At 42.2% G+C, this 72,089-nt stretch overlaps 1 protein-coding gene across 1 annotated transcript; it reads right to left on the bottom strand.

The window, feature by feature from the left end:
• Window positions 1–23,014: 23,014 nt before the first annotated feature.
• LOC126270537 (uncharacterized) lies at window positions 23,015–46,401 on the bottom strand. The gene is made up of 6 exons (XM_049974080.1): window positions 46,305–46,401; window positions 42,202–42,256; window positions 30,258–30,322; window positions 30,127–30,162; window positions 23,327–23,450; window positions 23,015–23,180 (listed from the first exon to the last, which is right to left on the bottom strand). The coding sequence occupies exons 1-6, from the start codon at window positions 46,386–46,388 to the stop codon at window positions 23,074–23,076; spliced, it is 471 nt and encodes a 156-aa protein (XP_049830037.1). The 5' UTR covers window positions 46,389–46,401; the 3' UTR covers window positions 23,015–23,073.
• Between the last annotated feature and the right edge of the window lie 25,688 nt (window positions 46,402–72,089).

Raw genomic sequence — 72,089 nt, 5'->3', positions numbered from 1 at the left:
GATGCGAGTATTTTGCAAACGAGAACTTGCGAGATTAATGCATGTGAAACGTCCTTTGAGAGTGCTTAGCGAAATTACGACGTTGAAAAGGCGGTTACCGGAAAATTTGTAGTGGGATTTAGTGCACAGTCCTAGCAACTAAATAGACGAATTTTTGGACTGTAGAAAAATTAGAACGGTCGCTGAAACTTTAAACCGCCAAGTAAGCAGAAAAATAGTTTTCACTATGGAAATCCTAACTACAGTCCGACTGATTACTATGAAAGACCTCCGGGAAGTTATCAATGGACTGCAAACAGCAGTTTCGATAAGGTAAACGCTAAGAGGAAAACATCCAATGATAAATTTCAAAGGGATAGTGGGAACGGATACTCCGGTGGCAGGGACCTACACCAAGAGCGTAGATCTGAGGGACCGACACCTGGAGAAATGGATCAGCGAAATGGGAGATCGGGAAAATAAGTTCCGCCACACCTCAGGTCCGGAGACGGCAAAATAACAGGACGCGACTAAATGAGAATGTGATAGGTGTCAATAAATCAGCAGAAAGGCGTCAGGATATTGAAATAAAATTAGTAAGAGATGAGAATCAAACAGGTAAATTTTCAAATCAGATCGTACATAAAAGGCATAATCCTAAGATAACGGAAGATAACGATATAGGCGATGACGACGATTTAGAGCTAAATTATTTGTTTTATGAATGTGAGACGAAAGAGTGAATGTTAATACAATGAAAGATTCTATGCGCCAGAAGTAGACTGAGGTGGAGCTGAATTTGGTGGAGTTAGATGGTATAGAAAATTCTAAAGAGGTACTGACCAGCGGTAACGATTGTAGTGATGAAGGTGAGGATGTTCCAGGTGATATTGTGATGGCAAAAGTAGTTAAGAAGGTTAATAATGGAGGCATAGCATTATTTTCGTCAGCTTTTGATGAATTAGTGTGTGTATCAGCGGATATTGAGGAATTATTTTTGAAACAAGGTAGTAATTATGTTTTATGTGCTGAAGTTACGAAAGTTGAAGCTGCTGATAGCGATACTTCAGAGGAAGAAATCTGTGCGTATCTTTCTACTAACAGAGGTGAACACAAAATTCTGGATGGATCTGTGGATCTTGAATGTTTGTTTGAGAATGAATGTGGATCTGAATTTGATATGCGACCTGAAATTAATGTGGCTCCCGAGCATGTAGGAGAGGAAAAGGTATTACACTCAGGTTTAAATCCTAACGCAGCGGAATTTAATGGTAGTGTTGATTTTGAAATTTCACAACGCTATAAATATAAATTATGTGATATAACGCCAGAGGATGGTGAAACTACGAACGGTTCTTATATTGGTGACTTGTCGACGGAGTTAGATGGGGTTTCATGTAGCGAGTTGTATGATGTATCAATGGCTGTTGAAAGTGCTGTTTGTGAAGGTGTTTGTAATGACGTGGAAGTAAAAAGTAATGCTTAATTTCACGATAATGATGACGTAGCTACTAATGTCGATAATTTTAAGGGAGAAAACAGTGAGTCTGAATCTAATATAGAAAGTGATATTTGGACAGAACGGTATCATAAGGACAAATGTGATTTTACTGTAACTGAATGGGGATGGTACGATAGAACATTACGATCGTTATTGCTTCATTTGTGGAATTGAGAGAAATTTAAGATAGCGGGAAGTCTAGATGCGAGAAAAAATGAAACTTGGGTGAAGGAAGCATTTAATGAATTATTTTGGGACAAGTACGAAATTGAGGGGTGTATCAAACATGATACGTTTACTCTAGAGATGGCAGAGAAGGGACAAGACATCTTTTTCTTCTTCTGGTTCCTGTCTGTTCCGGATGTTGACAACCATCTTGGCAATGCTTTTTCTGTCACCTGCAGCTCTATGTAGCTCTGTAGATGCTTTAGAGGTCCACGTTCTGATGTTCTTAAGCCGGGATACTCTTCTCCCTCGTCAACACTTCTCTTCTCTGGTAGTTTTTCTTGCAGGATGGTCCGCAGGAGATGGTATCTGCTTTTGTTCCGCATGATATGTCCCAGGTACTGGATCTTTCTTGCTTTCACGGTGGCCAATGCTTCTTTCTCTTTCTTCATTCTTCGCAAAACCGCAACATTTGTGACATGCGCTGTCCACGGTATTCTTAACATTATCCTGTACAGCCAATTCTCAAAAGCCTCCAGCAGCTTACACAACTATTCTGTCAGAGTCCGTGTTTCAACACAATAGAAGAGGGTGGAAAATGCGTAGCAGCGTAGAAGTCTGATATTCGTCGTCATTGCTAAGCCATGATTCTTGAAAAGGTTACTCATCTGATCGAAGACAGCCCTGGCTCTTCCAGTTCGAGATCTCACCTCATCAGAAAGATCACACTGGTCATTTATTGTAGTGCCAAGGTACACGTATTTAAGTACTTGCTTTATGTGATATCGGTCTATATTAACGTGACATGTAATTACTCTGTTTTTACTGATTGTCATTGTTTTCATTTTTTGCAAGTTGACATATTCAGAGTTTTTTTGGGCAAGCCTCTCTACAAGGTACTTCAAACTATCCTATCAGGAAATATTACTGTGTTGTCAGCATATCGGATGTTGTTGATATATTTTCCTTTTAAGAGCACTCCAGTCTCTACTTCATGAAGAGCTTGCTTAAATATATGTGGGGATAACATACAGCCCTGCCTTACACTTCATAGAATGTCTATGTTTTCTATATTTACTCTGCCCAGCCTCACAGCAGCCGACTGGTTCCAATATAAGTTCACAATTATACATAGGTCTTTATCATCCAAACCAATGCTTCTTAAAATGTCAGCAATCTTCTGGTGTTTTACTCTGTCGAAATCCTTCTGATAATCAATAAAGCAGGCATAAATGTTGCAATTCACGTCTCGGAACCTTTGAAATAGTACCTCAATGCTAATTAATGCTTCGCACGTACCAAATGCATTCCTGAAACCAAACTGTGTAGGAGAAATTTGTTCTTCACAAATATTGTAAATTCTTTGGTGAATGACTCTTAGAATGATCTTTAGCGGGTGACTCATGAGGCTGATGGTACTGTATTCACCACAAGTCTTAGCTCCGGGCTTTTTGGGCAATGTAATAAATTCGGATTTAAGCCATTTCCGTGGACTGTTACCGGAATCTTAGATGTCACTGAATATTGCAGTCAGTCATTTTAAGTTATCCTCACAGAGCAGCTTGAGAATTTCAGCATTCACATTGTCGACACCAGGTGATTCACTATCTTTCATTACATTTACCGCAGCTTGTTCTTCCTCCAGCAGAATTCAAGGTCCTGTTTCGCAATGTATTTGAAGATTTCTGGCAGGTTGTCATGAAATAGTTGTTCTGTGTATGCTTTCCATGTTCCTTTAAGCTCATCTTGTCCAACTATTATTTTTCCTATCATGCTTCAATTGTAATTTCTCTATTTCATTGCACTGTTCCTGTATTTCTCTTTCCTTAGTTTCTCTATTTGTTTCCTGATATCCTTGTATTCATCAGGATTGCTTTTCACTTACCTCCTTCTGCCCATCATTTTAAGTATCCTTTCGGCCATCCATGACTTCTTTTTCATGACATTGGATTTCGGATGCTCTTCTTTAACTGATTCCAATATAGACTTTATCTTTTTAATTTTCTCTTTGGTGCTCAAGTTAACTGACAGAGACTTTAGTTCATTATTAAGATGGACTCCTACATTTTCTCTTATGGAAGATTCTTTCAGTTTGCGGATATCATACATTTTGACTTTTTTTTCTTTTTAACTCTCTTCATTCTGATTTTAAAGACACCAGCTAGGGGAACGTAGTCTGAGTTAATGTCGGCAGCTGGACAGTTTTTCATTGAGAGACAGCTGTTTCTATATCTTTGATTCATCAAGACATCATCAATCTGATTTGGGGTAATATTTTCGTCTGAATCTCCTGGGGACTTCCAGGTGTAGAGACGTCTGGGTGGTAGTGTGAAGAATGTGTCAGTTATTACGAATCTCCAGTCTCCTGCAAATGCACTGAGTAGATTACCTCTCTCTTCCCTTCCACCAAGTCCATAGGGACTACACTGTCGCCTTCGGATCCCTTTCTATTTTGGCATTAAAGTCTCCTATAATTATTGACAGATCTTTCTTCGATAGCTGTTGCAAAACACCTGAGATTTGGGGACAAAATTCTGCAAACTCTTCATCACTATGGTCTGTTGTTGGAACGTAGATCTGAATAATGTTCAGTTGTGCGAGTAGAGCACTTATTTGGAGTAACATCACTCTCTCTGAAAAAGAAACACAATTACAGACACATTCTGCGATTGCTTTCGATACTATGAATCCTACTCCAGACTTATACTGTCCATTGAATGTTCCTGAGTAGTTAATTTTGTGTTCATTGATGTTAGAAGAACCTGAATCTGGCCATTGCATTTCACTAATGCCCATGATGTTAATGCTCATTCTTTCCATTTCATGGATTGTATTCTTGATTTTTCCAGCATGAGCCATCGTATTCACATTCCATGCGCTTGCCTTTATACTATGTTTCAATGATAATCTCTTCTTTCTGACAGCGTTGCATACAGTGTCCCCCGCCCCGGGAGATCCGACTGGGGGACTTGAAACTCCGGAAAATTTGGTTTTGAACGTGGCCACGATGTGTAACTAGAAATATCCGTAGGATCTTTAATGTGGTTGTTTCTCGTTGCCTTCCATATTCTGCCGCCGTTGATCAATCTGGTTCTTCCGCCTTCAGCAAAGATTTCTCATCCCAAGGAAACAGAGTGTTCTACCCTTTACCTCCTCATCAACCCTCCAAGGAGGCCGTTGGCACTTGGTACAAGGGGACCGCCTACACTGGTGGACACTCGGTTTTGGACGCAGTTTAAAGTCATGGTGGGGACACTGACGAGACATAGATAATGATTTATTGAGGGAACAATGTTTAGAGCGAAAAGAAATGATTATGTTCAGTCTATCATTGAAATTTAAGTAAATGACGAGAAAGTAGTCGCACTGCTCGATACTGGAAATAATGTGTCGGCAGTGTCGGAAGCTTTTGTACACAGGATAAAGAATACGAAATTAGTATCACTACAGGTAAATAGCGTAAAAATTAAAACGGCAGTTGGCGGTTTAAGTAAGCCGACAAGGCAAGAAGTGGTCTTGGAATTCAAGTGCGAGGAGAATCATTTTAGTGTAGGATGCTCTGTAGTGAATAGAATTGTGAAAGATGCGGTGCTGGGAACAGATTTCTTATGTAAATACAAAACTTCGCTTCACTTCGTGGGAAGGTTCTTGGATTGAGAAATTGGTGGTGAAAAACGAAAGTAAAATTTAAGAATATTTTAAGGGGGGACAACCAGTTTGCCCACGCCATAATTACACATGGTAGGGATGAAGAGAACAATATTTATGACAAGATAAAGGAAACGGTACAAGCAGTCCAGCGTATACCGGAGGTAGATAAAAGGGAGTTATGCAAATTGTTGTATCCGTTATGAGGACATATTTTCTGATCTTCCCGTTAAAGTAACAGGTTAAGGGAAATGCTAGAATGCGATATTACAGAGCAGTGTAGCAGCGATTACTTTAATCCCATTATAAATGTAAAGAATAAAGACAAATCGGTTAGAATCGTGTTAGACGCGCGTAAGATAAGGCAATTGTTAGAGAACTCGACCAGCCTGGTAATATGGAGGAACTGTTGCAGAACTTCAGGAACATAAAATTGATGTCTAGTGTTGACTTGACCTTAGGAGTTTGTCAAATCCCATTGGCAGAAGAAAGCAGATGTTACACAGCTTTCTTATTCGAAGGACGAAAGTTCCGGTTTAAGGTTGTACCGTTCGGCCTCACGATTTCAGTGGCAGTATTTGAGAGAGCACTAAGCCATGTCATCGGAAAACGCTTAATGAGTAAGTTGGCGATCTATGTGGACATTTTAATTGCGACTGAATCCTGGTACGAACACTGTAAATTGCTGGAGGACGTGCTTGTGGCCTTAAGACGAAGTAGGGTGACGTTAAAGATTGCCAAATGCGAATTTGCCCCTGCGGAAATTCAGTTTCAAGGACACACTCTTACGTCTGAGGGAATTTTACCGAGCACCAAAAAACTAAATTTAACCAACAGAATGCAATTAAAGTCGTACCTCGGATTATGTCGGTCTTATCGAAAATTCTTGGAGGATGGAAGAATGGATAACCCAAATTTATGTTAAGTTATTAAAGAAAAACTCATCCTGGAAATAGACCGAGGAATGTGAAAAAGAATTTCAGAACATAAAGGATAAATTGTGTGCGAGCAAGATGCTCTATTATCCGGACATGACTCTTCCGTTCGGTTTGTTGTCGGACAGTTCAGATTATGGGACATGCTGTGAAATCTTCCAAGAAAAACAAATCGACGAGAATATAGAATAACGGAGTGTGGCTTTCGCCAGCCGCATTCTCAACAAACATGAACGCGGATACAGCATATCAGAGGAGGAGCTGCTTGCAGTAGTGCTCGGATTCAAAGAGTTCCGTATGTACTTTGAAGGTAGACAGGTAACAGTGCTATCCGACGATGAGGCCCTTAGCTTTCTGCAAGACTGTAGAATACTAAACGACCATATGCTGCACTGGGCAATGTTCTCGCAGAAATTTACTTACCAGATACGCTTCATTAAAGGGACCGAGAATTGTATTGCGATGCTCTGTCGCGGCTACCCGTTGGAGAGGAAGACAATGAAGGGGAGGAGACAGCTGCTGTACATGAAAGGGGTACCAGGGGAGAAGGAAATTTGTGCGGTCTGCAGGGATATGAGGAGAATGCAAAATGATGACCCTGAACTAAAGAACATGAAAATCAACTTTGACAGAAAGTGCTACGAAAAAATACCCCGTTACTTCAACTCCTCCGCTGTTTCGCGGAGGAGGCGAGAAGACGGATCACTGAAAACTGTGCATACCAGACCAATAAGTGGAACAGCTGATTGATTACGTCCATGTAAGTCAAGGTCATTACGGGTCCCAGAAGTTCACCGAACTCATAGAGCGATACATCCACATTAACAACCGCGCCAGACGAGTACGTGCACAGCTGGCTGCCTGTGATCGATATCAGCGAGTAAAATATTGCACTACAACTCAACAAGGGGAAATGCAAAGTATAATAGCGACCAAGGTAGGAGAGTTACTGGCGGTCGCAAATTTTGGCCCACCGCCCACAGGACGTGGCGGTATGAAGTACATATTTGTTGTTGTGGACCTCTTTTCAAAATTTATTAAACTTTATCCCATACTGAAAGCTAACAGAAAGACTCTGATAGCCAAATTAGAGAAGGATTTCTTTAAAAACATAATCCAATCAGAAAAGCTGTTATCTGATAACGGATCTCAGTTTATATCAAACGTTTGCAACAAATTTATAAACGACCATGATATAAAACACATTACAACATCCGTGCAGCACCCGGCGAGTAACCCTTGCGAGCGGTATATGCGAGAAGTTGGACGACAGTGTCGGACTTAGGCGACTGATAGACACTCAGAGTGGGTGGAATACATACGTTCATTTGAGGACGTTCTAAACAGCGTGAAAAGTAAGGCAACTGGATATTTACCCTTGCAGGTGACGATGGGAATCAAACCGAAATTTCTGTTAACGGAAATTGTGGATTTCCCGCAGTGCTTGGCTGAGTCGGCCTCCGAGAGGGAGCAGGCTGTAAAATCCTGTATGGAGAAGTTGGCAGCAGAAAGGAAGAAACGGCATAATGGGCGGCACAAACCAATTAACTACAAAACAGGGGACAAAGTCCTAGTAAGTACGAAAGAAAAGTCCAACGAAGAGGATGAAGAAATAAAAAAGTTGTTTGAGCTGTACTGTGGGCCATTTGTAGTGCCAGAATGTCCGAAAACTAATGCCTACCCACTCAAATACCCTGTCTCAGGAAAACTTCTAGGATTAAGAAATGTGAAAGAATAGAGACTGTACATTCAGTAGGGGAAAGTAGGTTAAAAAAATAAATGTATCTGTGCTTAGATTACAAGATTATTTGGAGGTGTTATTTTCAACATTTTCTTTCAAAATTTATTTTAGTTTGTTTGTTGTTTCATCGCATAAGAATTTTTTTGACACAAGATCCATTCAATTACAAAGAGATAGCTTAGACGCACATCTGGGTGCCTGTATCAAGTCAAAAATCAGTGCATAGTATGCATATAAATTAGGTTTTTGGGGTTATATAATGGATTTATTTATGTGTATGTATGTGTTAGGCGTACGTTTTTGGATGGCTTTAAGTTTGTTGCAACTTCCAGTTTGGATGCATGGAGGTCGGAGAAATTTGGAAAATGAAAATTAATAATTCCTACCTAGGAAGACAAATGTTTGTTTATCTACTTATTTGAGAATATTTTTGGGGAATAATTTATTGTTGTATGGAGTATCGATTTGTAAACTAAACGAGGGGTGAGATTTATTCATATTTGTTGTTAGTTTTGAGCATAAGGTAGTCATTTGAGTTAAAAGAAAGTCGATTGGGAATCAGTCACGAGATCCATGTCTCTAGTGGGACTTGTATAACGTGTCAGACTCATCGAAGAATTACTGTGTAGTTTAGATCCATCTGTATCGATTCCACTGGGGGAAGTGTTCAGCGCAGATCCTGGCTGGTTTCGGAAAGTGTTTGTTTGCTGGTATCTACACCCGTTTCGGATTTCAACAGACTTATTCCCGAAAAGCGTTTTCGATGTAATGCAGAGCCATACAGAATTTTGGCGGGGTAAATCTGCTCCGAATCTGTGGAGCTCCTCAGGAGACTTCTTTGTGATGAAACGGTTTTGTGAAAGTGAGCGCCGTGGCGCTGATATTCCTACCGCATTTCAATAAACAGTTGACTTTGATAAATATATAGTATTATTTGGTATTTAAGTAATATCCTGCAATTCATAATTAATGTTAGAAACAAGTTTCATTTAATGTAAAGCATGCTGCATCAACAGCACTACAAATAATTCCGCTATTGATCTGGTGCTTAGGATATTTATATTGTTGCATTATGAACTTTTGTCTTGTAAGTTTGGGTGCTACTTCATAACATGCATGGCACTCCAACATTTTATGAAGTGGAGCTATGTGAGTTAACGAGCATTTCTCTCTCACTTAATATATGGCTGAAAAAGTCAGCCTTCAGGAATTGTGAAACGAGACCTGTCGTCCACGGCAGTAATTCAGGGAATTAAGCCACAGTAATTTTACTCTACCATCCTTCATAAATTTTCATGGTGATCCCAATAAAACTTGAATATTGATCATATCTATAATAGCTTAGAAAAACTGTTAAAGTGAAAGTAACAACCTTTGTAACAAAGATCTGAATGCTAAAATGTGAAAGATTTGTTTGATCTTAACGATCAACATTTCATATAGAAGCACATCATTCAAATGACAAATGTTGTAAATATCAACTCTGTAACTTTAATTGTTTAAGAGATATAGTAAATTTAAGTTATCAGTATTTTCAGTTAAGCATCAGGTCATTTCCTCCACACAATACACATTAAACGATGACACCTTACTGAATCATTAGGTTATAGAAATCTTTTTGTAAAGTTTAGTGCATAATAGTTACTTTTGTTCTGTATTTATTTATCAGAAAACACATCAGTGCAAGGCTACTGACCGTGACATTGAAAGTTAATTGTATTAGTTTTATGCAAAAGAGTTTAACGTTTATTATGTAATGGATATCAGTGTTACTTTATTTAGAACGTGAAAGTGGCCACGCTTGATTAATTAAATATGATAAAAATGAAAAATAATGTAGCATAAGCTGTATGCAATCAGATGGGCGGCTTCAAGAAAGGGAACTGTCCTAGTCAGTTAAGGGAAGACGTTCGGCACGCGGGGGACGAGGCAGCAGACGGGCAGAGGGACAGTTCTGTTCTGACACCAAAGGGTACACGGCTGGTGGAGACGCGAAAACGGACGGTCGGTCTTTAGGTAGCTAGGAAGTGAAACGAAAAAATTTCGTGTTGTGTGGTGCCGCGGGACTTAGTCTCTGAGTGCAAGCAGCCGCGCGCCTGGTGTGAACCCAAACTTTTCGAGAAGATAACGAGGTAGAGTATTGGACTTGTATTTTGCAGTGAGATTGTAACTCTAAATACGACCACTTTCGCTATTAGTTTTCTTTCTGAATAAACGTTCTTCTAACCAAATCGCATCTGTGTGGCGTACATCATTTATGGGGCGTTAACGTAGTTGCCGATATTATTATTACTGTACATTATGTTATATTAACTTTGCATTTCTCAAACTTGCCATCAGCCAGACAATTTAACCAAAGGGTCGCAAGTGTCTAATTTAGGGCGTTTAATGCGACACGTGTGGTTCAACCCCTAGACGATTTTGAGCCAAGACATTTCGAGAAAAAGGAACCGCATGTGAGCCCAAACATATTTGGGATGTTACCTCGCACCACAAATGCTACAAACGTAGGTTTGCCTTTCCTTAACCTACCTTCTACGAGAAGTCCTAAAGTCAGTATTGCCTCGCATTTTCCATCATTTCTCCAGAATCCAAATTGACCTTTTCTGAGGCAGATATCTACTATGAAATTACAATGAAATGAAAACCCCCAGCTGCATACAGGCATTGATACACGTCAACGGGGATAGTTGAAAATGTGTTCTCCGACTGGGACTCGAACCCAGGATCTCCTGCTTACATGGCACACACTCTATCCATCTGAGCCACCGAAGACACAGAGGATAGTACGACTGTAGGGACTTATCTCTGGCAAGCCTCCTGTGAGATCCACATTCCCAACTTCTTGTCCCGCACTGTGTTCATAGTGCCTCTGACCATTATACTAATTACTCGCGACTTTTTGACGATTCCCGTAACCGTTCGGGCATTGTTTGTGCATCCGCATATTCAACGCGATACCACAGTTCATCAAGAGTAGTGACTGGCATACTGTGACGAGCCAGTTGCTCGGTCACCATTGACCAGACGTTTTCAACTGGTGAGAGATCTGGAGAATGTGCTGGCCAGGGTAGAAGCCGAACATTTTCTGCATCCAGAAAGGCCCATGCAGGACCTGCAACATGCAGGCGTGCATTATCCTGCTGAAATTTAGGGTTTTTCAGGGATCGAATGAAAGGTAGTGGCACCGGTCGTAACACATCTGAAATGTAACGTCCACTGTTCAAAGTGCCATCAATGCGAACAAGAGGTGACAGAGACGTGTAACCAATGGCACACCATATCATCACACCGGGTGATACGCCAGTTTGGCGATGACGAATACACGCTTCCTAAGTGCGTTCACCGCGATGTCGACAAACACCGATGCAAACATCACGATGCTGTAAACAGGACCCGGATTCATCCGAAAAAATGATGTTTTGCCATTCGTGCACCCAGGTTCGTCGTTGAGTACACCATCGCAGGCGCTCCTGTCTGTGATGCAGCCATGGTCTCTGAGCTGATAGTCCATGCTGCTGCAAACGTCGTCGAACTGTTCGTTCAGATGGCTGTTGTCTTGCAAACGTCCCCAACTGTTGACTCAGGGATCGAGACGTGGCTGCACGATCCGTTACAGCGATGCAGAAAGATGCCTTTCATCTCGACTGCTAGTGACACGAGGCCGTTGGGAACCAGCACGGCGTCCGCCACACACCGTCAGGTGGCTTGCGGAGTACGGATGTAGATGTAGATGTAGGCGTTCCGTATTACCCTCCTGAACCCACCGATTCCATATTCTGCTAACAGTCATTGGGTCTCGACCAACGCGAGCGGCAACGTTGCGATACGATAAACCGCAATCGCGATGGGCTACAATCCTACCTTTATCAAAGTCAGAAACGTGATGGTACGCATTTCTCCTCCTTACACGAGGCATCACAACAACGTTTCACCAGGCAACGCCAGTCAACTGCTGTTTGTGTATGAGAAATCGTTTGGAAGCTTTCCTCACGTCAGCACGTTGTAGGTGTTGCCACCGGCGCCAGTCTTGTGTGAATGCTCTGAAAAGCTAATCATTTGTATATCACAGCATCTTCTTCCTGTCGGTTAAGTTTCGCGTCTGTAGCACGTCATCTTCGTGGTGTAGCAATTTTAATGGCGAGTAGTGTATATAGATATCTACTAGATTTGCCATTCTGTTGTAAGGGATTCGTGATAGTATTTTGCAGCCATAAGGTATTAAACTGATGGTTCGGTAAGTTTCCCATCTGTCAGCACCTGCCTTCTTTGGAAATTGGATTATAATATTCTTCTTGAAGTCGGAGTGTTTCATAAATCTTGCTCACCAAATGGAAGAGTTTTGTCAGAGCTGTCTCTCCCAAGCCTGTCAGTAGCTCTAACGGAATGTTGTTTACTCCTGGGGCCTTATTTCGACTTATGTATTTAAGTGTTTTGTCAAATTCTTCTCACAGTTACATATCTCTCTTTTCATCGTTCTCTATGTCCTCTTCCGTTTCCACAATATTGCCCTCAATTACGTGTCTCTTACACAGACCCTCTATGTACTTTTTCCACCTTTCTGACTTCCCTTCTTTATTTCCGACTCATATGGGAATATGAGCTGTTGATATTCATACAGGTGGTTCTCTTTTCTTCAAACGTGTCTTTAATTTTCCTATAGGCAGTATCTATCTTACCCCTAGTGATATATTCCTCTACATTTGTCCTCTAGCCATCCCTTCTTATTCATTTTTCACTTTTTGTGGATCTCATTTTTGATACGTTTGTATTCCTTTTTGCCAGCTTCATTTACTGCATTTTTATATTTTCTCCTTTCATAAATTAATTCAATATAGCTTATGTTACCCAGGGGTTTCTACAAGCCCTCGTCTTTTTACCTACTTGATCCTCTGCTGCCTTCACTATTTCATCTCTCAAAGCTACCCATTCTTCTTTTACTGTATTCCTTTACTCTGCTCCTGTCAGCCGTTCCCTAATCCTCTTTCTGAAACCCTCTACAACCTTCGGTTCTTTCAGTTTATCCAGCTCCCATAACTTAAAAAACCTGCTTTTGCAATCTCTTCAGTTTTAATCTGAAGTTTGTAACCAATAAATTGTGGTCAGAATCTACATCTGCCCCTGGAAATGTCTTACAACTTTAAGTCTGGGTCCTACATCTCTGTCTAACCATTATATTGTCAGTCTGAAAATGTCCAGTGTCCCCAGGTATCTTCCACCTATACGACCTCCGTCATGATTCTTAAACCAATTGTTAAATATGATTAATTATGCTCTGCCCAAAATTCTACAAGGTGGCTTCCTGTTTCATTCCTTTCCCACTGTAGTCTTACTGTGTGCTGGGAATGGTCTGGTAGTCAACGATTGCGTCATGACGATGCGGTGGTGTACACTGTGTGCGGGCGTTGCGATGGTGTAGACTGCTTGCTTGCGGTGGAGCAGTCGTCGATGGTTGCATGCTGACCGGACATCACTGGCTGCGTGCTCGCTTTAAGTGTGTCCTCTACGTTTGCGTGTTTCGTCGGTTTAGACGGACGCTCTTAGGAAAGGCGCATGTTGTTCATGCTCTCTGTTACTCCTCGGCAACACGTCTTCACTTTCCTGATTTATTTCGGAATTTCTTCCTTTCTGTCTGTTTTCCTTTTTTTCTGCCGCTTTCCGCGTATGACCATATGGTCGCTTCGTGGAGTGTTTATTAGTGACTGCTGACTGTTGTAGTTAGCTAGTGTGGCGATGTTTTGACTGCTTCAGCAACCTCTGTTCTAGACCTGTTACTCAATGGATACCACCCAAAACCGTCACCGTAACACTTTCGTATTACATTGGTGTAGATATTCAACGTTGCAACTCTTGTGATTTACCTGTGCGTGCAGCTATGCAGTGCTCTGTTCTTCCTCGGCATCGAACTCCTTTCTTCCGTGCAGATTTCTACAAATGAAGGGACTAAAAAACAATATACTGCTTCTCTTCTTAAATAAAGTGTAGGTCTGCTCCAATTAACTTTGTGTATTCTTGCAAACTTTTACAAAACGTTGTGCGTTACAAGGGAACCAAACTAATATTACTGTCTCAAAGACCTCTTCTTTACATTCTGTAAGCCGGAGATCTTCCATGTTACCACTGCTCCTTCGTTCCTCCTTGAGCCACGGAGATTACAAATCCTCTCCAGCAGGTAGAATCCGCACCTGTTGAGTAATTTTTTCTCTCAGTAGGTGGGCCCATGTTTACCAAAGAATTGCGATCATGCACATCTTTACTCTGAGCTCTAGATTTGACGTACGTGATCCAAATCCTTCCATAAATTGCATAGACCACTACACAGTCACCCTAAAAACTGGCTATTCCGTTTATGTACTACACCCTCAGCGCTCAGTAATCAATTATACGTGTCCCTGGTATGCCTCTTCCTCGTTATTGGGGTACCGGACGACACAGGTCCGCGAGAAGATACGTAAGCACCAATAGACGGCGCTGCAGGGGCGTGCTCGGCAAGCAGGAGGATAGTGAACTGCTGGCCGCAGTGTGGGCACCTGGTGGACTGGGTTGACCTGGGATGCTTGAACGCTCTGTTGGGCCGAACGTAGCTGGAAAGGGGCTGCCTACTCTTTAGACCACGGCTTCCCAACCTTTTCAGCTGGTGGACCCCCTTCTTCAGTCGAAAATCCATGGTGGATCCCTAGTCAGTCAAGAGCACACTAACTTTAAATTTCAGAGCGAAACCCATGTGGGAACTGAAAGCTATTTAATGCAAGTTCCACGTTCCCAATGCCCCCCCCCCCCCCCCGTAGTATCAATAGTCTTTGGTTTAGAGATAAATAAAAACAACTTGACAGTCAAAAATCGACTTATGAAACAGGTAGTGCACTGACAAAGCAAGTTTAACATTTTATGACGCCTGGGGACACATATGTGGCAGCGAGCGCTGTGATTGGTCGACAAAGCTCGCTCCGCGAATGGAGGTTTCAGCGCATTTACTGCCGTGAGCCGGCGCACAAACGAGCCCCGTATTGTTGCGAAACGTCGACCAGAGAAGCCGCATTCTCCGGCACTAAACTGTGTATGCGTTCCCACTTAGGAACCGCAAAGGCTGCTTGGGAATACGACCTGAAGTAAAAGTACACATGTTTTTCTCCCGAAAAAAAAATAGTGATTAATTTGATTTTCACATTTTTATTCAGTAATTTTACTCATTATTTTACACGATTTGGTGAAGGGTGGCCGCGGGCCCCCTAGAAAGAGCCGGCGGACCCCTAAGGGGTGTGCGGACCACACGTTGGGAAGCCTGCTTTACACTGTTCTTGGCGCCATGATGCCGGTTCGAGTTTAATAGTCAACTACTGTGTTGCTGGAGAAAGAGAGACTGGTGGGAGGGACCGTCGTGTGCCCACATAGTGGAGTACACGACGACCCTCACTGCAACGGGCAGTAATTTTGTTCTTAACTGAGGTCTGTCCTACTGGCCGCCCTCGATTAGCCGAGCGGTCTGAGGCGCTGCAGTCATGGGCTGTGGGGCTGGTCCCGGCGGAGGTTCGAGTCCTCCCTCGGGCATGGGTGTGTGTGTTTGTCCTTAGGGAGGATAATTTAGGTTAAGTAGTGCGTAAGCTTAGGGGCTGATGGCCTTAGCAGTTAAGACCCATAAGATTTCACACACATTTGAACATTTTGTGTCCTACTGCGTCCTGGTTCGTATCAGGTCTGTTTGGTATTTATGATCGTTCCTCTGATTTACTGTTGTGATTCAAAGGCGGTAGTTTGTATTTTTATATCGGGCTGTGTTTTAGCCGATTTTCTGCACAGGTATTCGCGATTTACAGTTACTAATGAATTTCTTGTATTTTAACCAAGCTTTGTGTAAGAATCCTCATCAACTCGAAAACTAATTTGTATGGCCGCCGACAGTTAATTCAGCTATTCCATATTTGTCTTAAATGTTATTTAAGTTCCCTGCAGTGAAATTCTGTTCACTTAAGGATGCCCTGCGTTGCTGAAAACTGCAATTTATTGCTGAGTCATCGTGTTCTTTAGTAAAATTTGTGTGCGAAACTTAAGTATTTGAAATTATTTTGGCTTCGTTGTGGTAGGCATTTGTCATCTTGTCTTAAGCCGTTTGGCTTTTTGTTAAGTGTAATTACTTAAGCAATTGAATTTCTTGACTGTAATTGTCTGTTACCGAGCAACGCAGTATGGCAGTTAATAATTTTCCTGCAACTAATTAGTACTTGATTTACTTTGATAATTTTATTGTCGCCAGCAAACGTTTGCCGATCTTTGTTCTTTTTTAAGTTACAATCTTGCTCCCCTCCATTTCAAGTATTGTATTTATGTGGTGAGCCTTGACTTTACTGCATTATTAACTTCTCGTTACTTTCCCCACTATTACATTGTGTACTTTCTTATTTTAAAGAGTTCAGGAGTTTTTATTAATAAACTGCTGTTTAAGTTCCGGGTGATCAAAAAGTCAGTATAAATTTGAAAACTGAATAAAGCACGGAATAATGTAGATAGAGAATTACAAATTGACACACATGCTTAAAATGACATGGGGTTTTATTAGAACAAAAAAAAATACATACGTTCAAAAAAATGTCGGACAGATGGCGCTTCATCTGATCAGAATAGCAATAATTAGCATAGCAAAGTAAGACAAAGCAAAGATGATGTTCTTTACAGAAATGCTCAATATGTCCACCATCATTCCTCAACAATAGCTGTAGCGAGGAATAATGTTGTGAACAGCAGTGTAAAGTATGTCTGGAGTTAGGCATTGGCGTCGGATGTTGTCTTTCAGCATCCCTAGAGATGTCGGTCGATCACGATACACTTGCGACTTCAGGTAACCCCAAAGTCAATAATAGCACGGACTGCGATCCGTGGGCCTGGGAGGCCAAGCATGACGAAAGTGGCGGCTGAGCACACGATCATCACCAAACGACGCGCGCAATAGATCTTTCACGCGTCTAGCAATATGGGGTGGTTCTAATAAAACCCAATGTCATTCCAAGCATCTGTGTCAATTTTTAGCTCTCCGTATACATTATTCCGTGGTTTGTTAAGTTTTCAAATGTATACTGACTTTTTGATCACCCGGTATATTTCTTTTGATGGTCCCAGAACCTTAACGCTCACCGACCAGTTCCGATCGTTGGCGACTGATCATCGCTGTCTACTGACCATCATTCTTCACTGACCATCATTGTCCACTGATCATTATTGCCGACTGACAGATTCTTTCACCCACTGACCGTCACTGATCGCTAACCATTGTTGTCCACTGACCGTCACTGTCCATTGACCATCACTTTGCGCTGACTATCATTGTCCATAGACCATCATTGACCCAATCCCAAACTTTTTCGTGTTTGAGATGTGTAGCAAATGGTCCGCAAATGATTGGAAAATGGCGAAACGGGGTTTAAGGGTTTATCTGTTTGAAAGGTTGCAGAAAAACTTACATAGTCAAAATGAATTATACCCAAGCTTAAGAAGGAAACTGACATGTTAGGGAGCTAGAACTTGGCAGTGGTAAGGTGCTGAGCATAAAAGAAATTATCTTTTGAGCGTATTTATTTATCTGAGACGCCGTGTTTAAGATAGACAACTTATTCGCAACAGAGCTCAAAAATTAAATTACAGTTTCTATTACAGCAAACAAAATTATAAAACGCAAAAACTCTGAGAAAATCTCCTCAGATCCTTCTGCTGCGTCTCACTATACGATAGTTGGAAGTCGGTATTAGAAACGCCAGGCTCTGCACTCCCATTAATCAATAAGAAAAAAACTTACAAGATATCGGAATAGGCAGAGAAACAGATGTATCGGTGCAAGCTTTAAAAGAAGAAAATGGGTGTTAGCAAATCAACATGAATAAGCAACTATTCACAAGAGCAACCAAGGACAAATCCAAAACAAATAAAGGAGCTGAAATCCATGGATTAACGAGGAAATTATGACCATCTAGAGCTCGGCCCAAGGATAAAGCTGTTGCTCGATTCAGAACAGAGTAAAAAAGAAAACATGCACAGAAATTACATTAAATTTGCGTAACATACAAATGAGAAGTAGTACGTTGACATTTTAATCTTAACTGACAATGAAAAATGCTAAAGATACCTAATCCTGGAGAGTGGACGCACCAGTAAGGCAGATGAAGGTAAATGTTTCTAAATTAAAGTTATCTGACAATGAAAAATTTTAAAGATATCTAAATCCAGAAAATACAGGCACCAGTTCTTCAGGTAAAGACTAATCTTTCTAGATCTTGGTTAACAGAAAGAACAACATAATATTAAAGCCATCTTACAGTCGAATACAAGTTTAAATTTGGCACATCCTTATTATTACATCACTCTGCAGTGATGTAAAAATCTCATTCTTATATTAATTATCTATTTTTAAATAACTGAGATATTAGGTAATCTTGTGTAGGCACCTTCAGTGCCAGTTTCACATTAAGCTGGAGATTGATCAACGTTGATCTTAAGTAAAGCTTCTAATGTTTCTTGTTTTTAAATAAATTGAATTTTAAGGTGAGAAGGGATGAGAAACTTCAGTGCTTGTTTAACGTTAATTGAAGCTGGGCGTTGATCAGGTTTGTGCCTTGAATTAAATCTGCTGGTGTTCTTCACAGGTCATGTTAACTGAGGCTGGAACTTGGAGAGCGGTTGTTTTAGAAGGACTTGTATTTGTGTCTTGAAATTTTCTCATTAATAGTGTTGCTACTGTCTGAACAACGGGATGGATATATTGTGTGTACCTGTGAGTGAAAATGAGCCTCACTTTCATGAAGTGCAATTGTTTTCTTTCGATGACATTTTCGAAAATAAAGATGTTTGAGGTGTGTACACGTCTCTCAGTCGAGTCATCACTGAGCAACACAAGGAGATACCGCGTAATCGTCTGATACAATGTTACCAGCGCCTGACACTCTGAAGCAGTTCTCACTGTGGTTCTCCATTTGGCTCACTGGTCGAATTGTGTTATATCCGGATTTGGTGGACACTGCAATGTGCCAGGGGCGTGACGTTGGACTGCGTGGTAACGTGGGTGCAGGCTAGCACGTTGTTAAGGTTCAGGTCGACCACGTCTAACCACCACAAGGGAGACTCGCCGTTTTGTGCACCAAATACACCTTAACTCCCTCACGTCTACGTCTGCCACCCAACAAAAAGCAGCGGACATGCTGTAAAACCCTGTGTCATTCCTCACCGTTGGTTTTGAACCAATCAGTAGCCGAACCAGGGAATTACCACCCCATGCGAAGGCAGTCGTTAACACCACAACTGCAGCCTCTGGTGTGGTGCCGTGACAGGGAAGCATGACCTGCTGATCAGTGGCATCACGTTGTGGTCAGTAATGAATTGCAAATGTGCACCACCCCGGATGATCATTGTGCAAGTACGGCGGCGGCCTGTGCAAAGGTCTCATTCCTGCAATCTTTTGGAGAGGTACAACAGTATCACTCCTGACGTCGTGATGTTGGGAGCCGTTGGGTGTGGGATCAGGTCACGGATCGTAGTGACTGAGAACACTCTGACAGCACGATGATACCTCGAAGACATCGTGCATACTCGGAAGCGTATCGTACTGCCATTTTTCAACAGAACAATGCTTGCCCATGCATGGTCCGTGTCTGTACGAAGTGTCCGCGTGATGTTGAGGTACTCCTATGGCGAGCAAAACGCCAAATCTGCCTCTGATTTAACGTGTGGTAGACCAGCTCGGACGTAAACTCCATCACGGTGGCACTATCCTGTATGTCACGGCCCAGCTACAACATTTGTGGCCCAACTTGCCGCAGGAGAGGAAGTACAAATAAACACATTATTTTTGACTACCAAAAACCATCGTTTCTATCTGTCATCAACTACAGACTGGTTTGATACGGGTCGCCACGAATTCCTCTCCTGTGGCAACCATTTTGCCTTAGGCTACCAATTACATTCAACGTCGTAAGTTTTTTTCTTAATTGGCACCCTCTACAGTTCTATCTACGATCATTTCTCACTGCTGTCTTAACACTTGTCCTATTATCCTCTTCCTTCTTCTTATCAATGTTTGCAACATATTTGCCTCATCACTGATTCTGCGGGAAACCTCCTTATTTCTTACCTTACCAGTCTACCTAATTTCCAAAAATCTTTCTGTAGCACTATATCTCAAACACTTCTATTCCTTCTTTCTGGTTTTCTGTCAGTCCATGATTCACTCTCAGGCAGAGTTGAACTCCCAGCGTATGTATTCAGAAATTTCTTCTTCAAATTAAGGCCTATTTTTTATACTAGAAGTCTTCTTTTGGCCAGAACTGACTTCTTGTGCTAGTCTGTTTTTATGCTCGCCTTGCGTCGTCCCTCGTGAGTTATTTTGCTTCCAAATTATCGGAATTCCTTCACTTCCACTACTCTGTAGTCCTCAGTTTTGGTGATAAGTTACTCACTAATTTCATTTTTGCTACTCCTCTTTACTTTCGTCTTTCCTCAATCTACTATGTAGACCATATTCTGTGCTCAGTAAACTATTCGTTCCATTCAGTATGTCATGTGCTTCTTCCTTGCTTTCACTGAAGGTACCAAAGTCATCGTCGAGCCTCATTAGTTTTCATTCCAATTCTGGTCCGCAGCTCGTGGTCTAGTAGCTAGCGTCGCTGTGTCTGGATCACGGGGCCCCAGGATCGATTCCCGGCGGCGTTGGGGTTTTTTCTGCCCAGTGACTGGGTGTTTGTGTCGTCCTCATCATTTCATCGTCATCATTATTCGTGACAGTGGCTTAAATGGATTGTGTAAAAAAATTGGACTGTGTAAAAATTGGGACTTGGTACGGGTGCTGATGACGGCGCAGTTGAGCGCCCAGTGAACCGAACATCATCATCATCCCAATTCTGAACCATTATTTTATTAATGTCATTGCTTTTTCTTTAATGTCTAGATTGGTCAGTATAGGAGAAAGCTTACATTCCTGCTTTAAACCCTTTTTAATGCGAACACTTCAACACTTCATTCTCGGTCTTCCATTCTTATTTAACCTCCTTCCTACCAGTAGTATTGCATATTACCCGACTCTCCATATACCGTACGTCAATATTTCTCAGAATTTCGAAAACCTAGCATCATTTTACAGCACCGAACGCTTTTCCAGTCGGCAGATCCTTAGAAAAATTCTTGATTTTCCTTAAGTCTCGCTTCCATTATCAACCACAACGTTAGAGCTTCCTTTCCGGTGCCTTTAACTATCCCAAAGCTGAACTTATCATCTTACAAGAAATTCTCATTTTTGTTTTCCGCTCTTCTGATACATTACTTTTATCGGTAATTTTAACGTATGGGCTATTATGTTGACTGTACAATGGCTCTCGTCTTTAACTTCCCTTCTATCTTCGAGATGGTGTAGATGATGTTTTTCAGAAAATCTGATGGTGCGTCTCCAGTCATATAGATTCTACAGACCAACGTAAATAGTTATTTGGTTGCTATTTTGGCCTCTATGATTTTAGAAATCCCGAAGGAATTACCTTTCCACCGTATCTGATAACATATCTTCCTAAAATCTGTTAAACTCTGACTTTAATACTGAATCCCTATGCATAGTATACCGACACCCCTTCTGTCATGTAGTCAGACAGTTTCTTCTCCTCTCAGAGGTATTCGATGTGCTATTGCCACGTGGACACTGACTCTTCTGCGTTTAACATTGAATTCATCTAGAACGCTTGATATTGACGCCTTTGCTTTTCATTTCAAGTAAGATATTTACTATACACTGAATCAGTTCTTCCGAAAACCATTTTTCGATTTTTCACATTCTTTCTGCAGCCGTTTCATCTTAGCTTTCCTGTATTTTCTATTTATTTTGTCCCTAACTGACTTGTTGTGTTCCCTTCTTTTCGTTAGCATTCTTGCACTTAATTCTTTCATCGAATCATCATCCCAGCAATACCTTAAAAATTAAGTCGAAACTCACAGTTTCAAACGCGTTTCCCAAGACGTTTTCTTTGGCTGTGTAGAAAAAGAATTGAACGTCACTTACCACTAGTTTCCACTTAGGTGCTCTTACTACTGCCCTAACTGTTCGATCCGTCTGAAAAGGACAGAGTGCTATAATTTCTTATGTGTAAGTATTGAAATGTACAAAAATGCCGTCCACGTATTGTGCAGAGAAATAAACTAGTCAACTGATTTGAAAAAAATGTTAAACTTTGTGTGAATTCCTAAGGGACCAAACTGCTGAAGTCATAGGTCCCTAGACTTACACACTACTTGAACTGACTTATGCTAAGAACAACACACACACAGCCATGCCCGAGGGAGCACTCGAACTTCCGGCGGGAGGGGCTGCGCAGTCCGTGACATGGCGCCTCAAACCGCACGGCCACTCCGCGTGGCAACTGATTTGAAAATTCATAAAAATGCCTTCTACTATTCGAACGTAAACGTCAGTAACATTATTCCTCAACAACGACGTGGTTGTACGATACCGTGCCACCGTGGACCCCTGGTATTTGTTACGTATCTGCTCTTTTTTCTCATCGTTAACCAACGCAGTCACTTCTGCTGATGGTCATTGTCGGTCACGTGGGGATAGAAGAAGATCCGAAATAAGATGGGGGGCCTGCCTCACACGTTGAACACGAAGGAGAGCAAATAAGAGGAAATAACTTGTTGAGTTGATATACAAAGTCAACACAGAAGTCAGTTATTGAATTATCCTTACGAGTTTTCCAGTTCCTTCCTTCGGCGGTACGCCAGTCCTCGTAGGTCACGTTGGCGTCTATAGCCGATGTCATACAGGTTATCCATTATAATGCTCATGATATTCTGCATTATTTGTACTAGTGATAAATGAGTTCTCTTGCTTTCACAATGAAAGGTGAACCTTACACATTTCACCTCAGCTTTCTCACGATTATTTGTTGTACAGTTAAAAATCATATTCTCATGTCATTAATGACAATTTGTTGCCACTTCGACGATATAAAACAATGAAACGGTTGAGTGAATCTATATGGTAGTACGTTTATTAGGTCGCCAAAATGTAAAAAACTAACATTTAATTTGCTGAATTATTTATTACCACAAAATACAAATCCACACACTGGATTAAGTATTGAAATCTACAAAGATCGATTATTAAAGATCGATGAAGATTGTGAGCTGGCAATAAGACCCTCGGTGACGCACTTTTTGATCAGGTACGCTGTCATACACTCACCTGTCCCAGCTAAAAACAAAAGACAGAAAGAAAGAATATCTAAGTGATAACGTGATAATCCTACATACTTATAAGGTTACCAGTACATGCGAGCTAATCTATAGTGTATCATATGTTTCAAATATATGTCTTAGGTGAATTTTAATCATACTTACACTTCGACTTGCAATTTTCGATTATTTTCTTCACAGACTCGACACCAATCTGGGATATTTTTGGATAGTAACTTGTCAACAGAGATACAGTTCTTTCCACATTGATCGTTCCATTGCTGTATATCTTCGAAAGAAGAAAAAATGTGTTAAATTCTTTGAAACACCATAAAAGCAAGGTAAAGCAACGGAATCTGGTTTTTAACCCAAGGTTAATGTGTCGCAGGCCCGTCAGAATCGACGTCTAGTACCGAGACTATTGTTAAAGACGCATTTAAAATGTTCTAAAGCCTTTGCGTGTTTTACTGCCAGTGACGCACTGAAGTTAGACATAAACAGTGGAGTCGTCCATCGAGGCAATGGGACTTAAGACAAGAGATTTAAATGTTGAGTGAGAAAGTAATACAGAATATTCTTCACTACTTGTCTCCATGTTTACTTGGACAATAAATATATTTTGAGTATTGTGAGCCAAACATCACTTCTTGTTCTCCTCCCTTCACTAACACATGTTTCTCCGTTCTTACACTATCGCCAGGGGCTTTCTCTACATTTTACTTCCAAGCACTAGCAGACAGTCTGAGAAATGTCAAAAACAAACAGTAAAAACAATGAGCATAGCACGTTTGGCAATAGAAGTGATAAATAAACCGACTCTAAGCAAATTAACGTTAACAAAGTTAAAAATTAACCCAAACACATGTAGTTTTATTATAGCCCTACACTATGATCTTCATTCAAAAAACAGTACTTTAAAAGAATTCCCCTTTAACTGCAGATAACAAACTGCACTGAAATGAAATGTCTTGTGGGAGGGCCTCCGGCGAATAGACCTGATCGCCTGGTGCAAATCGTTTAAGGTGACGTCACTTCGGCGATGAGGATGATGAAGACGACACAAACACCCAGTACTATATCGGAGAAAATCTCCAACCCATCAGGGAATCGAACCCAGCGCCTCAGCATGACAAGCCGGAACGCTGTCCACGCAGCTACGGTAAACATGCAACGGCGTAAAAGGAAAACAAGAGCTCTATTTACAAGAAATCTACATTCCCGCAAAATTATATTTATTGTGGAAGGTAAAATAATCTGTGTAGAAATTTTAAAGGCTGGTGACAAGAAGTTATAATCAAAAATGTAAATGTTCAAGGAAAAGCTATAGGTAATAGAAGCTAACTCTAACGCCGGCGTCTGGGTGAATATAAGGGATACTGACAGAGACAGTACTATGAGAAAATACGTAACAAGTGGAGCGACACGTAGAGTTAATAATGTTTTAAGAGCGATTGTTTAAACAGTCAAGTCTTTTTAACGCATGAATCCTAAAACGAGTACAGCCGCACGACAGACTAGTGAAAGAACAACGGAACGTTTTAATCAGTGTCGTCATAGCTCCACACAGGCATGAGTAAGTACACGAATCCGTGCGAACGCTTGCGTCTTCTCCTTTTCCATTGTACATAGTGAGTACCGGTAACAGGCTCGTGGCTACAGTACAGACTACTTATGGATGCCTACTAAGACTCTGTGAAGCGAGAAATTGATATGGAATAATTGTTATGCAGCATATTCTGATAGTTTAAAAGATCAGTCTAACAACAAAATCATGAAGAAGCGTACATTTTTGAAATCTCGCCAGGCTCAATATCTGAAAAGCTGATGATGTTTCATTCCTTCTCCAACATCTGCACAAGATTTGGTTCAAATGGCTCTAAGCACTATGGGACTAAACATCTGAGGTCATCAGTCCCCTAGACTTAGAACTACTTAAACCCAACTAACCTTGGGACATCACACACATCCATGCCCGAGGCAGGATTCGAACCTGCGACTGTAATAGCCGCGTGGTTCCGGACTGAAGCGCTAGAACCGCTAGACCAAAGTGGCCGGCCAAGATTTGGTACGTGGACCATTCGCAACAGAGAGGCGTTTCTACCACGCGGCTGCCCGTTGGCGTCCCGTTACCGCCAACATGCAGTGATTTGAGCTCTTGCACTGACTTGCCCGACCCTCTGTTGTGTGTTACCAAATACGATAATATCATACACCTAAAGATGGGACTTTAAAATCCCGAAACCGGTCGTGGTTTCAGTAAATAATTAATACAGCTGAAGTAGGTCTCTTAATTACTCTCATAGGGGGGCCGTGCCTACTCGTCATCACCGATTTCCTCCAAATTTATGGTGTACGCAGGGCTTGGCCAGAAGTGAAAGTAGCAGAAGTTGGAGCTCCAGATGACCAGGCGCTTAGAAAAAATAGCGTTTTTGATACGGGTCGGGCGAGGCATACGAAATTTGTTTCAGTCTTGTGTTAACTAGACATCCAGACCTGAGCTCTTGAATCTCAAAGCTATCCATCGAATTTCAAAACATCAAGGGTTTAATTTTAGTGCTGAAAGAATTCAGTTATATGCTGTCACATGCAATCAACAACCTGCCAGAGTATAGTACATGTTTTGTAGATAATGTAGTGAAATTTAAGACTAAATTAAAGGCATTTCTGCTGGGTAATTCCCCGTTTTCCGCTGGAGAGTAATTTCACAGAACCGTTAGAATTAATATTTAAGCTGCTATATAATAAACATTTCCACTAAATACAATAATATTCAGTAGTGTTAATCCCCGGATTGGACTTAAAGAAAACGTACATCTTCGACTACTTTTCACATTCCACAGACCTGAGACAATTATAGGTGGACAGAGGGATTCATAGAATGCGACTAGTGATAACAAATATAAACAACAACGTGCGTGCTTCAGAAATTGTCCTGCATCTGTCGGTAAAAAGGAAGGAAGGTTAACTGAGATGTAAGCGTCTGGTCTGTGCCTCGGATTCTGATAGTTACCGGGCGTGGTCTCCGGTATCAGCAGGGAAACGAGACCTGCTGAGGTACATTTAGGCAAACCTTCAAGTAGTCCACTACCCTAGTGCGCACCGATACACCGCTATGGTCACTGTTAAGGTTTTTTAATAACTTTGTTGTTGATGCTGTAATACTGTAATACACAAAGCGCGTTTTTAAAGTCAAGTATCGTTTTGAAATGTGGCCGTTAAGGCTTTGCGATGGCTAGCGAAGTTCCTTCAGCTGTTGGCTATCCACAGACGCCATTACAGTAACCTTCCCTTGCATTAACGTTTATCATTATCGCATGCTTTTACTGAGGTGTCAAGAAAAGATTTGTGTCACACTAAGACAGAACGCGTACAGCGTCAAAGTTTAAAAAATGCTTAGTTTCATAACAAAAAAGGTCGTTTACTTGGAGAAATGTATGATACACACTGTGCTATCTCTCCGTACATGTATTCACTACCAGTGTCTATCATGTAACATCTTCGCAGTGGAAAAATATCTGCTGCGACAATTTCACATGGCGTACATGCTATTTAACGAGGAAAGTATAAGCCATTGCTGACTCGAAAAAGTAAAACATTGATACTTAACGGCGTAATTTTATTACATTTTCAAATCAGCAATGACGTATAGTTCCTGATTAAATAGCATGTATGCCATGTGAAATTGTATTAGTAAATATTTTCCACTGTGAAGATGGTCTGTGACCCAAACCCGTACTGAATGCATTGTAAGACAACACATTGGGTATCGTGCAGTTTCTAAGAATATCGATGTTGTTGACAGCTCACAGATTTTGTTTAATCACTTAGCCAGTGCAGTGACTTTCCTCACATTGATCATTTGTCGAATGTAACAGAAACTCGGTGACTGTGTCTATCTTTTCACGTATCAAATGGTTTAAATGGCTCTGAGCACTATGGGACTTAATATCTGGTGTCATCAGTCCCCTACAACTTAGAACTACTTAAACCTAACTAACCTAAGGACATCACAGACATCCAAGCCCGAGGCTGGATTCGAACCTGTGACCGTAGCGGTCGCGCGGTTCCAGACTGAAGCGCCTAGAACCGCACGGCCACACCGGCCGGCCTTTCATGTATCACCCGACTTTGTACAGCGTATAGACCCTTCATACAAACAAACAGAGCTTTTAAATCTACTGAATCATTTAGGATAACCCTGTATTTTGACAAAAAAAAAAAACTGAACACAAGAAATACTGTGGCAAAGTTTGTCCCACGACTGCTTCAAATCTACCTGAAGCTACATCGCATGAAAGTGTTAAGGAAACTTAAACCACTATTTCAAGACAACACAGACATTCTTTCAAAAGTTGTTACTGATGTTAGAACTTTATTAAACACATTTCGCAACAAAAAACTGATGAATGAAAGTAATGGTCAAAAAGGTGTTTAGTTCCCAAGAATTTACCTCAAAGTAGCTCTACGCTGCCTATATATATATATATATATATATTACTTGGGAAAAACAGGATTGTTGTCAAAGACTCAGAAATTTTCTTATCAGTGCGAGTACTTATGAAGACCGTACTTAAAATGAAGCACTGAAAATTCTTTTTATATTTAGAAGGATCAGAAGAAGATAAGGAAAATGTGAAAGAGGAGCGTATAATTGGAAGTATGTGTGAAACTAAAATTTCTTAAAATATTACGGCTTCCAGTGTATTTACATTCCGTCTTTTGATTAAGTATGCGATGTGGTTGTGTAGATTTCATTTCTGAAGTCATCTCGTCACCAAGTGAAGTACATTCTTGGAATATTCAGGCGTTATATTGCTCTTTAGCTTTGTTACGCTATTACTCACAATTATTTTCCTTTTATATAACGTAACATTGTGAACGCCCTCAGATCCGATTGCTAAGTCAGTCTATGACGAAAATTTGAGCCTTTAAATCCCCAAAATGAACTTTCGCTCGATAAGTAAGTAAGAACTAAATACAAACAGTTAACATACTTCTATTCATGAAACATATGATTACACCACTGTCTAAAATTTTGCACGACCGAGGAATGACAACATATTCTCTGAACAGAATATCGAAAGAGCTACACAACAAGATAAAACCAAGTCGCGAAGCGTTTGGCATACAACTGTGTCCAAAATATGTAATTATCAAAGTTATAAACCAAAAACACTCATTTCCAAGAAGTAAGAAAGCCTATCCAAATCCCTTCCACGGCTGTGCTTCCCACAATTTACACAGATGCTTTCTAAAGTCATGGTACGCTCTCCACGCAAGGCTCTATTGCAGTGATTTCATTACTGACAAAGAGCCGACTGGAGATCGAGCCATTTATCTCAGCTAATGGTCTGCAGTTAGTGACTCCAATCCACGCCTGATATGCTTCGCAGGAATCAGATTCGGTTGTCTCGCGTATCCTGTGAATGACTCATTTAAATATACAGGTTACCTTCTGACTACATCAGGGGCAAATGTAAAGTGAAATTATCCCATAATCTATATGATGAATAGTGCAACCTAGGCTAGGAAAAAATGGCGAAAAGAGGACTGTGACGCAATTGAAGGACAGGACAGGAAGGGAAGATACGACTTACTATACAACAGAGTAAAGACTATGACATGGGACCAAAACAGAGCAGGAAGTGCTACTATGTAAATATTGAGTAAAGACGAAGAGGTAGTGTACAAAGATCGTGACGATGTCCTCCAGAGATGGGAAGAATATCTAAAAGAGCTATATACGACACAGATCACAAACCAGAAACTCTGGAACTTGAATCACTCAACAGTGTAAGTGATGAAGAGAAAGGACCAACCATCAACTTTTTTACAGACTACTCTGTTCGGAGAAGAGTTTATTGAAGAAGGAAAAGAGCCATACATGTGCATCATCGATCTAGAAAAGGCATTTGACAATGTGGTTTGGGACAAGCTGGCGACTATAATGAGGGAAGAGACAGTGGATTGGAAAACCAGAAGTCTTGTAAACTCATTATATCTTAATCAAAGAGACTGAGTGAGAGGAGAAAGTGCAAATTGGATCGGACTAGGAAAAGGAGTAAGATAAGGATGCTGTCTGTCACCTACCCTTTTCAGTCTCTACTTGGAAAATATGACTGACCAATGCTCATTAGATGACAAAGGAGTAGAAATTGGAGGAAGAAGAGTAGGGTGTTTGAGGTTTGCTGATGACATGGTCCTTCTAGCCACAGGGGAAGAAGAATTACAGGATTTGGTGGACACCATTGAAGCTAAGGGAAAAAAAATTGTGGAATGAAAATTAACACAAAGAAACAAAAGTATTGCACTAGGAGGAAATAAAGAAATAAAAATTATGCTGAATGGAGAAATATTAGAACAGCTGCAAAATTTTAAGTATCTTGGAAGCAGGATAGACACTGCCTGGAAGTGCGCCATAGAAATTAAAATAAGGGTAACAATGGCAAAAGAGGCATTTTATAAGAAAAGGAGAATTTTCTGCAGCGGTCTGGACGGAGAACTCAGGAAGAGACTCATAAAATGTATGGAGTGTTCTTCTGAATATCGCTGAAACATCGACTTTGAAGAAGAAAGAAAGAGAAAGACTGGAGGCTTTTGAGATGTGGACTTGGTGGAGGATAGAAAGAATAAGTTGGATCGACAGAGTAAAAAATGAAGGGGTACTGGGAAGATGTAATAAAAAGAAGGAAAAGAAATTGGATTGCGCATATATCAAGGAAGAATGACGGACTGATAAAAACAGTTTTAGAAGGTTATGTAGAAGGGAAAAGGAAGCGAGGAAGGAAGAGATTTCAGATACTGGATGACGTGATGGACGGTACAACATACAGTAGCCTTAAGAAGGAAGCAATGGATCGCAGAAAGTGGAGAGGCAAAGGACCTGCTAATATAGCAGAAAACTGATGATGACGATGATTCGGTCTTCAAATATCTCAAAGCATGGTGCATAGCAGAACACTTACTGTCCCTCCGAGACGGTCGTAGCACTCCAGGTAGCACTGCAACAAAGCAGGGAGAGAATTACCGTTAGATCTCCAATTCATCTATTTTGATTAGTGAATAATTTTAAAGACTTTCAGAACCTCACACTTACTCTGGCGTTAGCGTCTGATTCATCGGAAAGAATGCCACCGGTAGTTGCTAAGTACTGCAGCATTTCTGAAACAATATTTGTTATTAATCAACAAAGAAGCCTCTACATACAAGGACGGTTTGCGAAAAATTTAAAAATGTGTATTTGAGTTTCACTGTACTGACTGGAACTCTTCAGCAGAAGCCCGATCATCGGATATCCTTGTCAACACCGATACCACGTTGTTTAACACTGTTACCAGAAATCTCAAAAATGTCTTGGTCAGTTTACGTCATATTTTTACACAATTAATAAACGTTGGGACGGAAGTAGAAAATGTTGTTAGCAAGAATCTCGAAAATTCCTTGACCGATCTACATCATAATTTTCGATGGTTCTCTAAGAAACATAGGTTATTTCTTTCTTTAAATATACAGGATGATTATAGTTGAAGTTCCAAACACAGTAAAAAACTGAGAATAACATTAAACTCGAACGGAATGTTATCAACGAAGGGGCAGCCGTTAGACAAAAAGTTAACCAAAGTTTCACAAATAATTGGCACTTTAAAGGGCATAATATGCAAAATAAAAGACGCAGGCTACATGGCTGTTCCTCAGTTTGCGTCTGAGCCGTTTCGCAGGCTCGTTTACTGCTGTTAAAACAGTTTTACAAGAACGATTACTCTACGCCAGTAGCTCTGAAAGAGTTCGGGTTACTCACGGGTACGAAAAAAGGCGTTGGTCCGATGTCTGCAAAGGATTTGAAGAAAATGATTACGAAATTCGAAAAGACAGGTTCTTTTGTATCGCTATCTCACACAGGGCACAACATTGCAGGAGGGATCGAGCTGTGAGTTAACATGGGTATACAGAGAATTCCTCGAACTTTGGAATGCCTGTGAACACGGTGCATAAAATTCTACGAGACATCCTGCATTGTTATCCATAGAAATTTACCCATTCTCAGGAGTTGCTTCATCTTGACCTGCCTGCAAGATAAACGTTTGCTCCAGAACTTCTTGCTCGCATGGAAGTAGGCAATGAGTGCGCATGGAACATTCTGCGTACAGACCAAATCCATTTCTAACTCCAAGCAAATGTTCATACACAGAATTGCAAAATATTGGCAAAGGGAAATCCTTTCATACATCAGTCGGTACCTGTTCATTCTGCAAAGGTAACTGTGTGGTGCTGGTTGGTGGCATCGTTTATTGTAGGGCCATATTTTTTCGAGGAGATGGATCCTGCGAGTTCTGTTACCTGTACGGTAAACGTACGGTAATCGTCATGAGAGTCTTCAGCGGAGAGGAGTATTCCAACCCTTCACCAATGTGGATCTGGAGATAGGATCACTTTTTTGCAAGACAGCGCTCCTCCGCATATTGCACAGCCATTAAGCAGTTGCTGCAGAGGCATTTTGGAAAGGCTACAATTGTCAAAGCGTCATTTCCCTGCAGCCTGCTCTTAATCTGTGTTGCTTCAGGCTATGTGGTTATCTGAAAGTAGCTGTGTTTATTGCTGCGACTGTACTGAAGGCACGCATTGCGGAACGCCCTCTTAATGTCATCCCTGAGGCACTTCTGTCGTGGAACACTTTGTTTGTCGAATTCAGATAAACTTGTGGCAGAAAACGATGTACAGCATATCGGATATATGTTGCGCCAGTCTCACAACATTTAATAGCCGACTTCATAATTTTTTTTTTTTTTTAATTTTGCCTCAGGACAGTGAATAACCAATTTTTCCCTTCCGATGTGGATCCATCCTTGCCGTCGTTGATGAGCTTACCTAACCTAACTAATAGTACCACAATTGTCGAGTACGAAAGGTGCACACTACGGGTAGTTCCACGTGCAACTCGCACCAAAGACATCGTATTGCGATTCATCATTCATTTGTAGCCGAATCTATTTACCATATGACGCTCACAGCGACAAGTAATGGGAAAATTTTTATTCAGTTTTTTTATCCCATAACGTTTCCTCTCTTTTCGATAATACTCCGTTCAAATTAGACGTCATTCTGAGCAGTGATCCTTTCTTTCACAACGCTTTGAAACTGAAACTTTAATTGTAATCATCCTGTACGTATTATGTAAATATACAGCAAAAATTTCGAAACGTTCTTGACCAATTTACTTCCTATTTTTACACAATCCTTTAATTAACGTTCAGAGGGACATAAGCTATATGCTTTTAAAATATGTATATATAATATATACAAATGGGAGTGGCTATAAAATGGCTGCTGATCCGGGCTAAACTAAAAGTTTTTACCCCTTGTTCCGAGCTCAAATGGGAACCGAGCACCAAGACTGCCAAACCGACATTCTGCACACGGCCTCTTCAAGCACATTTGCTACAGCACTTCCGGGTTGTAACGATAATAATAGGTTGGTGCATACATTTGCAGCGTTTCTGTCTTGCATGATGGTATTCTGGTTTCTAGGGGTTTATTTATCGATTGTCATTTTTTATTTGTGCTTTTACTGTTGCTATTTGATTTTAAATGGTTGAAATGGCTCTGAGCACTATGGGACTGAACTTCTGAGGTCATCGGTCACCTAGAGATTAGAGCTGCTTAAACCTAACTAACCTAAGGACATCACATACATCCATGCCCGAGGCAGGATTCGAACCTGCGACCGTAGCGGTCGCGCGGTTCCGGACTGTAGCGCCTAGAACCGCTAGGCCAACCCGGCCGGCTATTTGATTTTATCTTTACGTCATTTTGTCATTTGGAGATCTGGAGTGGAGCTGTGGACGCTAGAAAATGGAGTTTCAAGTGGAGAAATGACAACGCTTCTGGCATACTCTTCTGTCTGAGTTCAGTAGAGGGGTGACAGCATTGGAGGCAGCCAGAAACATTTGCACCCTGTCCATAACGCCGTTGGCCAGAGTACGGTAAAAAAGCGGTTTACTCGTTTTAAGGAGGATGGTTTGGCATTAGTGGCTCTCCACGTTCAGGAAGACCTTCGGGGTTTCACGAAGATCGTTTAAACTCATTAATCGACAATGATCCACGTCTTTGTACTCGAGAACTGGCAAATGTGATGAACTGTGATCATTCCACCATCGTGCGACAGTTGCATGCTACGAGGAAGGTTCTAACACCGGATGTGTAGGTATAGCATTCTGAGAGTAAAAATCACAAAAATCAGCGGATGGTCGTGTGTATATCTCTCCTTCCTCGTCAGCAACTGTTCCTACCCTGTATTATTACTGGTGACGATAAATTGTGTCTTTATGCTAACATACGGAAAAGAAAGGACTGGTTCATCTACCTCTACATCTACATCTACATGGATACTGTGCGAATCACATTTAAGTGCTTGGCACAGAGTTCATTAAACATCTTTCACAGTTCTCTGCCGGTCGCGGTGGTCTCGCGGGTCTAGGCGCGCAGTCCGGAACCGCGCGACTGCTACGGTCGCAGGTTCGAATCCTGCCTCGGGCATTTATGAGTGTGATGTCCTTAGGTTAGTTAGGTTTAAGTAGTTCTATGTTCTAGGGGACTGATAACCAAAGATGTTAAGTCCCATAGTGCTCACAGCCATTTGAACCACAGTTCTCTATTATTCCAATCTCGTATAGCGCGCGGAACGAACGAACACCTCCATCTTCCCGTACGAGATCTGATTTCCCTTATTTAATGGTGATGATGGTTTCTCCCTATGTAGGTCGGTGTCAACAAAATATTTTCGCATTCGGAGGAGAAAGTTGGTGATTGGCATTTCGTGAGAAGATTCCGTCGCAACAAAAACGTCTTTCTTTTAATGATGTCCAGCCCAAATCCTGCATCATATCTGTGACACTCTCTCCCATATTTCGAGATAATACAGAACGTGTTGCCCTTCTTTGAACTTTTTCGATGTACTCCGTCATTCCTATCTTGTAAGGAACCCACACCGCGTAGCAGTATTCTAAAAGAAGACGAACAAGCGTAGTGTAGGTAGTCTCCTTAGTAGATGTGTTACATTTTCTAAGTGTCCTCCCAATAAACTGCAGTCTTTGGTTAACCTTCCCCACAACATTTTCTATGTGTTGCTTCCAATTTAACTTGTTCGTAATTGTAATACCTAGGTATTTAGTAGAATTTAAGGCTTTTAGATTAGACTGATTTATCGTGTAACCGAAGTTTAACGAATACCGTATAGCACTCCTGTGGATGACCTCACACTTTTCGTTATTTACCTCAACTGCCAATTTCCTCACCATTCAGATATCTTTTCTAAATCGTTCTGCAATTTGTTTTGACCTTCTGATGGCTTTATTAGTAGATAAACGACAACGTCATTTGCAAACAACCTAAGACGGCTGCTCAGATTGTCTCTCAAATCGGTTATACAGATAAGGAACAGTGTCAAAAGCCTTCCGGAAATCCAGAAATACGAAATCGATCTAGAAATCGCTTGTCAATAGCACTCAAAATTCCATGTGAATAAAGAGCTACATTCCTGGAAATGGAAAAAAGAACACATTGACACCTGTGTGTCAGACCCACCATACTTGCTCCGGGCACTGCGAGAGGGCTGTACAAGCAAAGATCACACGCACGGTACAGCGGACACACCAGGAACCGCGGTGTTGGCCGTCGAATGGCGCTAGCTGCGCAGCATTTGTGCACCGCCGCCGTCAGTGTCAGCCAGTTTGCCGTGGCATACGGAGCTCCATCGCAGTCTTTTAACACTGGTAGCATGCCGCGACAGCGTGGACGTGAACCGTATGTGCAGTTGACGGACTTTGAGCGAGGGCGTATAGTGGGCATGCGGGAGGCCGGGTGGACGTACCGCCGAATTGCTCAACACGTGGGGCGTGAGGTCTCCACAGTACATCGATGTTGTCGCCAGTGGTCGGCGGAAGGTGCACGTGCCCGTCGACCTGGGACCGGACCGCAGCGACGCACGGATGCACGCCAAGACCGTAGGATCCTACGCAGTGCCGTAGGGGACCGCACCGCCACTTCCCAGCAAATTAGGGACACTGTTGCTCCTGGGGTATCGGCGAGGACCATTCGCAACTGTCTCCATGAAGCTGGGCTACGGTCCCGCACATCGTTAGGCCGTCTTCCGCTCACGCCCCAACATCGTGCAGCCCGCCTCCAGTGGTGTCGCGACAGGCGTGAATGGAGGGACGAATGGAGACGTGTCGTCTTCAGCGATGAGAGTCGCTTCTGCCTTGGTGCCAATGATGGTCGTATGCGTGTTTGGCGCCGTGCAGGTGAGCGCCACAATCAGGACTGCATACGACCGAGGCACACAGTGCCAACACCCGGCATCATGGTGTGGGGAGCGATCTCCTACACCTCTGGTGATCGTCGAGGGGACACTGAATAGTGCACGGTACATCCAAACCGTCATCGAACCCATCTTTCTCCCATTCCTAGACCCGCAAGGGAACTTGCTGTTCCAACAGGACAATGCACTTCCGCATGTATCCCGTGCCACCCAACGTGCTCTAGAAGGTGTAAGTCAACTACCCTGGCCAGCAAGATCTCCGGATCTGTCCCCCATTGAGCATGTTTGGGACTGGATGAAGCGTCGTCTCACGCGGTCTGCACGTCCAGCACGAACGCTGGTCCAACTGAGGCGCCATGTGGAAATGGCATGGCAAGCCGTTCCACAGGACTACATCCAGCATCTGTACGATCGTCTCCATGGGAGAATAGCAGACTGCATTGCTGCGAAAGGTGGATATACACTGTACTAGTGCCGACATTGTGCATGCTCTGTTGCCTGTGTCTATGTGCCTGTGGTTCTGTCAGTGTGATCATGTGATGTATCTGACCCCAGGAATATGTCAATAAAGTTTCCCCTTCCTGAGACAATGAATTCACGGTGTTCTTATTTCAGTTTCCAGGAGTGTAGTTGTGTTTCACAGGACCGATATTTTCTAAACCCATGTCGACTGTGTGTCAATAGACAGTTCTCTTCGAAGTAATTCATATTGTTTGAACACAATAAATGTTCCAAAATCCTGCTGCATATAGACTTTAACGATATGTGCCTGTAATTTAGTGGATTACTTCTACTACCTTTCTTGGTGTGAACTGTGCAACTTTCCAGTCTTTGGGTACGGATATTTCATGGAGCGAACGGTTGTGTATGATTGTTAAGTAGGGAGCTAATGCATCGGAATACTCCGAAAGGAAGCTAATTGGTATACAGTCTGGACCAGAACACTTGCTTTTATTAAGTGATTTAAGTTGCTTTACTACTCCGAGGATATTTACTTCTACGTTACTCATGTTGGTAGCTGTTCTTGATTCGAATTCTGGAATATTTACTTCGTCTTCTTTTATGAAGGCTTTTCGGAAGGTTGTGTTTAGTAACTCAGCTTTGGGAACACTGTTTTCGATAGTATCTCCGTTGCTACCGCGCAGAGAAAGCGTTGATTGCTTCTTACCGCTAACATACTTCACATACGACCAGAATCTTTTTGGATTTTCTGCCAGGTTTCGAAAAGAAGTTTCGTTGAGCAAACTGTTACAAGCATCACGCATTGAAGTCTGCGCTAAATGTCGAGCTACTGTAAAAGATCGTGAATCTTGGGGATTTTGCGTCAGTTTCAATTTGGCATGTTTGTTTCGTTGTTTCTAATACAGTGCTTTAACCCGTTTTGTGTACCAAGGAAGATCAGTTCCGTCGTTTGTTGATTTAGTTGGTATAAATCTCTTAATTGCTGCCGATACAATTTCTTGAATACAAGCCACATCTGGTTTACACTTATATCATTAATTTGGAATGAGTGGAGACTGTCTCTCAGAAAGGTGTCGAGTGAATTTTTATCTGCTTTTTTGAATAGATATATTTTTCGCTTATTTTTGGAGGATTTGGAGGATTTGGAGATAACAGTATTCAGTCTCGCTACTACAGCCCTGTGTTCACTAACTCCTGTATTGGTTTCGATGCTCGTTATTAACTCGTCACGTGTGTTTTCATAACCGTTTACTATTCGCGCGGGCTCATGAATTAACTACTCGAAATAATTTTCAGAGAATGCTTTTAGCACAAGTTCGGATGGTATTTTATGCGTACCTCCGAAATTAAACATGTATTTTCGCCAACATATCGAGGGTAAATTAAAGTTATCACCAACTATTATTGTATGAGTCGGATATGTGTTTGAAATCAAACTCAAGTTTTCTTTGAAACTTTCAGCAACTGTATCATCTGAATTGGGAGTTCTACATCTACATCTACATCCATACTCCGCAAGCCACCGGATGGTGTGTGGCGGAGGGTACCCTGAGTACCTCTATCGGTTCTCCCTTCTATTCCAGTCTCGTATTGTTCGTGGAAAGAAGGATTGTCGGTAAAAGGATCCTATTATTATTTTATTCCGGTTGCCAACAATGACCTCTGCCCATATTAACTAACAGGAAGCATCTACTTCTTTTTCGCGCCAAGTTAAACAACTACTAACAGCAAGGTTTGGCCGAGCGGTTCTAGGCGCTTTAGTCTGGAACCGCGCGACCGCTACAGTCGCAGGTTCGAATTCTGCCTCAGGCATTGGTGTGTGTGATGTCCTTAGGTTAGTTAGGTTTAAATAGTTCTAAGTTCTAGGGGATTGATGACCTGAGATGTTAAGTCCCTTAGTGCTCAGATCCATTTGAACCATTTCTAACAGCAACAAACACGCCACAGCCAACCGTGTTTAGCCTATCCTTTAGGAACACCGTTCGGTTCTTCGCAAAAATTTCGGCTGAGCTTAAATCCGGCTTTAACCAGCTTTCAGTGCCTATAACTATTTGAACATCAGTGCTTTCTATTAGCGCTTGGTGCTCTGCTACTTTCCAACACAGCTACGACAATTTACAACTGTTATACCAATGGTTCCTGTATCTACGTTCTTCCTTTGTTCGGCCTGCACACTTTGTGACTGAAGTCCTTCTTGTGTTTTCCCGAGACCCTCTAACCTAAAAAAGACGCCCGGTCCACGCCACACAACCCCTGCTACCCGTGTATCCTCCTCCTGCTCATAGTGGACACTTGACCTATTCAGTGGAAACCGATACCCGGCCACCCTATGGGGCAAATCGAGGAATCTGCAACCCACACGGTCGCAGAACCGTCTGAGCCTCTGATTCAGACCCTCCACTCGGCTCTGTACCAGAGGTTCGCAATCGGTCCTGTCGACTGTGCTGCAAATGGTCAGCTCTGCTTTCATCTTGCAAGCAAGACTGTCAGCCTTTACAACTGCTGTTAGCTGCTCGAAACCAGAGAGAATCTCTTCTGATCCAAAGTGACACACATCTTTGGTACCGACGTGACCAAACGCCTGCAGTTGGCTGCACCCTGTGCTCTTCATGGCATCCGGGAGGACCCTTTCCACATCTGAAATGACTGCCCCCCCCCCCCCTCATGCACACGGAGTGCACATTGGTTTCCTTTCCCTTCTTGCCAGCCAACCCGAACAAGGCAACAACTCCCCGAACAAAGACCTGCGTGCATCCAAAAAAAATGGTGAAACAGTTTTGATTGCACTGGTATTGCGAAAAAACACGCAAAAAAGTAGAAGCACGAAATTCCCTAATACGAAAGCTGTCCAATAGGAAATGGGGTGCCAAACCAGAAATTCAGCCCAAGCTTTGTGCTTCTCAACTGCAGAATATACCTGCCCGATATGGTGCAGATCCGCCCACGCGAAAAAGGTAGATATTAGCTCGAATGAAACATGTAGGATAGTGACAGGCTGCATGAAACCAACCCCCATAGAAAATCTTCACAGGGCCGCAGGTTTCACAAACCCTGACTCCCGTAGGAAAGTCCATGAACATACCGAGAAGCTAAAACAAACCTTTGATGCCCGTCACTCAATATTTGGCCTAGAGTGTGGCACCAGCAGACTCAAACCTAGACGCCGTTTCCTAAGTTGCCCCATCTAATATCCACTAAGATAGGACTCACCAAGATGCGTTTCTGGTGATTAGAAAACCTGGAGAATGCTTAATCGCATGAGAACTGGGGTGGCTTCTGTTAAATCTAATCTGATCAAATGGGGTTTGTTGAACGAAAATGACGACAAATGTGACTACGGCACTCGACAGGAGATGGAACATCTCCTACAATGCCCTGCCTGCCCCCACAGAAGCACCATCGACGATCTATGGCTGGCTAAAGAAGAAGCATTGGACGTTGCCCAATACTGGGCAAACAAATTGTAGTTTCCGGACACGAAAAAGTAAAGTAAAGTAAGGTGAAACAGTGACGGTGTGGTGTACGACGCATTGCTTGCCGGAGGTGAGACGTCTTGCTGATGCAATCCAAGAACGACCAGGAAGGTTGTGTGAAGTGACGCTACTCCGCGACAACGCCCGCCCGCACTCTGCTAAACTAACAAAAAACACTACACAGAGGTTGGGCTGGAAAGTCATTCCGCACCCACGTTTATCATCTAGTCTTGCGCACTCAGATTTTCACCTTTTCCGCTCTCTATCGAACAACCTTCAGGAAGCTTCCTCTCCGGATGAAAATGCGCTCCGAAACTTGGCTCGACGAGTTCTTTGCCTCCAAACTAAGTAATTTCTACAGTCGACGAACCGAAACGATATCCCAGCGTTGGCAGACTTGTAAATAGTGAATGAGAATATATTCGTGACGACTCAAGTCTCTTACGTGTATCTGTTATGTTTACTAAAACTTACTGAAAAACGCTACGAACTTATGCACCAAGCCAATAAATAAATAAGCATTGCTAGCAAAACTCTTGAGAATTTCTTGAGTGATTTGATTCAGATTTATACACGATACTGTAATAAACATTCAGACGAACGAAGGCTACATACTTTTTTTTAAAAAAAAAAAAAAACATTAACATACAGGTCTTCTGTTAAAACCGACTGCGTAATGTTGTTGTGTTCTGTGAAAAAATGCGATTTAATTTTCTTTCTCGCAATCAGTTTTCACTGCAATACCGTATCATTTAAGCCATTAAACAAATTCTTCCTCTATTATGTATAATTTTAAACAGAAATTGTATACACAATAATAAGCTGTTTGGTTTTCTTCCTCGCAGTCGGTTTTGTCGGAAAACTGAAAAGTTATATTTGTGGCTTAGCGGTTTATGATTGGAATCTATATTGTACGAAACTTTGTAATCTGTCATTGAAGCTACTACCCTCATAGATCCAGCAGCTGGAGAGCCCAGATACCAATTGTCTAAATCGATATAACGTATCATTTTAAGCGACTTAAGTTCCCAATCAAGGAATCGTTTGCAATACAGAGAAATAGGGCTAAAGGCCAGATAGATGGGGGAAGAGCAAGTGAACAGAGAGAGGTGGAGGAAAGAAATGGAAAGAGACGGTGGGGGTAGAGTACATGCAGAGAGAGAGAGAGAGAGAGAGAGAGAGAGAGAGAGAGAGAGAGAGAGAGGCTGGGGGGGGGGGGGGAGGATGAGGATAATAACAAAAAGAGGGGGGAGGAGGAGGAGTTTGGACATACATCCAATTTCTATTCATATTTCGTAGTTATTCAAATGGTGCAAATGGCTCTGAGCACTATGGGACTTAACATCTGCGGTCATCAGTCCCCTAGAGCTTAGAACTACTCAAACCTAACTAACCTATGGACATCACACACATCCAAGCCCGAGGCAGCATTTGAACCTGCGACCGTAGCGGTCGCGCGGTTCCATACTGAAACGCCTAGAACCACTCGGCCACACCGGCCGGCTCGTTGTTATTGTCGGGTTCGCTAGTCTCTGTACAAAATGAGCAAAGGATTAATAAACATTAATGTTATATAATGCTGTTGTCAAAAGTAATATTTACAACAACTACCTTCTTCATCAGCCTTTCCGTATGAGTCGGTTTTGATATTGTGACAGTGTCCGAAACAGATCAGTGTTTCCGCGGGGTGTGAAAAATGTAAACAGAGAGATGGTGTCCTCCTGTTCCAAGCGGGAAATGGCAGACATGGCTCTGTCGGTGATGTTAATTGACATGCACGTGTCATGTAGCTGAACGATATCCTCAACGCCTCACTCTATTTAGAAAAAAAATGTTCTGCAGGTTGTTCCAGGGAACAGCAAATGTTAGATGGTTTGGAATAAGGAGGAGGGATCACTGTAGACGTCCTACAGTTTGCACAGCGGACATGGTGGGGAGTGTTTTGGGAAAATGACACTGACGCCAGTAACTGGATCTGCTGTGGGCACACTTCAGGCTCTTTCGAGATCAATTGTGCACGATCAGTTATTTCATTCAAGTCATTGACGCCACACCTCACACGATAGCACTTAACGCAACCGTTTAATTAGCGTCGTATTATTTTAAGAGATTCAGTACCTTCGCCTGCACTTTCACTAGACCTTAGATATCTGGATGTGAAAACGTTTAATGCCATTCGTGTATCGACGACCCGCACACGTTACTGGAGTTTGCGTTTCAGATACATGTTCGTACGAGTTTGCGTTTCTTTGAGAAGAAAGGTTGGTTGGCTGGTTCTTTTGGGGGAGGGGACCAAACAGCGAGGTCATCGGTCCCATCGGATTAGGGTATGATGGGAAGGAAGTTGGCCGTGCCCTTTCGAAGGCACCATCCCGGTATTTGCCTGTAGCGATTTAGGAAACCTAAATCAGGATGTTTTTTAACGGGCGTCCACCTGAATGCAGTCCAGTATGCTAGTTACTGCGCCACCTCGCTCGGTCTTCGAGAAGAAAGGCTGAAGGCCTATGTTTATAGGATTTCACTGTAAGAATATAGGACACTTTTTTAACATTTTGTGGCTATTGTCTGTTCCGTAATATTCAAGTCTCCAATCAGGAAATGTCTTACCTCGAAATAAAGGCGTTTAGTTAGTAATGACATTGTACATCGCTATAATCGCTATTTAATGGGACGACTTGTAATCAAAACCTGTCAAAATATTAATTTTTTATGCAATAGAGACATTTAAAAAGCAAAGTTGCGAAGAAGACATTCATAGGACGTATTAAACACTTTACAAATGGCAACCTTACCTTGAGAAATGGGGTAGCTCTTGTTACATGTTTCTACCCAATGGAGCATGACATCCTGAAACACCGACAGACATCAAAATATTAGAATTTCTCATATACTAAAGTTAAGGCTGAATTTAGAAGCAAATGACTCTGTCAGGAAACGGGCATTCTATGTATGACATTAAATTCTACTGCAAACAAATATTCGAATACAATACCTTAACGACTAAGTCTGTTTCGAATTATTTCAACAGCCCATGAATAATTCTTGACATAAGGTTGACGCAAAACATACTGGGCGCCGTTACTTTTGTGATTCTGCTACTTGTAGATTTCAGGACGGACTAACTAAAACGAAATTTTTGGGGAGATAAAGATGAAAATGGTTTGCTTTATGGTTTAATGACAACTCTAAATTGTTTCTAAAAAGTTATGTTTATTTTTACTATTTTGGTAGATTCTGATATTCAACAGATCATCAACAGCCATTGAATACAAAATAAGCAGTCTTGCATATGCGGATGACTTAGTTGTGATGGCAGATTCGATTGAAAGTTTGCAAAGTAATATTTCAGAGCTAGATCAGAAATGTAAGGACTATGGTATGAAGATTAGCATCTCCAAAACGAAAGTAATGTCAGTGGGAAAGAAATATAAACGGATTGAGTGCCAAATAGGAGGAACAAAGTTAGAACAGGTGGTCGGTTTCAAGTACTTAGGATGCATATTCTCACAGGATGGCAACATAGTGAAAGAACTGGAAGCGAGGTGTTGCAAAGCTAATGCAGTGAGCGCTCAGCAACGATCTACTCTCTTCTGCAAGAAGGAAGTCAGTACCTAGACTATGTTATCTGCGCACCGTTCAATCTTTCGACCAACTTTGTTGTATGGGAGCGAAAGCTGAGTGGATTCAGGTTACCTTATCAACAAGGTTGAGGTTACGGATATGAAAGTAACTAGGATGATTGCAGGTACTAGTAGATGGGAACAATGGCAGGAGGGTGTCCACAATGAGGAAATCAAAGGAAAACTGGGAATGAACTCTATAGATGTAGCAGTCAGGGCGAACAGGCTTAGATGGTGGGGTCATGTTACACGCATGGGAGAAGCAAGGTTACCCAAGAGACTCATAGGTTCAGCTGTGGAGGGTAGGAAGAGTCGGGGCAGACCAAGGAGAAGGTACCTGCATTCGGTTAAGAATGATTTTGAAGTAATAGGTTTAACATCAGAAGAGGCACTAATGTTAGCACTGAATAGGGGATCATGGAGGAATTTTATAAGGGGGTTATGCTCCAGACTGAAAGCTGAAAGGCATAATCAGTCTTAAATGATTATGATCAACAGCCATTTGGGATTTTCTGCTGGATAAAAGCCTCATCGAGGCTTTTCAGAGCTGCTCCTACGCATTTTCTAACGTGATGTACCCTCCATCCATTAGATCAATGGGTTGGTGTCGTCTTATTTCTTGGAATCAGTGAAGAGGTGTCTTTAGTCATCTAATATTCACCCCTCAGGTCTCCTTTTTATTCTGATAACAGTTATAATTACGCTTTACGTTCCAATCCATACCCCGATCCACCATTTTTTCGTATCTGTCCTGACAATTCCCAGTATTTATCTCTTCAGTGAATGCTAAGAAAAATTCAGTTTTTAATGATTTTTCACATTAAAATACCATGGTTCACTGCACGTGATCGAGATTTTTTAGTTCATGACACATCGGAAGCTTCCTTTCTTTAAATTATTTACTTTATTAATATAATTTGAGCTCATTTATACTACCATTTATTTCTTATGCTCTCCATTCAGTATTAGAAGTCATCAGTTGTCAATCACGGTAAATAACAATAGTAACTTTTTTCCGGTTTTGGAAATCGACAAGTAAATGTCTGCTTACTAAGCAGTATTTCCAATCAGTGTAGCGAGAGTCAGATTTCGTGGATTTTGCGAAAAAAACGAAATGAAAACAGATTTCGATGAAACAGAGTTTTCATTACTTTTACAAAAGGTCGATGGCTAGAACCCATTGTTATCACAAGAACGGTTAAGAACGTGACCAAAAATTACAGGTGTGAAACTGGCTTTTAGATTCTGGTAGCAGACAAATCAAAATCGATCCAATATACATAACACAAGCACCGTGACATTAATATAGTAATCTTCAAGCCATCACGTTCGGTGACCTCGCCAACTGACAACTGACCTGTCACACTGCAACGTAAAATAGACTTCGTGTTACCCTGCAGCTCAGTACTCGTGTATCACCACAACTGATATACTGTATTCACATTCGTTGGCTTCACCATCCTACAACACAACCTTCACCTTTCAAGTTAACCTAGATCTCTGGATAGGTTAGAGACCAGTCTGTCATCACGATCCATATTCCAAAAAATAATATACTCTCAGTGCTCTGTTCCCTTTCTATTTCGCTCGTATGACGCACTCCACAACATCAGTACGTCGCCCATTAAAGCCAGCGCCCGGTATCGGTACATTCAATAGGCCCATTGGCAAATATGAACAAATAAGAAAAAATTGGAGTAAAAATCGACAAGCGCTAATAGGACTGAGGGTTCCGTATACATGATAATAATAATAATGTCGTGTGGCTCAGTGTGCTGGTGCAAGTATTTTTATTTGGCGCCACTTCGGTAGCTTGAGTGTCCCTAAACTACCCGAGTTATCCAACTTAAAAAAAAGAAAACCTACAGCTTAACGAAGAATCCGAATCAAATGTTGTTTCTGGCTACTCCTTACGTCACTGAGAGGCGAAGGTTAAGTTAAAACGAATACTGGTAAATCCACGGTCCGCACGACATTCGATCCCGCGACCTCGTGCTCTCCATGCACGCACTTTAGCGCCCCCATCCCCCTTTGTTATAATGATTGCTGTCAGTGTTTGGTCTGGGCGGACGTCACATGGCACCGGTTGAGGCTGGTCGTCGAATACTTAACTCAGTTTCTTTTTTTATTATTAGTATTATTACAGAGCGCAGACAGCTAGTGCACCGAACACATTGAGCTACAGTGCCGGCACCCCTAGATCACCAGCCCGACAAGTATAATGATAGTTCATCTGCAGGTTTTGATGAATGAATTTGGGAGTACCGTGCGGAAACCTAAAAATTAAAAAAAAAGTAAGCAGAACTGTTCACCTCATTAACTTCTTGGCTTAATCGGAAATGAACAAAAATATACAAATTTCCTTAGTTTCAATATTATGGAACTATTATTTACCATTAACAAAACGTTCTCGGTTTTCCAGCCGCGTCAATTCGAATAAAATGCTCGAGCTTTCGATGGCTATCTCCGACACCGTCGTCAGGAGTTCACTGACTGCCGGGGCTGTTACGGTCTCTCGCTTATATAGGCATGATGACATCATCAGCAACCAATCAGATTGATCCAATGTGGCGCGCTCGCGTAAGTCGACCCGGGCAGCTCGTGGCAGCACCGGTGACGTCAGGTGGCGCCAGGGGGAGGCGCCACATTTGAAACTGCCGCTCCCGCGTCGCGCATCTTTCTCTGCTTTCTTTCGATGTCCATCGCCCGTCCCCATGCACTGCTGAGTGTGTATCCCTGGCCTCTGGGGACGGAGCATGTCGACGGGCGTTGGACATCGAAAGAAAGGAAAGACTGATGCGCGACACAGGAGCCGCTGTTTCAAACGTGGCGCCTCCCCCTGGCGCCTCCTGACGTCACCGGTGCTGCCACTAGCTGCCCGGATCGACTTACGCGCGCGCGCCACATTGGATCGATTTGACTGGCTGCATGCCTATTTAAGCGAGTGACCGCAACAGCCCCGGCAATCAGTGAACTCCTGACGACGATGGCGGATATGGCCATCGAAAGCTCGAGGATTTTATTCGAATTGACGCGGCTGGAAAACCGAGAACGTTTTATTCATGTATAATGTCGCGAAAGACTCCGAGGACACTATTATTTATCAGTCTGAGTTTTATAGGAGTTTTAATCTTTTGTCCAAAACTAAAATTTAGGTAGGTTTCTAGCTTTGTTGGGGTAACACCTGATATCTGATCTTGTTCAGGGCCTTTATCTCTGGACGGTTGGGGCCACTGCTCTAACAGAACCTTCACTGCAGTGAATGAAACACTTACCAGAGAGAACGCAGTTGTGGTTGTGCTAGCAAAAGCCCCTGCTACGAGACAAAGGGCGCACACAGTCGTGAGGAAGACCGCCATGATGTTGCTCTGGAGACTGGGCGCTGACCGCCGGTCCTGCTGTTTTCATGTCTCGCCTCTACGACCCTGACTTGGTTCCGGAAGACACTCGTGCCCAACGCCATGGAGCGGCACTTCCGGCCCTCCCGTCCGCTCTGTCAAGTGCGTTCCACCATTTATCACTCGACATCATTCAGAATGCTCGCTCTGTTGGCACCAAGTGCTGTGGGCTGGCCGGCAGCTGCGCACAGATTCAGCAGTTATCCGATGTTGACCTCACACAGCGTGCATCCGAAACAATGAACAAAACGTCGGATGTTGTTCCCATTATTTTCCTGTAACATACAAGAAGTTTCCTTTGGTTTGTAACAGAATAATTGAATTTGATTTAGTTTTATTTCTTATTGCTAAATATCTCTATATCTATATTGCGCTAAAAATATTCGCACAACAATGCAAAAATTAACAGTTTACGCCGTATGTTGTTCATAGAAGCCGGCCTAGTGGCCGAGCGGCTCTAGGCGCTATAGTCTGGAACCGCGCGACAGCTACGGTCGTAGGTTCGAATCCTGCACCGGGCATGGATGTGTGTGATGTCCTTAGGTTAGTTAGGTTTAAGTAGTTCTAAGTTCTATGGAACTGATGACCTCAGGTGTTAAGTCTCGTAGTGCCCAGAGCCATTTGAACCATTTTTTTTTTGTTAATGGAAACAAATTTATTCCGTTCACTCATGGTACTTGCTGTTGACAACGTGAGACGGTCACTTTACTATTCACCGTTAAGTTTACATTTAGCAGCATTGGCTCCTACCTCAGATTTTTTTTTTCCTGCAATGTTCGTGTGGATACTGTTGTGTTGGCTACTGTGAGACTCATCACTGACACAAACAAGGAAGGAGGGAAGTTGTGATGGACGGAGGCAGGAATGCAAAATCATCTGTACAAGACGCTTCAAGATTAAACGCTTTAATTCTAAAAACAAAAGAAATTAGCTTCCCGTGATTCCTGGGCCTCCTACATACTTTACTCACTATTACTACTCACAGAATGCATGCTAAGTATTGTCTTCCTGTTACTTAGTAGTGATGCTCTCGAAGTCCGTGATCGAACTGAGGCCGACCAGCCATGGGCGGCTGGTTATATATTGACAAGAAGCGCTAAACTTTTGTCTTACCAGAGGTGTGGCGCTGCCCACTCGTTCTATTGCCGCGTTGGTCAGCGCCTTCTACATACCATTTCGCGGCGCGGCGCTGGTTGGAGTGCAGTCGATGCCTTAAGACTGCACAGATAGCTTTACTGATGAACAGCTGGCCGATATGGGCCTTGTGTATGGGTTTCCTGAATTCAATGTAACAGCACAGTGGCAGCAACCACGTCTTAGTACTTTTGTACCTGTACATTAAACCACATACTTCTTAGTTAGAGTGGAAGATACTGACTGTACGACACATCCTGCTGAATTCGCCTCATATTTTTCTGTCTTTTCCACATGATAATCTACGTGATTATCAATTAACGAATGAGACCAGAGTTCGGGAAGGGAGTGCCACCCACGAACTGCAATTATTATCATCTTTTACTTTGGTATTTTTCTGCCTTGGCCACCATCGGAAGAATAACGGACGGATGAATGATACTAATATTCTCGCTAGCTCTGCAAACTGTAAAGTGAAGCGTGTACTGACCCTCCATTCCGATCTCGATAGAGGCCACCTTTTAACCTCTTCTGTGATGCAGCTACAATCGACACGACCTAAAATCAATAGGTATACTTTATTAAGGCAATTTTTCAACCACGAAATTTTTAGCTACTTTCAGTAATCACAGAGTGTGGGTAAAATACTTAACGATGATACAAGCTTGATAATGTATTTTTCTGCTCCTGTCAACATAACTCCGATTTTTGTAGATACATCATGTTATTAACGAAAATGTTGTACTGAATTAATTTATTAACTATATATCTTTATGCGTATACACTACCTGCCACATTTCCATCCTGCTTGAGATGATATAGGAGAGCACGTAATACTGACTAGTCTGAAATTCAAAGTCCGTAACAGCTCACAAATTCGTGCCGCTTTAGATATGCTCGTGTCACAGATACTTTATGTTTTATTGAAATAGCATTTCGTCGTAATGTTACTGTTTTGAGCTGTATTTTATTAGTATCATTATAATGCATATTTTAACAACAACTTCCATTACTTTATTGAATAAAACACTAATCATAAAAAAGAAATTCATAACTGTAGCGTCGAATTTGGGCGAAGAGCGATTTGGGCTGGAAGCTGTGCTGGCACGGACACAATTTTACACAGGATTTATAAAACGTAATTTATTCTTCTTGCTAGTAGAGGAGTGATAACAAACAGAACTTAATTTACGGCCCACCACAGTTCTCAAAGGCAACAATAACAACATAAAATACCTTTAGGATAACGAAAAAAAGTCTTCAGAAGACTTCTTCCAGTAGACAGCATCGGGCCAACCATAATAGCTTACAATATACGTTCCCTGGCCAAGGCACAAAAGTGACCATTAAATTACCTTCTACAGTTAATTGCAGGACAACAAACTGGAAGAAACCTGTCACACTTAAGTAAGGCTACTTACTTTAGCACTCAATTAGATACAGATGTATGACCACTCCAATCAATAACTAGCCACTAAACCAAAGCTACTATCGACCATCTACAGCATTACCTACGAACGTTTCTCAGTACAGTTACCCACACAGTATGACATATAAATAGATCACAGGATAAAATAATAAGTTAATTTTTGCTAAAATGGCATACATAAAATTAGTCACCCTGTCAGTATGGTACTAGGAAGATCACCTTCCCTGCAGTGGCACATAAAATATCAATTACGCTGACGGAGGCTAAAATAAAAAAAATCAGTATTTGTCTTGCTTTTAAAGAAAACATCCACAAACACACACACACACACACACACACACACACACACACACACACACACACACACACACACCGCACCATCATACAGCATCTATAACATGCCGCATTGTACACACAGACTTTCCGTATGTAATATTACCAGTCATCCTATCACTCGGCCTTGCCGCAGTGGTAACACCGGTTCCCGTCAGATTACCGAAGTTAAGCGCTGTCGGGCTGGGCTACCACTTGGATGGGTGTCCATCCCGTCTGCCGAGCGCTGTTGGCGAGCGGGGTGCATTCAGCCTTTGTGAGGCAAACTGAGGAGCTACTTGATTAAGAAGTAGCGGCTCCTGTCGCGGAAACTGACATACGGCGGGGAGAGCGATATGCTGACCACATACCCCTTCATTGTCGCATCCAGTCACGCCTATGAGCTGAGGATGACACGGCGGCCGATCAGTACCGTTGGGCCTTCATGGCCTGTTCGGGAGTAGTTTGGTTTTAGTTTAGTTTATTCTATCATTCAGTGCACCGCCATTACATTTCCTGCTGATTGTGTTACGTCACTCAACGAAACAAAATACTGTTGACGGCACCAAGTTAGTGCTTCTCTTGTAATCCTGAAGCCTGTTTGCATCTCCACTGGAATTTTCCCCTCTTGCCCTGGAAACGACATCCACCGTTCCTCTGGGTTATTTGTGTCCACTCGGTAGCAACGCCCCGCACTGACTGTCCAGTACACAGATCCTTAGCGTACCAACTTGGAGTAGGCTCCCTCTTCTTGGCTCTTCATCAACTCTACACTCGGCTGCTCCAGGGCCATCTTGCCTTACGGAATGCACGGCATCAGGACGTCACATGCTGTCTGCAAGATAACTCCGGATACCCGTCCCTTTCCGCCACTTTAATTAAGTCCACCGTGTGCAGCCACTCACAGTCCATGGCCGGACTGCTTTGTCTGGCTTACCTGCTATCCAATTCAGCCTGAGTGCTGATCAGCCCACGACTCAGTTAGCAGCGCCACAGATTACTACTTGTGTGCAAGCACTAGCGCGAGAGTGGTGCTAATGCAGCACATCATCAATGACATATTGTTTCACATTATCTGAAACAATCTGACTATTATCAGTAGTTTGCCAATTATATGCTGTAGAAGCCTGCTCGTTTCGTCAAGCCAGGTTGGAGATCAATTTTCGTCTGGGAAGTAGTTTTCTTGAGAATTGTCTTTGTTTATAAGGGGAAGTATTAACGTCCATCATCCACACTCAGTTGGAGTCATACCTCACGATGGAACTTGCAGACATATTGTCGAATAATGGCAAGCAAATGAATGAGACGCCCGCAGTATTCTATCAGTGCTCCATCACTTGCATGTGAAACAAATGGTTTGCAGAATACTGTTGCAACCCAGGTAACTGAGGTCACATTGTGAACAGAAGGCCAGCCATAGAGTATGTGTGAGTAGTACTGTTCGGGCCTGAATGAGCCATTGACGTTGTGATATCTGATTATTTTTGGTGTAAAGTATACAGAGTTATTAGTATCTTCAGAACTTCACTCAACTGTCAGAAGTAAACGCACGTGGAACAAAGAAGTGGTGATGCCTCGTCATCGAGATGTGAGGTCGCCCTGCAGGTCAGTGGCACACCCACATGCTGTGCAGGTGGCAGCGTAGAAACAAGAGGCTTCGCCTGGTCGAACATTCTCCGATACAGTGGAGATTTTCACCTTAGCACTCTAAAAGACAGGTAGTCTCATAAACAGGAGGAGACTGCCGACTGTATTCCAGGAAGTTGGACGTCATGTAGCTGCGTCCTGGTCACCCAACATGGATCGACAAAGACTGCCGTTGATGTTCACAAGTCGGCAAGGAGGCTGCGAGAACGCGCCACGCAAAGTCGGTGCACAGAGGACAGCTTTCAAGTCAAACACAGTGATCTGTACGGTGAAGGTTTGGCCACACCCCAGTGCTCTACATCTACATCTACATCTACATCTACATCCATACTCCGCAAGTGTGTGGCGGAGGGTACCCTGAGTACCTCTATCGGTTCTCCCTTCTATTCCAGTCTCTTATTGTACGTGGGAAGAAGGATTGTCGGTATGCTTCTGTGTGGGCTCTAATCTCTCTGATTTTATCCTCATGGTCTCTTCGCGAGATATACGTAGGAGGGAGCAATATACTGCTTGACTCTTCGGTGAAGGTATGTTCTCGAAACTTTAACAAAAGCCCGTACCAAGCTACTGAGCGTCTCTCCTGCAGAGTCTTCCACTGGAGTTTATCTATCATCTCCGTAACGCTTTCGCAATTACTAAATGATCCTGTAACGAAGCGCGCTGCTCTCCGTTGGATCTTCTCTATCTCTTCTATCAACCCTACCTGGTGCGGATCCCACACTGCTGAGCAGTATTCAAGCATTGGGCGAACAAGCGTACTGTAACCTACTTCCTTTGTGGTCGGATTGCATTTCCTTAGGATTCTTCCAATTAATCTCAGTCTGGCATCTGCGTTACCGACGATCAACTTTATATGATCATTCCATTTCAAATCACTCCTAATGAGTACTCCCAGATAATTTATGGAATTAACTGCTTCCAGTTGCTGACCTGCTATTTTGTAGCTAAATGATAAGGGACCAATCTTTCTATGTATTCGCATCACATTACACTTGTCTACATTGAGATTCAATTGCCATTCCGTGCACCATGCGTCAATTCTCTGCAGATCCTCCTGCATTTCAGTACAATTTTCCATTGTTGCAACCTCTCGATACACCACAGCATCATCTGCAAAAAGCCTCAGTGAACTTCGGATGTCATCCACCAGGTCATTCATGTATATTGTGAATAGCAACGGTCCTATGACACTCCCCTGCGGCACACCTGAAATCACTCTTACTTCGGAAGACTTCTCTCCATTGAGAATGACATGCTGCGTTCTGTTATCTAGGAACTCCTCAATCCAATCGCACAATTGATCTGATAGTCCGTATGCTCTTACTTTGTTCATTAAACGACTGTGGGGAACTGTGTCAAACGCCTTGCGGAAGTCAAGAAACACGGGATCTACCTGGGAACCCGTGTCTAAGGCCCTCTGAGTCTCGTGGACGAATAGCGCGAGCTGGGTTTCACACGACCGTCTTTTTCGAAACCCATGCTGATTCCTACAGAGTAGATTTCTAGTCTCCAGAAAAGACATTATACTCGAACATAATACGTGTTCCAAAATTCTACAACTGATCGACGTTAGAGATATAGGTCTATAGTTTTGCACATCTGTTCGACGTCCCTTCTTGAAAACGGGGATGACCTGTGCCCTTTTCCAATCCTTTGGAACGCTTCGCTCTTCTAGAGACCTACGGTACACCGCTGCAAGAAGGGGGGCAAGTTCCTTCGTGTGCTCTCATCCGCGATGTCCCAGTAGGTAGCAAAGACAGATCAAGGCTGTGGTATGCATCAGCTTCTCTGCGCCTCATTGTTGAACTGAGCAAGCAGGCATATGGAGCGCTATCATTGATCAGTTTGTGACGGTTTCGCTGAAGCTCAATTGGCTGGCATTGCCATTCTGTGTGGTTCTAGCGTTGTTGACATAGTGGCAGCATGACTGAATGTCTCTTTGTGCCATGACTCTATGTCTCTATGAGCCCAGAAGGCCTCGTTGTTTAAAGGCCGAGCCTGCGCGTATGATGCAGTATCTCTGGGTGTATGAGCAAATTTTCCCTTGTTTGATCCGTCAGCTTTCGATACCTCGCTCTGGTAATTCAGTAATTATTGTGGTTCACTGAGCTCGGTTCTTTCTGCCTATGTTTGTTCGATTTTTTAGTAGCGCTCGGGCGTTGAAGTTATGTAGTGCTACCTAACAGTGCCATCTTATGTAGCACGGTAAGATTTGCGTTTCTGCCTGCCTCTCTCTAAGGCTGTGTGATAATACATTGACGGTACGCCTTGTTGACATTATTATTGGCGTACCAACCCAGGGTGACCTATCAACAAAATTATTCAGCTGCGCAGCAATACTGTGGGGTGGGTATTACAAGAAACGCAGCTACACCTCTACATCCATAGCAAGTACAAACTTGACTCCTATTCACTTTGGACATCATGTCGATTTCAACAAGTGATTTATACAATGCATTGCAGTCGATTCTCAGTTTCCTGCTTTTGCGCTTTTCATGGATGAAGCATGTTTCACAAGCGACAGCTTGATAAGTAGTCACAATATTCATGTTTGGACGGATAAGAATGTCAGCATTACAGCTGTGAACAGCCATCACCACAGGTTACCAGTCAAAATGTGAGCAACCATAATCAGTGATTGTGTACTAGGCCTGTTTCTTCTTCCTCCCGACCTAAACGCACCAGTGTACACACTGTTTATCAGGAACGTACTGCCCATGTACCTGGAACACATCCTGCTTGTTGTTCGTCAGCTGATGTGATTCCACCATGATGGAGCGCCATCTCACTTTGGAGTCAGGGTTCGTGGACACCTGGATCAGACTTTTAGCGAAAATTGGATGGGCAGAGGAGGTCCCATTTCTTGGCCAGAATGTTCAACTAATCTCATACGGTTTTATTTCTGCTTGTGGGGCTATGTGAAAAGTTTTGTGTACGAGATGTCTGTCGAGAATGAAGAGTATCTCCTGGCAAGTGCAGTGTGCAGTGTGCTGTCGTCCAGTGGAAAATGTGTAAACTATAATTAAAAGAGACACCAGAATTACGGAGCACATGAAAAGCGTATCTGTAAGTTATTGCTTCATAGATCTCGGGTGGTTGAGTTAGTAGAGTTTGAGGTTGTCTTCCCAAAGGTCCCACGATCAATCCCAACTGATGACAATTGCTACAGAACGGCACACCTGCCTGTACTCTATAGGTTTGCTGCTTTCACCTAACGAAGTGAAAGCAGACTACCAAACGAACATTGCTATAAACATCGAAAAGTCTTTTTGCATGTCAGGAAAATGTAACAATTGCACGCGTAAACAGTACAAAAAAAAAGAAAAGACTTGTCATCATTTCAGATCGAACGCGGGACCTTCGGGACGACAACCTCATGCTCTACCAACTCACCTATGTGATATCTACAAATCAATAACTCATAGATACGCTTCTCGTCTGCTCCGTAGCTCGGGTGTTAGTTTTAATTACAGTTCACGAATGTGCTTCTGGACGACAGCACACAGCACACAGCACAAGCTAAATCGGTGGTTTGGTTGATACTCTATTTACATACAAAGTTTGGTACCGATCTGAGCGTCTGTTATCTGGAAGTTTGGGTGTTAGTGTGTTCTAGGTTTTCAGGCGTTAGTGCTACGCTTTGCAGGAGATGACGCCCTTCTGACAGTGTGGAAGGGCGCTCGTTTCTGCAACAACCAAGGGACGATAGTTGTGAAAACTGCTCACTGAATCAACAGTGACATAAAGCAGTTTGTACACATTTGCAAAATTCTCTCTAATGGTTGCTTTTTTTTCTTAAATGGTTAATGCTTGAGAGATTGAAGGATTTCATTAAGTTGTTAGAATCAAACCACGAGCTAAATTCTAAACACTTAATAGTCATTTTCAACCTGGACGTCGACTTCACTTCTAAACCTAGAAAACTCAACATCGAACGCACTGACTGGAACGCCTACAGAGATGATATTACTCTATCGATAGAGCCGCATCTTGACGCACAAAACCACGACTTTGACGCAACAGTGGAAGCGTTCAACGACGAAGTTAACTGCAGCGCTGATTGCATCAACACTGCCCTCCAGAGGTCAACCGAAACCTAGAACAGGGCTGGCACAGGATGTACTTGACCTCATCAAAGTCCGCAACAGACTTTCGAAGGGATGGCACATCATGAGAGACCCTCTTCTGAAGTGGCGGATTAACCAATTATGACGCGACATCAAAGCAGCAACGATGGATCACAAGAACCAACAGTGGGTGCAGAAACTCGAAGCCTTCATTCCCAATCCTGAAACTTAGGACACAGTGCAGTTCTTCATGAAGAGACGTCTAACAAGTCGACCATTAGACACACCGAGTGGAGTAGCAAAATCTCCTACTGCCAAGGCCAACGCCATCGCCGACGTGTTCCCAGTCCATATCATCGCAGTAGACGAGGCGAAAGATGCGCAGCACACGCGAGAAGTACAAGAGAATATCGCGGCATATCTGGATGAGGAAGATGACGATAAAGACGCTGAAAGACTTCCAAGCAGCTCCCCTAAAGAAGTATCTTGCTTCATCAGAGCCATGGACAGCAACAAAGTGCCAGGGATAGTTGAAATTTCCGGAAAGGTAGTCAAGCAACGTCCACAAGATGTATTCGTTCATCTCGCAAATATCTTCAACTCCATCTTGCATCAGAAGAAGTATCCTGCTGCCTGGAAGCACGCTGTTGTCGTGGCTATACCAAGTCTTGGGAAGAATAGGAAAAACCACAACACTACAGACCAATCATCCTGTTTCCGCAAATCAGCAAACTCTTCGAGAAGGTCCTCCTGGAACCCTTAGGACGACCATTGATGGCCCGCAGCTACTCCCTCCAGAGCAATTTGGATTCAGGAGCGGCCACTCCACTACACAGCAGTTGATACGTGTTTCTGAAGAGACGGCCTTCAATAACAAGGAATACTGTGAAGCCGTCTTCCTGGATGTTCTGAAGGCCTTTGACAACGTTTGGCACTCAGGGCTATTCTGGAAGATGCGCACACAAGCCTTTCCAAAACCAGTTGTACATTTCATCAGCTCCTACCTGCGAGAGGAAGACTTTTGTAGTGCCCCTGGGTGACTCACAATCAACGAACCGACCCGTAGAAGCTGGTGTACCACAAGTATAGGTGGTAAGGTCGATCCTTTACTCTTTACGCATGCCCAATCTCCCGAAATCGCCTCTATTAGAACGCTCGATCTATGCAGTCGACACGGCTATCTTTACAAGAAATAGGTGGTCGGAAGCGACGCACCGACGCCTTAAAGACGCCTACGTTGATCTTGAAGCATGGATTCGACTCTGGAAAGTTCGTTTCAACGCTCAAAAGAGCCACGCCATCGCGTTCACCAGGAAGAGGATTCAACCCCGCGACCAGCAGCTACGCCTCTTTGAAGAAGCCATCCTCTGGAAAACGTTTGTAACCTACCTAGCAGTAGTCATGGATCGACAGCAAGTCACAGAAGCTCGCCGCAAAGTCGATCAGCGACTAGGAGCCCTTTACCCACTCCTGAAAGAGCACTCAGTGCTGTCAGTGAACAACGGACTTCCGACTTATAGGATGCACATCAGGCCTATGATGGATTACGCTTGCGCTACCTGGGGTAATGCAGCCAATAGATAGCTACACCGACTGCAGACGCAACAAAAAAAGGTCCTCAGACGAATTTTACATGTGGACCCGCAGTTTCCAGCGAAGTACCTGTATGAAGCCGCTCAAGAACAAGAAGTCCTCGCAAGATTTCAAGACACCACAAGAAAATTATGCCACCGGGTGACCACCTCAACAAATCCTCTCATCAGAAATCTTGCAGCTCCCACAGATGATGGAGACCTATACAAATGACATATCACAATGCTAAACAGGCGAAAACAAACAAAATTAAATCAAATATGCATCAACAGAAGTAAGTTTTAAGGCGACAAAAAGAAGCACTAAAGAAAAAGAAGTAGCCCTTTACCTTTTCCTGCCCATAGCAGTGGTACTAAATGCCTTCGAGTAAATTAACTAGAAGTATTCAGAAGAACATGGACTCTAGCTAGAGAGGGCGTTGGGATTGTCAACGATCAAAAGCTGCTATTTGTACGTGACGTAGATTCTCGGAACTATGACAACAGAAATCTTCTCGGTCTGTGACCAACGAAAGAAACACCATGAGGGATAAGTTCAGGCAAATTAGAAAAAATGAGAGAAAAATTTATAAAGTTCTGAAAGTTTGGGAAACACTCTTAGGGGATGTAGAAGTAAATAACAGAAAAGTCTCCCCACCCCCTCCTAATTGAGGAAGCTTCCCCCTCCCCCACCTCTCAATGTGATTTATTTTCCTTTTGTCAAGCTTTACGAAAAACGGTTCATTTAACGAAGTTATTTATATGACAGAAAATACTTCTGTAGAAATTCTACTCAGAGAAGGCAAAATGCATGTTTGGACAAGGTAATGGGTTTATGAGAGCTAAAATTTGAAGTAAAAAAGTGAAATTACTTTTAAAACAATAGAACAATTTTGCTTTGTAGTATTTCATTTTAGATTAATGCAACTTAAATTATTGGAATGAAAATCAGTTTTCATGAAAATTGAGAATTACTGTAAAACTAATCAATAATTACTTTGGTTGTAATATATTTACAATCATATGTACTGTATGTAGACAGTGAAAATACCACAATATCTATCAAAAAAATAAAGTCTTGTAATTTTTTTTCATAAAACCATTATCCAAATCTTCTGACAAATCACTGCAAGTCACATTAGTGCAGCTTTGTCCACGACAGTTTTTGAACATTGTTGTGCAATGTAGGTCAGCCTTCACACACCCACTCTTTCTTGAGCAGGCTTGAGAGCAGCCGCATGAAATCAGTAGCAGCATTTTCTCTTGAGCATGTGGTCGTTTCATGTGAATCGGGATGAGAAATGAGTTTGATTCCCTCCAGCCCCAATTCTGGTATCCAAGTTGTTCCCCATCCATAGCTGGACTTGTTGGTAAACTCGGTAAAAGTGGAAGCGTCCTGAGCGGTAGTAGGTGGGAGATGAGAGTATATGACAGTATTGTTTGCCTGACCCACAAGTACACTAAAACATTTAAATTGTGGATACTGGAAAACTTTTAAAAACTTCATATTGGTTTGAAACAATCTAGTAGCGTTCAATAGGCTTACTACTTTTGCGACGTCTAAAAGAAAGACTGAATTAACATCTCTATTGCAGTGTTACATTGTAGTCGCAGCAACTTACCACTCGATGCGGCTACAACTCTCTTCTTGCACAAATGTTATCTCTGATCTATTTATGGTCTTGCTTTAACCTTCGTAAAGAATATATTTTCAATTATTTATTAAAAATGTTTCAGGCTTCGTATCATCTGATAGTCTTTCATTTTATCCTTTCTTTATAATAAACATTATCAGTTAAATGCTATTCCTGTTAGTCAAACTTGCAATAGACCTAATTTTATTGTCAGTAGCTCCAGTAAATGTCAGGATAACTAATTTTGCTATTTCTTTTGGTACCAAACGGCTTTCATTAGGGGTTCCTGCTGTTGCAATTGTATCCAGAGAGAAACCCGATCGTTGAATATCTGTAGAATATTGTGAAGCTTTGGATACTTGTTGAATAACTGGAAAGCTTGCAGCTCTCCTTCCCCAAACAAGGCCGAAGTGCTGTCGCAACCTCTAGTTGCATGAGGAAACAGTATTGAATTCTTGCATTCATGATTGAGTGATGAGTTACGTAAATATTTAGAATTGTAACACCTTGTTCTGATGCTACCTTTACCTTCCTTCATCAGGATTCTGTCTGTGCCGTCTGGAGCAAGAGCGGTAAGTAGCACAACGAGATCTACATATTGACCCACTATAATCAATTGCTGGTAAAATTTGAAGCACTTATTGCTTTTGCAACAACTTAAACATACCCATCGACATCCGCAATCCTTGTGTCAATACCAAAACTGTCTAGGTTTTGCACAAGCTCTGGAATAAACATTTTGTTATTTCTGAGGTTACTAAGAAAGACGGACTGTGTTTCAACACACAAGTCTCGTCATTAAAGAAAATTTTTAATAAGATCCGCTTCATCGTTCAGCTTTGGCGTTCGATAGTTTTTATGTTCATAGAACTTCCTGAATATCCGTCAAGTACAATAGTAACATCATCTTCATAATGTCTCTGAATATATGCTGGTAAGGCTTCATAAATGTCACCAAAAGTTCCATCTGTAACAAAGAACTTCGATTCATTATTTTCAATATTCCTTTCAGGTATTTGGTTGAAAGGATTGCACAGCGACGACGTTAGAGTTTCACTCCATAAATCGCACGTGAAGAAATCATTTAAATCATCAGGTGAATGAAACCTGCACAGTATTCTCTAAAATAACTGCGTTGTATCTACTTCACGAATACTTTTTTTCAAGCCTTACAGTTGGCATGCACATTTTCCTAACCATGCTGGATCGCTTAACCTCCAGGGAACCAAATTTTGGCGAGACAGTAACTATTGTTCGAAGAGCTTCTTCACCAACAGACACAGCTTTGTAGCAGTTTACATCCTGAGAGGCTACTAATCCAGATCCTAATGAATACAATTGTTCCTTATAGCTGACTGCTGTGGCTGACCGGTTCTAGGCGCTTCAGTCCGGAACCGTGCTGTTGCTACGGTCACAGGTTAGAATCCTCGGGCATGGATGTGTGTGATGTCCTTAGGTCAGTTAGGTTTAAGTAGTTCTAAGTCTAGGGGGCTGACGACCTCAGATAAGTCCCATAGTGCTTAGAGCCATCTGAACCACTTTGATTTTGTTCCTCATAAACAAATGGAGTGTGCTGTTACAACCAGAGCTGAAATGTTGTGCAAAATTTATTGTCAATTTCTATCATCCCATTCCCCAGTTCAACATGTTGATTACTCGAAACCATATGCAAATTGCAGAACTGATCCATAGCTTCACGTATGTGATGGGCTATTGGTATACCGCAAATCCATCAGTTCAACACACTATCGGTGAAACACCTCCAACATTCTTCAGGTTCTACATAAGCGTTTGTTCTATCGTCATGTCAGTCCATACTCCACACCAATACTTATCAGAGCGTCGAACCGCAAAGAAGATGCCCTTCGTGAATTTATAGAACTCTGCTGGTTTCATGGTTTCTTTCAAAATTTATGTTTCAGCTTTTCAAATCGCCGAAATATGCATCGTTTCCACTCGAATAGAAATACAGTCTTTAACATGTTCCTTCTCCTCCTCCATGACTGCCATTTCCTCCAGTATTATGGTGGAAAGAGCATACATGATTGCAGAGTGAGCCTGAATTGTCCTCGTGTATACACGACCAGAAAATACACTCCTGAAAATTGAAATAAGAACACCGTGAATTCATTGTCCCAGGAAGGGAAACTTTATTGACACATTCCTGGGGTCAGCTACATCACATGATCACACTGACAGAACCACAGGCACATAGACACAGCCAACAGAGCATGCACAATGTCGGCACTAGTACAGTGTATATCCACCTTTCGCAGCAATGCAGGCTGCTATTCTCCCATGGAGACGATCGTAGAGATGCTGGGAGCAACAGTGTCCCTAATTTGCTGGGAAGTGGCGGTGCGGTCCCCTACGGCACTGCGTAGGATCCTACGGTCTTGGCGTGTATCCGTGCGTCGCTGCGGTCCGGTCCCAGGTCGACGGGCACGTGCACCTTCCGCCGACCACTGGCGACAACATCGATGTACTGTGGAGACCTCACGCCCCACGTGTTGAGCAATTCGGCGGTACGTCCACCCGGCCTCCCGCATGCCCACTATACGCCCTCGCTCAAAGTCCGTCAACTGCACATACGGTTCACGTCCACGCTGTCGCGGCATGCTATCAGTGTTAAAGACTGCGATGGAGCTCCGTATGCCACGGCAAACTGGCTGACACTGACGGCGGCGGTGCACAAATGCTGCGCAGCTAGCGCCATTCGACGGCCAACACCGCGGTTCCTGGTGTGTCCGCTGTGCCGTGCGTGTGATCATTGCTTGTACAGCCCTCTCGCAGTGTCCGGAGCAAGTATGGTGGGTCTGACACACCGGTGTCAATGTGTTCTTTTTTCCATTTCCAGGAGTGTATATCGGGGATAGAAGTTGAACCATACACAGTCTCCAAAAGTTGAGAGAGTCCACTGTCTCTCATTAAGAATCCTATTGCTTGCAGAAAAGACATTAACAAGTGAAAGTCTCCTAATCGAATTACTACATTAGTGAAGAGCCCATTCCCTCCATTATCCTCCATTGCCACTATACCTTTAGCTTCCAAGTAGAGTTGTTGATCAAACGCCAAGATACATGTTTGCTGTGTGGTCTTTTCACTCTTGTGGTGGCATAAGTTCAAGCAGTTAAAACAGTACTATAATCTGTGGTTGGGTTGTTGGTGAATGGAAGCGCTAATACATTTGATTGCTTATATGGTTCTCCAGTTGTGATTTTCTCCATAGAACCTTGCTGTAAAATCTTTCCCATTGTCCAAATAAAATCGTGATTTGTAAGTTCTGTTGCTTTAGTGAATGACTGTTCTGAGTAAATATTTTGCAGAACAATTTCTTCAATTCCAACTGTATTCTGCCTTCGGAATGTTAGCAGACTATTTTTTGGGCACTTGCTGTTTCAGTAGAACTCGGCATGATAGAGAGTTTCGTTACTTTCTGATGTTCTATCGCTCTCACAGGAGTCACACACCTGATCCCACCTATAGCATGGAATGTACCTTTGCCTGTCGTTGTTGCAATATTGAATGAAATCGGCATAATCCGAACTGCAAGAACGAATCATTTGAAATATTTCGCTTCCAGAACTGAACAGCAGAAGCCTCAAATAAAGCCACAGTGCTATATGAAGAGCAGAAATCCATATTCGAGACAATTTCAACAATGCTTTTTGATCCCACTTTACGAAACAAGTATGCTGCGAGACCAATTTGCAGTGGGGAGATAAATGAACGAGACCTGGTAGCTGACACAATCGCGTGGGATATTGCTGTACATTTTTTAAAAGGGGACTGTTCACTACCTTTCTTTCTTGACAAAACCACACCTTTCAAAAATTAGTGAAAAGTATCAGGAACCATAACTTCAGAATTCTGTTTCAAGCCATTGATATCTGGACAATCGGCAATACTATAAGGAGTCATTCTTTTACGCTCAAGGATGATAGCTGATTCTGCTTCTACTGTTTACCTCTCACATCGTTTTTATTAACAGCTCGTTCATTGCACCATTGATTCAAAAGTTTGTGGCCTCTGCCACGAAAACATACAATTGGGGGATTTTTTTGGCATTGTGACAAACAAGACACCATCACCGAAATGGTCAGTCTGTTTGTTTCTCAGAGTTTTTGTAGTCATTGTCTCTCCTTTTGGAATACATTCATTAACTTTCTGCAACAAATCGAGCAGTGAAAATTGACATTCCTCTGAAGTAATTTGCATAATTCTTGAAAAGCAGCATCAAAGTTGGTACCTTGATGGCGGCCTCTCTTTTTCGAACAGAGGAGGTGTTCGACACTAATTTATGTAAGAAAGCTTGATGATAACGGGCTTCTACAGCTACTAAACGCAAAACACTGTTGATGCATTCGGCAACCTTTCTGCCGAAATCATCATCGCGTTTCTCTGCTTTCTCAAGCATCGTATGTTTCACAGTTAAAGAGCGAACTTCAAACCCTCCATGGAGTTTGGAGTGATTTTTTTGTTTCCGCCTCTATGTCACGCTTTTCAGCATATATGAAACAGTCTCTTTTGAAATTGAATGGATAAGAGGAAGAGGATCTCATTTTTTTTCATCTGCTTGTGCAACATTCTGATTAATTAGTTTCCTTAAATTACGTTTCTTAATATATTCATGTCGATCTGCCTTACGCACTTCAATCAGTCCAGCCTTATGTAGAAGATCATGAGGCCCATGCTTCCGTCCCTTGCTGATGCGTATGAGACTTTCCAAGCCATTCGTCACTACTGACGTCACTCCTTCCGAGAAAGATTTACCACAAATATTATATTACAGTTTTCTTGTCCAGACAAAAGAAATGAGACTAAGTTTAAACACTTCATAACACCACAAACTGATAAATGCTGTCATAGAAGTAAAACTCTCTGACACTACTTTGACACTTCACAACAGTAACTCACCTCAACTGGACACTGGTAGGTAGAAACTGCAGTCACTGCAGTAGTGGTAGGGGAGCACGGAATGAACGGGAAGGGGAACGTTTTCATTGTTGGCACGTACTCCTGATTTCAACAACACTGATTGCAAAAGAAATATCATCAAGTGGAATATTTGGCTATGAAATATTTCCATAGACTTAATTATGCTTTAAATACTTTGTTATGCAACAAAAACTGCGAACTATTACGTTAACAGATATCTGTTCAAATTCTTATACCTCAAATAGCATTCGTATAAATGAAAAATTGCACACGATCTTTTTCGTGTACAATTTTGCGATAAATACATTTATTAACAAGAGCTCTGTTCGAAAAATGAGCCTCTTTGCGTATTAATTGAAAATATGGTACAAAATGTCTCTTTGAGAGGATAAAAGGGGGACCCCCGACCCCTACGAAGGGGACCTTTTCTGTTTCTTATTACTGCACACAATGTGAGTATTTCCCCGATCCCCCATTTGCTGGTTTTATTACTAATTTGCCTGGGGTAGAAGGCCACTTCCAATTATGGACGAATCATTGGAATTTACACCCTCACAATGTGGTCACAGATCCAAAAGAATTTTATTAACTGTGACAATGGCCGCGGAAATCTACGCTTGCGTATGTTGAAACAGTCAAGTGAGTTAGCGTGATGTTTTTATAGTCTGTCATCCGAAATCCAAATCGTGATCATTCTCGCGTGTGGTGAACAGCTGTATACTATTATATCTGTTTGATATACTCCACCTATAAGCGATTAACTTCAAGGACTGAAGTTTACCGCCAGTAACTTACCAGTTAGCTCTTGAGCGATATGTAAACGGTAATGTTTGCAAGCTCTAGAGGAGCACTACTAAAAAAGTAAGTGTGTATTACTTCAACTTTAACCCAGTTGGTATAGAACTTTGTCGTCGAAAATGTCAAACAAGTTATTTAAGAATATAACCACGTTTTATTCAGATAAGTATGTTAAAACTGTGTCCTAGAATAAGTTTGTATTACAAGTCCGCTGCGACTGTGAAAATGCAAATTTCAGGTACGACATCTGAAAAGACCCTGTAGTATGACGTCGCACGCATAGCCTCCTTCCGCGCATATATTTTGTAATTATAACTGAAACCGTTTCCCTTGCTGTGAGCCGGCCGCTGTGACGGAGCGGTTCTAGGCGCTTCAGTCCGGAGCCACCCGACTGCTACGGTTGCAAGTTCGAATCCTGCCTCGGGCATCGATGTGTGTGATGTCCTTAGTTAGGTTTAAATAGTTCTACGTTCTAGGAGACTGATGACCTCAGATGTTAAGTCCCATAGTGCTCACGGTCGTTTGAACCTTGCGCAGATCGGGCATGGTAAGTGAGGATTAACGGAGAGGATGAGTTTCGTGCCAAACCTGGCCGTGTTGGTTACAACTCAAACGTTAACAGTTATTTAATTTTAAGTGTAAAAGGCTGCTTTGAAAGGATAACAAGTCATAGTACTTACTTCGATTTTCCTAACAATGGCAGGACCCAGGAAATTTTAGCAACTTCATGTTGTTCCACTTTCACACTGACGTTTGAAAACGGACGCTTCTTAACTACGAATGACGATACTGACTGGTCTATTAATTTCGAAAATAACTTTATTAATCGCTGTCTGTTGCCCTAGCATTCGACAGAAAATTCTAAAGTCAAACTGATTTTTTATCGCCATGTGGTAACGGTTCATACATTGGCTCGCAAAACTTAAAGATGAAATTAACTGTCGCGTGATGTGTAACAGCAAAGTAACGTAGTTCTATAAAAGTAGGGCCATAGACAGGAAGAGCTGCTTCAGTATAGTACAGAAGATAAATGAATTAAATACTCGATGAGACGAACAGAAATGACACTTTTATTTAAAGAAAATAATTACACTGAAATCATTGCGGTTTATGATTCCCTGGACAGTACAGAAGACTGGACTTGTTTCTTAGAAGGGTGTGCGATGACCACGGACGGAAATGCATGCTCTGCTATGTGCTCTCACGCTAGCCACAAGACCGGTACGGAGTTGTTATGGAAAGACGTTCCATTCCTCCAACAGAGCGGTTCACAACTGCTGAATCGTGGCTAGTGCATTATACGTGCTACCATACGTCTTCCCAGCACGATCACTTGCCCGTTATTGTATTTAGGTCGGAGGAACGGGGAGACCAGTCCGTTCGGAGAGTATCCTCTCGTTCCAAGAGATCGACGTGGTCGGACGTTGTCATCCGTAAAAAATAAGTCAGGCCTGGCTGCTCCCCTTGAAAGATGGACATGGCGAAGGAGTACGTAGACCGGCGACTGCAGCGTGTTCAAGATTTGGAGGTCTGAACTCGCACCCAAAATTATGCTTCCCCATACTACAACACTTGGATCACAAAAAGATCATGTTCGACAATGTTCGTGGATGTATTACATGTTCTCGCCCCTCGCCATGTGAGGGTAGGACGAGAATTACTACTCACATTAAACCTACTCTCATCCGAGAAAAGCACGTGACATAGCTCCTCGTTGGTCTACTCCCTAAGCTGTTTCCACCATCGCATACGGTGTCGCCGATGGTGCGGGTGTCAGCGAAATACAGCTCCATATACAGACACTGTGCCACGGTGGAGCGTGAAGTCACGCTCCGTACAGACCTGCTAAATTGGTGGCAATTTGACCCGCTATTTGAGTGGGTCCCTTCTCACCTACTGCACAACGTAGTGCACATCTACCGCTATAGTTGAACGTGGTCGACCATATCCTCACTTTCGGGCAAAGTACCTTTGGCTTTGACCGCTCCCCATGCACAATGAAACCATGTTATGAGCAATAACAAACTCTTGGGCTACACTCGTCACACTTCGTCCTTCTTTCTGTTTTCCAATGATTCTTCCCCATGTGAAGACATGTAAAGGTTGCCTACTGGTCATATTGTAATGAAGATCACTGCCAAATTGTACCGTAACTCCTCACTTATTGACACACACTGTCTTTTCTAGTTCCTTCAACTGCCACCAGCTGCGGGGCCCACCCCATTTGGCGCTACAGTTACACTGACCTCAACCCATGTGAGGTCTAGTTTTCTGTGTATGACTGGGAGAGCTCTGGCATCACGCTCTACATGTGCATCTACATATATACTCCACCAGCCAGCAAGCGGTGTGTGGCGGAGGGCACAATACGCGCCAAAGTCATATTCCCCCCCTCCCCTCTGTTCCACTAGTGGATCGCGCGAGGGAAAAACGACTGTCTGATCGCCTCAGTACGAGCTCTTAGTTCCCTTATCTTTGAATGATGATCATTACTCGATTTCAAAGTTGGTGGTAATAATATATGCTCTACATCCTCGGTCAAGATTGGATTTCGGAATTTAGAGAGCAGCCCCTTCTGTTTAGCGCGTCGTCTATCTACAGCTACATCTACATCCATACTCCGCAAGCCACCTGACGGTGTGTGGCGGAGGGTAACTTGAGTACCTCTGTCGGTTCTCTCTTCTATTACAGTCTCATATTGTTCCTGGAAAGAAGGATTGTCGGTATGCTTCTGTGTGGGCTCTAATCTCTCTGATTTTATCCTCATGGTCTCTTCGCGAGATATACGTAGGAGGGAGCAATATACTGCTTGACTCTTCGGTGAAAGTATGTTCTCGAAACTTTAACAAAAGCCCGTACCGAGCTACTGAGCGTCTCTCCTGCAGAACCCTCCACTGGAGTTTATCTATCATCTCCGCAATGCTCTCGCGATTACTAAATGATCTTGTAACGAAGCGCGCTGCTCTCCGTTGGATCTACGTCTTCTATCAACCCTATCTGGTACGGATCCCACACTGCTGAGCAGTATCCAAGCAGTGGGCGTACAAGCGTACTGTAACCTACTTCCTTTGTTTTCGGATTGCATTTCCTTAGGATTCTTCCAATGAATCTCAGTCAGCATCTACTTTACCGACGATCAACTTTATACGATCATTCCATTTTAAATCACTCCTAATGCCTACTTCCAGATAATTTATGGAATTAGCTGCTTCCAGTTGTTGACCTGCTATTTTGTAGCTAAATGATGAGGGATCTATCTTTCTATGTATTCGCAGCACATTACACTTGTCTACATTGAGATTCAATTGCCATTCCCTGCACCATGCGGCAATTCCCTGCAGATCCTCCTGCATTTCAGTACAATTTTCCGTTGTTACAACCTCTCGATACACCACAGCATCATCTGCAAAAAGCCTCAGTGAACTTCCGATGTCATCCACAAGGTCTTTTATGTATATTGTGAATAGCAACGGTCCTATGACACTCCCCTGCGGCACATCTGAAATCACTCCTACTTCGGAAAACTTCTCTCCATTGAGAATGACATGCTGCGTTCTCTTGTTCATTAAACGACTGTGGGGAACTGTATTGATCGCCTTGCGGAAGTCAAGAAACACGGCATCTACCTGGGAACCCGTGTCTATGGCCCTCTGTGTCTCGTGGACGAATAGCGCAAGCTGGGTTTCACACGACCGTATTTTTCGAAACCCATGTTGATTCCTACAGAGTAGATTTCTAGTCTCCAGAAAAGTCATTATACGCGAACATAATACGTGTTCCAAAACTCTACAACTGATCGACGTTAGAGATATAGGTCTATAGTTCTGCACATCTGTTCGACGTCCCTTCTTGAAAACTGGGATGACCTGTACCCTTTTCCAATCCTTTGGAACGCTTCGCTCTTCCAGAGACCTACGGTACACCGCTGCAAGAAGGGGGGCAAGTTACTTCGCGTACTCTGTGTAAAATCGAACTAGTATCCCATCAGGTCCAGCGGCCTTTCCTCTTTTGAGCGATTTTAATTGTTTCTCTATCCCTCTGTCGTCTATTTCGATACCTACCATTTTGTCATCTGTGCGACGATCAAGAGAAGGAACTACAGTGCAGTCTTCCTCTGTGAAACATCTTTGGAAAAAGACATTTAGAATTTCGGTCTTTAGTCTGTCACCCTCTCTTTCAGTACCATTTTGGTCACAGAGTGTCTGGACATTTTGTTTTGATCCACCTACCGCTTTGACATAAGACCAAAATTTCTTAGGATTTTCTGCCAAGTCAGTACACAGAACTTTACTTTCGAATTCATCTGCAAGTGTGACCCACTTCAAACTTTCTACGAGATATGTAACGCCCTCGCGATGGCTAAATGTACCAGTCACGAATTATGCCACTCATCTTTGGACCTTCTCAGTCTCTTGAATCGGACCCATATGGTAAGGGTTCCATACAGACGAACAACGAAATAACGTATTTCCTTTGTTGAAGGACTGCATCGCTTCAGGATTCTACCAATAAAGCGCAATCTAGATTTACTTGTGTAATCTGATCATTCCATTTGAGATCATTTCGAATAGTCACACCCAGATACTTGACGGATGTTAGCGCTTCCAAAGACTAGTCGTTAATTTTGTACTCATACATTAATGGGGATTTTCGCCTTGTTATACGCAGTAGGTTACACTTACTAATATTGAGAGATAACTGCCAGTCATTACACCACACATTTATTTTCTGCAAATCCTCATTGTTCACAACTTTCGTGTGATACTACTTTACTGTAGACTACAACATCATCGGCAAACAGTCTAAGGCCGCTGTCAACACCATCAACCAGATCGTTTATGTAAATAGTAAAAATCAGAGGACCTATTACGCTGCCCAGGGGCACACCTGAAGTTACTCCTGTTTCTGTTGCAGTTACCCCCTTCAGGACGACATACTGGTCCCTGTCTGTTAGAAAATTGTCTATCCAACCGCATATGTCATTGGATAGATCGTAAGCGCGCACTTTGTGTAGCAAGCGACAGTGCGAAACTGAGTCGAACGCCTTTCGAAAGTCGAGAAATATGGCATCAACCTGGGAGCCGGTATCTAGAGCCTGTTGTACATCATGCACAAAGAGGTCCAGCTGCGTCTCGCATGACCGCTGTTTCCTATAACCGTGCTGGTTTCTGCAGATGAGCTTCTCAGAGTATAGAAATGTCATTATGTCTGAACACAAAATTTGTTCCATGATTCTACAACAAATCGATGTCAGTGGAATTGGCCGGTAATTATGTGCATCCGATTTTCTCCAGCACTTTCACTCGTTTTATATGCTTTGTTAGTTCGTTCCGTTACATTATCTGCCTTGTCCTTAAATTTTGCAAAGCAGTGACCTTTTTGATGCGACTTAACTGCATACAATCGTTCCACGCGAGACCAACGACTGCTCTCGCCTCCCATAAAGGTGTCTTAATAGATGCGCTTAGGCATTGATGAACAAAACAACAAGACTAATCCTCCTGAATGCATCACATGGTCTGCAAGTATTGATAAATACAAATAATTTACTGCGTCAGTCACTCTCTTTATTTTCCCATTACCCGTCTCGATGGTTCACAACATCGTCTTCAGATAGAAATTTGAGTAGTTACGTGCTTGGTGTTAGTACAGAGCGCAGCGTAGCACACAAAGCGTAAGGCAAGTTATGCTTCGTCCTTTACTGGTGAAAAAATTGGTTTTTCAGAAAAGGCACGTTTACAGTTAAAAATGAATTTTAAAAAGTAGACGTATGTGGATGGGTTGCAACAGAATATGTTATTATGCACGAGCAGAATTGAAAGTTACCAATGACAGATACAAAATTAATTTAAGTTATTGAATTGTTATCGAATTCAGACTTTTTCCTAATTATAAATGTATAGCATTTTTCCCGTGGCCTTGTCCACGCACGCGTATGTTACGTACATTGCACACATCTCCTCCTCCCATCTCTGACTCTGTTCATATCCTCCTTCCATCTCTGCCTATCCCCACCCTCTCTCTACCAATCTTCTCCTTCTGTTCCTATTTGCTCCTCCCCCAGTATCTGTCCATCTCCTCCTCTCACCGTTCGTTAATACTGCAACCCATTGTCCTCGTAGATAAAAATTATCGCAAGATGTTAAATAGTTTCCACAGAAAATAACATTCGAAAACTGACATTTTGTGAGACCGTCATCTTCTCTTGCGAGATATACTAGAATAAGTGGGTGTCAGACGAGGGCTCAAGTTATACATTGTTATTCGTTTACCACTTACCCATGCAATACGATACTCTGTTCTTTCGCATTTAGTGACAGTAATATTTACAGTCTTGTAGAATGTATCAAATTGACGTATGTAATGTTGAATTATTTAGGTCCTATCTTTTTATGTGAGTGATTCGTAAGTTGAGACTGTGTGAAGGTTTCTTGGGTGTGATCCAAGAACATTATATTAAAAGAGCATTCCATTCTCAAATGACGAAAAATTCATTCAATTATTTCCACCGGATACACTGTACAAAACTCAACAGAAAACGAAGTTGCCTTAAGGTGGGGTGGGGGGAGGATGTTCATGAAAAACATACACTGTTTGAAAGATGCACCAAATCCACAACTTTGAAGATAGGGAAATGAAATTTTGTACCATACTTCATATAAAATTAACACATTTACTGTTCAGATCCTTGAACAATACATATTTAACTTTTTTACGTAATTAAAACATTTTGTCTTCAGAAAATAAGCTTTGTGATTCTTTCTTAGAAACTATTCAAGACATTTCTACAAAAATTACTCTCTTTGATCTCTTTGCATATCGTAAGTACAGTGTAGCTTTTTGAATATACTGTACAAGAGAACTTCATAATTTTTTATTTTAATTCTATAAGTACAAGAACAAGTTCATGCAAAATTCCAAGCACTTTGCCCACATCTCATCTTACACTCAGAAATTCAAAATTTTCTATTGAGAGAACGTTTATTGGATGCAAAGAAATGAATGTACAAAATTTCGTAATTCTATCTTTCATAGATTCTGAAAAACAAGTACAGAAACTTTAAAAAACATCATTTTCAGAAAAAGCAATTTGAAGTTCAAGCTATTTTGTTTTTTTACATCACCTGTTCAGAAGGCCGCATATTTGCTCTCAGGGTCATTTTTCCTGTCGAGAATTCTCTTCTGGATTCTTGTTTTCCGCCTTGTTCTCTTTACAAGGTCTTGAACTGACTTTTTTCTCAAGATATCTTGACTGAAATTTGCTATCTTAAATCAGTTCTCTCTAACGTCGTCATTCTCCTTACGCTCCCATCATTAAATACAAGAACTGCATCACAAGTTGTAATTCTGATAATGGTAACAGATGGAAAATGTGGTTTTAGGACATTGCTTCTTCGTGACCAAAGCACCAGGTTTGTTATTGTTACTATGATACGGTTCACAGCTACATATCTATAAAACCAAAGAGTATATGAAGGGCTTATTTCAATAGTGGTATAAGTCCATTTTTGCTCATTCTGAGATGCAGAGTCCAAAAGTTACATGAGCGCTGGAAAATGTATACTTGAATATTTCTGATATCTCAACTGCAGATTATTCAGCTCTCATTTAAGTTTAGGACTCTATATCTCAGAATGAACAAAAATGGACTTGTACCACTATTGAAATAAGCCCTTCATATATCACAGCCTTCTAGATCTTCCTGTCAAGTTTGATTGAAAGTAAGCCACGGAATCGTTCTCCGCCGGGCTAGTATTGAAGTGAGCGTGTGACGGATTTAATTATCGTTCGGGCACTTCGGATACAATTTCATTATTGAAACTCTTTGAACTTATTGTCCATGAGTTTACTAATAAATAAAAGATAAATTGAAAATTGACATTTTCTATTAATTTCATGACCATCCTCCCTTAACATTTACTACAGTTTCGTGTTATAATCTCTACTTCAAAAAAGTAATTATCTGTGATGTACACTTTTATGATGGTATATCAACATAAAAAACTGTCAGTTTGGAGCTACACTTATTAGTGAACTTCTAGCTTCTCATGAATAAAAAAAGAATTTTCGATGCAGGGAGAGCACAAATTATTTTACGATTAACAAAATATTACTAATCTGTTACTATAATT

Source organism: Schistocerca gregaria, chromosome 1, assembly GCF_023897955.1.
Source record: "Schistocerca gregaria isolate iqSchGreg1 chromosome 1, iqSchGreg1.2, whole genome shotgun sequence".
NCBI classification, from domain to species: domain Eukaryota; kingdom Metazoa; phylum Arthropoda; class Insecta; order Orthoptera; family Acrididae; genus Schistocerca; species Schistocerca gregaria.
The sequence above is the reverse complement of the archived record's forward strand: the minus strand, read 5'-3'. Positions and strand labels throughout refer to the sequence as shown.

Excerpts from the sequence above, each read along its gene's own strand:
- LOC126270537 (XM_049974080.1), bottom strand. The coding sequence starts at position 46,388 with ATGGCGGTCTTCCTCACGACTGTGTGCGCCCTTTGTCTCGTAGCAGGG. Across the intron at positions 30,323-42,201 it reads GAGCTACCCCATTTCTCAAG|AAATGCTGCAGTACTTAGCA; the intron begins GTAAGGTTGCCA and ends ATATTGTTTCAG. Across the intron at positions 23,181-23,326 it reads CGAAAATTGCAAGTCGAAGT|CTGGGACAGGTGAGTGTATG; the intron begins GTAAGTATGATT and ends TTTTGTTTTTAG.